The sequence below is a fragment of the Ovis aries genome, chromosome 3, assembly GCF_016772045.2.
Source record: "Ovis aries strain OAR_USU_Benz2616 breed Rambouillet chromosome 3, ARS-UI_Ramb_v3.0, whole genome shotgun sequence".
Lineage (NCBI taxonomy): Eukaryota > Metazoa > Chordata > Mammalia > Artiodactyla > Bovidae > Ovis > Ovis aries.
In genome coordinates this window covers 167,090,277-167,162,365 of record NC_056056.1, presented here as the reverse complement: position 1 = coordinate 167,162,365, position 72,089 = coordinate 167,090,277, and positions in this window count along the sequence as shown.

Sequence of the window (72,089 nt, the reverse complement as noted above, 5' to 3'; positions counted from 1 at the left end):
CCATACACACCAACACACATATATACACATACATACTGTACACACCACACATACATATACACATCACACATACACATGCATACATAGACATGTACACACACATGTACATACCATACACACAATACACAGAGACACACACACATACCACACACACCAACACACATATATATACACATACATACCATACACACCGCACATACATATACACATCACACATACACATACATACATATACATGTACGTGTCATACACACAACACAACACACACAGACACACACATACCATGCACACCAACACACATATACATACACATACATATCATACACACCACACATACATATACACGCCACACACACATGCATACATACACATGTACACCACACACACACAGAGACACACACACATACCATACACACCAACACACATATACATACACATACATACCATACATACCACACATACATATACACACCACACATACATGCATACATACACATGTACACCACACACATACCACACACACATACCATACACACCAACACACATACATACCATACACACCACACATGCATATACACACCACACACACACACATGCATACATACACATGTACACACCACACACACACCACACACACACATACCACACACACCAACACACATATACATACACATACATACCATACACAGCACACACGCATATACACACTACACATACACACACATGCTATACACACCACACATACACACATTGAATATATCATACACCTGAGATTTTCATTTGTCTTGATTATCTTTCTAATGTAACGTTGTTGCTAAAAACACCTCTTTGAAACTAATTAGACTCTTGTAAACTAAGGTCCCTAAGCAATCACTGTCTCTCCCCATTCCTCTCCTTACTATGATGAGATGAGCAGGGAAAGTAAAGCACATTTCCTAGGTCACCAGCAGTTTGAGGGCACAATCGAGCTTTCTGCTCCAGAGTCAGAGTTCTTCACAGAAGAACTTCTCAAACTTTCACATCCCATGCATGGAGAGCTGGTTAAAATGCTGATTCTGACCGATGCTGGAGATCTGGGGTGAGGCTCAAGATTCTGCACTTCCAACAAGCCCCCAGGTGAGGCTGAGGCTGCTGGTCTGCAGACCACACTCTGAGTAGCAGGCTCTAAAGGAAAGTGTGTGTGAGTGTGTGTGTGTGTATGTGTTAGTCACTCAGTCGAGTTCAACTCTTTGTGACCCCAAGGACTGTAGCCCTCCAGGGTTCTCTGTCCTTGGGATTCTCTGGGCAAGAATACTGGAGTGGGTTGCCAGTTTCTTCTTCAGGGGATCTTCCCGACTCAAGGATCGAATCTGGGTCTTCCACATTGCAGGCAGATTCTTTACCATCTGAGTTACCAGGGAGAGGAAAGTGGTATTTCCCAAATCAGGTCCATCATTAGAATTCATCCCAGACCCAATGTCCAGAGATGGGGCCCAGGGACTTCTTTTATTTAAAGAAAAAATCCCTAGAAAATTGAGACCGTCATTAAGGTGTGGGAACCACTGCTCCATGCCACTCTGCCCTTTGATTGGATTCTCACTCTGGGAAAGGGGAGGAGAGAATGAAGTTCCCAAATCAAGCAACTGGGACCCAGACACCATGGTGACAAGGCCCCAGGGGAATTCCTGACCTGACTGGGTGTGAGAGTTAATAACCATAACAACAAAGTTGGTTATGCATTTAGAGCTCTGTTTGGGGGAGGTGAATAGCCACAAAAATGAACAAATGAAGGAAGGAAAAGAGGCGGAGATGATGGAGTCACTAAATCCTATTATAAATCTATCGTCACTGGCACACTTTGAGTTTCTAGGAGTGCAACCAAGATCACTAACAGAGTGAGATTTCCATTTGATGTTGAGAACTGAAGAACATGAAAATGATAAACAAGATAGTCCAGATGTGGGCTTCCCAAGATATAGATGAGTTTTTATTCCAACTTTGTGAATGTGACCACAGCTAGGATGGCTTGGTATCAGATTTAAGGCCAGTTTCTGGATTACAGATAAATAACAATATTTGCCACTATGAAGCTCTTTGCCATACTTAAATCCCCTACCCCATAGAGCTGAGTTGTGAGAGGTTACAGTATGTGCCTAGGGTGCGGTTCAAAGCTATCCACCCCTGTGGACGTTCAATAAATACTTGTTGACTATCTGATTTAATTCCACCGTGGAAGTTGAGCTCATCTGTACTTTCTATAATCATGTCAGATACATTGGAACCACAGATGTGCCAGAGTGGGAGATTTCTCCCATTTCTATTTCTCTGCAAGAACTCCCTGTGCTGCTTATAAATATGCTGATCAAAACCTGCATCAAAGAGAAAACGCATTTCCATATTCCCAGTTTCCTTTATGATCACAGAATGGATCAAAGAGAAGAAAACACATCTCCCCATTCCTGTTTTCCTTTTCATTCCTGATTTAGAGGTCAAAGATGATTCACATGTGGGAATACAACAAACAGTGAAAAGTCCACTAAGGGGCAGACCCCATATGCGCTCAAGGTACAAGAACGTTCAGATTCTTTCCCCAGATGCACTTACATGGAGAGAAAAATGTCTATTCTTTCACTTAATATATTTTATTTCACTAAAAGGTGATAATAATCATTCTTACATTTTGATACTTGAAATAAAAAGGAAAAGTACCATAAGTCTTAATATACTGTATCATGAACTAATACATTTTAGTCATAAGGCCTAAATTCAAAAATAATATTTTAGAATTTCAATTGCACCTTAGATATAACTAAAAGATGAAAATGAATTTGCTCCCTTTAATTGAAAATGTTCTAAGATCCATCTCAAAACTGGCTCACATCCTTGGTTGTTTAATTTATGATGACTAGGTTAAGTTTGAAAATGTTAATTGTTGGCTTTTCTCCCAATATTTCCACGTCATTTCTTTTTGTTTTAGTTTTACAGACCCAGAAGTAAGAACCCATGCTGTGAACATGAGTAATTTTCCTAACAATTTAGTGTGAATTAAAGAAATTAAAGTGTGCTGTTGTGTTTCTTTGAACAGCTTACCCAGGATTATAATATTAATGTTTCTGCTTTCCTTTTGTGAAGGTGCCATTGACCCTAAAATAATCTTATTGCTCATTTTAAGGCAATTGTGTACACAGAAAACAAATATGCTATTTCACTTCATAGTTCCATTTAGATAAATAACTCAGAATAAATTTCAGTATATTAAATAATTCAATCTGAATAACAATTTATTGACCAGAGTAAACTAAAATAAATATAATTTATTAATATATAAACTTGTGCGGTAGTTTGAGCATTCTTTGGCATTGCCTTTCTTTGGAAATGGAATGAAAAACTGACCTTTTCCAGTCCTGTGGCCACTGCTGAGTTTTCCAAATTTGCTGGCATATTGAGTGCAGCACTTTCACAGCATCATCTTTCAGGATTTGAAACAACTCAACTGGAACTCCATCACCTCCACTAGCTTTGTTCGTAGTGATGCTTTCTAAGGCCCACTTGACTTCACTTTCCAAGCTGTCTGGCTCCAGATTAGTGATCACATCATCATGATTATCTGGGTCATGAAGATCTTTTTGTACAGTTCTTCCGTGTATTCTTGCCACCTCTTCTTAATATCTTCTGCTTCTGTTAGGTCCATACCATTTCTGTCCTTTATCGAGCCCATTTTTGCATGAAATGTTCCCTTGGTATCTCTAATTTTCTTGAAGAGATCTCTAGTCTTTCCCATTCTGTTCTTTTCCTCTATTTCTTTGCATCGATTGCTGAAGAAGGCTTTCTTATCTCTTCTTGCTACTCTTTGGTACTCTGCATTTAGATGCTTATATCTTTCCTTTTCTCCTTTGCTTTTTGCCTCTCTTCTTTTCACAGCTATTTGTAAGGCCTCCCCAGACAGCCATTTTGCTTTTTTGCATTTCTTTTCCATGGGGATGGTCTTGAACCCTGTCTCCTGTATAATGTCACGAACCTCATTCCATAGTTCATCAGGCACTCTATCTATCAGATCTAGGCCCTTAAATCTATTTGTCACTTCCACCATATAATCATAAGGGATTTGATTTAGGTCATACCTGAATGGTCTAGTGGTTTTCCCCACTTTCTTCAATTTAAGTCTGAATTTGGTAATAACGAGTTCATGATCTGAGCCACAGTCAGCTCCTGGTCTTGTTTTTGTTGACTGTATAGAGCTTCTTCATCTTTGGCTGCAAAGAATATAATCAATCTGATTTCGGTGTTGACCATCTGGTGATGTCCATGTGCACTCACTCATCTCACACGCTAGTAAAGTAATGCTCAAAATTCTCCAAGCCAGGCTTCAGCAATACGTGAACTGTGAACTCCCTGATGTTTAAGCTGGTTTTAGAAAAGGCAGAGGAACCAGAGATCAAATTGCCAACATCCACTGGATCATGGAAAAAGCAAGAGAGTTCCAGAAAAACATCTATTTCTGCTTTATTGACTATGCCAAAGCCTTTGACTGTGTGGATCACAATAAACTGTGGAAAATTCTGAAAGAGATGGGAATACCAGACCACCTAACCTGCCTCTTGAGAAATCTGTATGCAGGTCAGGAAGCAACAGTTAGAACTGGACATGGAACAACAAACTGGTTCCAAATAGGAAAAGGAGTATGTCAAGGCTGTATATTGTCATCCTGCTTATTTAACTTCTATGCAGAGTACATCATGAGAAACGCTGGGCTGGAAGAAGCACAAGCTGGAATCTAGATTGCCGGGAGAAATATCAATAGCCTCAGATATGCAGATGACACCACCCTTATGGCAGAAAGTGAAGAGGAGCTAAAAAGCCTCTTGATGAAAGTGAAACAGGAGAGTGAAAAATTTGGCTTAAAGCTCAACATTCAGAAAACTAAGATCATAGCATCTGGTCCCATCACTTCATGGCAAATAGATGGGGAAATAGTAGAAACAGTGTCAGACTTTATTTTTGGGGGCTCCAAAATCACTGCAGATGGTGACTGCAGCCATGAAATTAAAAGACGCTTACTCCTTGGAAGAAAAGTTATGACCAACCTAGATAGTATATTCAAAAGCAGAGACATTACTTTGGTGACTAAGGTCCGTCTAGTCAAGGCTATGGTTTTTCCTGTGGTCATGTATGGATGTGAGAGTTGGACTGTGAAGAAAACTGAGTGCCGAAGAATTGCTGCTTTTGAACTGTGGTGTTGGAGAAGACTCTTGAGAGTCCCTTGGACTGCAAGGAGATCCAACCAGTCCATTCTGAAGGAGATCAGCCCTGGGATTTCTTTGGAAGGAATGATGCTAAAGCTGAAACTCCAGTACTTTGGCCACCTCATGCGAAGAGTTGACTCATTGGAAAAGACTCTGATGCTGGGAGGGATTGGGGGTAGGATGAGAAGGGGACAACCCAGGATGAGATGGCTGGATGGCATCACGGGCTCCATGGATGTGAGTCTGAGTGAACTCCAGGAGTTGATGATGGACAGGGAGGCCTGTCGTGCTGCGATTCGTGGGGTTGCAGAGTCGGACACGACTGAGCGACTGAACTGAACTGAACTGAATATATAAAAAAATAATTATTCATTCCTGTTGTTAAGGGAATTATTAAACATGACTTCCCAATTTGAAAAGTAAAGGAAGGAGGGGAAAAAAAAGGAAGGAAGGAAGGAAGGAAAGAGGGGAAAAGGAAGGAACGATGGAGGGAAGGATGCAGGAAGCAGTTTACTTCGTAAATTTTAAGTTCTATTTAGGTTAAAGGAACCAACTGTGTCACTATGGGTTAGCTTTTAGAAAGGGAGACTATTGAATCGAATCCTTTTCAGTCTCGTCATTCTATGCTTCCATGCAAGAGAATCAGCTTCAACATGTTCATCAAAGTTTTCCTATAGATAGTTCTTGTGTATTTTACTTGGGAAAGCTAGAATTTCTAGAGCTCTCCTACATTCCTTTGTGGTATTAAAAAATACCTCCAACTGTCACAAGGAGATTTTACAGCTCACCTTGTGGGCTCCGAGCAGACATTCCCAGGGTCTGCAAGACTATCAGTTCCTCTTTTTAGTTGAAAGAGAACTCTCTTCCTTGAAGCAGCTTCACAGTTTGCCATGCGATGACTCAACACCAAATGACCCCCAAACTCCTCTGAACCTCCCCTGCCTCCCTCCTCAGCCCAGCAAACATCTTTTCCTTCCTTCTCTAGCACAGACAGTGGCACCACAATCTTTCTGGCCTCTCAAGTTCAAGTTCTTCTCTGCATTACTCATCACTGATAAAGTTCTTGCCTGAATCTCTCCTCTCTTACAGATTTGCATCGCCATCCATATCATCATCACCTCATCATTGTGAAGCAAGTTTCCTTGGGATTATACACTCACATGCACACACACACACATGCACATACACATAGACACAATTTCATTTTTTATTGAAGCATACATTCCATGTGGTCAAGTATATAACTTGATGAATTTTGACACACTGTAAAATGTACAGCTTCATGAATTAACATACGTATTCATCACTGTAACCACCAACCAGATTGAGGTAAAGAATATTTCCAGTACCCCCAGCAAGCTACCTATCACCACTTGCCAGTCTTTATGAGTTGGTTTTCACAACTCCAAACATCCACATGTATTTAAAGAAATAATCTTCCCCACCCAATATTTGGGCATGTCATGACCTCCTGAGATGGTCTCAGTTTCCCATATCTCCTTCTTCACCTTGCTATCTCCACATGGCTCAGAGATTCTTAGCCTGTTCCAACACTCTCCTTTCTGTGCAGTACAGGCCATGTCCTTCAGCACTGTGAGAACAGCGAACATTCTACCACTGGGATCAAGCCCCTAATACAGGCAAGCTCTGTCCTTAGACTTAACATTCATTATCTCGTTCAGCCCCCACACACCACTTACTTGTTTCTGCAGATTCTGCTAATATCTCTTTCAAGTCTCTATTTAAACTGACTCCTCCAGAAAGCCTTTCTGATAATAACAACAGCTGTTACCTACTGAGCGCCTGTTGTGTGCCATCCAAAAGGCCACCAGTAGAATACCAGAGAATAACTAGTAGGATAACTAGTCTCACTTCAGTAATTAAAGACCAGGTGGCGCATATAAGAAAACTCCTAGGAAGAAATGAGTTGGGGGGGTGGGTGTTATTCTTCATTTTACCGGTGAGGTTCACAGAGGCTAACTATCATGCTTGGAAAAACCCAGCAAGTGAATGGTAGAGATGGAGCCTTTACCTCTATAGCCTGTGTATTAATACTTTCCCTTCTATCCTTTGCAGTGCTCTTATTCATTCAATAAATACTGAGCTCCTGCTATGAATTAGGCATTGTTCTATATACACTGGAGGCCCAGAAGTGAGAAAATAGATAAAAGTCTCTGCTCTGAAGTGAGCTTAACATTCCAGAGGGAAGGCCAGCAGAAGACAAGATGATACGGTATCATTTCATGGCACAAGCTGCACTGGAGAGAAATAAAGCGAGGGGTGCTGTGGACAGTGAGACTCACTGATGTTGCTGATCTTTGTTTTTGGCCGTGGATCGTGGCTTAAGAGATCTTAGTTCCCCGACCAAGGATCAGGCTTGTGTCCCCTGCAGCGGAAGTGTGGACTCCTAACCACTGGACTGCCAAGGAATTCCCTGATGCTGCAGTTTTAAACAGAGTGTGCAAAGTAGGCCTCACTGAGAAGGTGACTGAGTCAGGTTTTGAAGGATCTGAGGACACTGGCTCTGGACTTCTCGGGCAGAAGAGCATGTCACGGGGAGGGACCAGTAAGAACAAAGACCCTGAAAAAGAACCAATGAGTTGACCAGAAAGGGGCAAAAGAGGAATAGAACAGTAAAAAGTGTTTTCAGAGAAGTAAGAGGGATTGGTATTCAGATTGTACAGGACCCTGTAGCTCACGGGGGTGATGTTGTCTTTTGCTTATAATAATAGCTACGGAAGAATGCTCTGTGTGCATGTGTGTGCGCGCCTCTGTGTTTTACCATATTGTCAGAAATTGAGATTTGCTTTATATTTTAGCATGGACCATATCCCAACTAGATTTTGAGCTTCTTGAAGACAGAGAACATTTCTTCTATTTCTCTCAGATTCCAAAATACTATACCAAAGAGGGAAAATATACCATCACTTCTCACCTCTTAAGCCTATAAGGTCTGTGACATTAATCTTTCCTGCCAAATACTGCCATGGCCTCAGAATCCTGAAGAACTAACTGCACTTCGGAGTGTTTCTGCATATCTATTACCATTTTTTTTTCATCTGCATTCACAGCGGTAATCATTCAGTACCTCAAAAACCATTTTACAGCTTAGCATTCTTCTCCTTAGAAAATTCCTGGCTGCATTACATCAACAACTGTGTGTACTGTATTATGAACAATACACATCAGCAAGGACAGTGGTGTTATAACCGAGCAAGTCAATTTACAAAACACACTACCCCAAATAAGAGCACAAGAGTTTCCGTTTTCAGCAGTCATTAATGGTATCACTGTAGACTGTGAGACCACAGCATGCTAATTGCCAACACACTGTGCCAGTGCAAACATGAAAGGGAATCCTTCTTGGATGCAAGCATAGCTAAGTCAGAAATTCTTAAGTGTAATCCAGGGAACACGAGCTATTCATTAATTTATCCAATAAACATGTGTTGAGACTGTACTATGTTCTTGTTGTTCAATTGCTCAGTCATGTATGATTTTTGCGACCCCACAGACTGCATCACACCAGGGTTCCCTGTCCTTCATCATCTCCTGGTGTTCATTCAAACTCATTTCCATTGAGGTGGTGATGTCATCCAACCATTTCATCCTCTGTCGTCCCCTTCTCCTCCTGCCTCCAATCTTTCCCAGCATCAGGGTCTTTTCCAGTGAGTTGGCTCTTTGCATCAGGTGGCCAAAGTACTGGGAATTTCAGATCCAGCATCAGTCCTTCTATGACTATTCAGGGTTTCTTTAGGATTCACTGGTCTGATCTCTCCTTACAGTCCAAGGCACTCTCAAGAGTCTTCTCCAGCATCACAGTTCAAAGACATCAGTTATTCGGTGCTCAGTGTTTTTTATTGTACAGTTCTCACATCCATAGATGACTACTAGAAGAACCATAGCTTTGACTATACAGACCTTTGAAGGCAAAGTAATGTCTCTGCTTTTTAATATTCTGCCTTGGTTTGTCATTGTCACTGAACCAGAGTCGGAAACATAGTGGTGAGTAAAAATACTTAGTAGTTCCATGATGGTTCTTCCTTTCATCAAACTGTCATACAGGTGCTACCATAATTATTATGAACAGAGAGACCCTATAGAAAGGGAATGTGATCAATCAGGTGAAGACCTATGTGAGAAAGTAAAGCTGAAGTTGCACTCTGAAGGACAAGATACAATCTGAAGGACAGTTTTTCAGAGAGAGGGGATGGTCTATGCAAAGGCCCTGTGGTAGGAGGAGCATCCCAGGGACATATAGACCACTGGCGATGTCACCACATTACTCTCGCGGGAAATGGGTATAAAGAAACTGAGAATATAAGCACAGATCTCATGCAAGAGATCCGAAAGTGGATCCCAGAGAAAGAACTTACAGAAGTCACCTGTTCCAAGCTGTGCCTTCCACATCTTCTACCCAAGACACTGGATTTTGTTTAGCACTGCCTCGTCTCTTCAGAGACAGATGCAATAAGCTGAAATAAACAGCAAGATACATCTTAGGGATTAAATGAGTTGTTAAGTTGGGGGGAGAGAGAAAAAGTGGGGTATGAAAGGTGGATCCTATAACAGTACGAGAGAGCTCTAAGAAAAAGATCTCCTTCCTAATTCCACACTGAATACCAAGATACTACAGTGTCTATTGTACTTGTAAGAGCTGGCAAAATATTTCCTTTTGAAAAGCATATAATCAGGTCTATTATCATGACTATTTCTTACAGCTAAAATTAATATTTTGAGGGAAATGGCAGTGATTTAAATCAAAAGGTTATACTGAAGGAGTTTTTAGGCACCTTATGGAGCCCTGGATTATTTGAATATTACTACTTTTTTTGCTAAGGTACAATCACTCTGATTTAGTGAACAAAGCACTGAACAATCAGCATGAGAACTACTTAGTTATCCCAGTCTTGGAGTTTTTTCTGTGTGATGAATCTGAGACCCTGTTGATATTTATTCATTACATTTTTAATGATATATCAGGTTACCATAGCAATTCTTGTTCCCTGGAAACTTCTTTCTTGCAACACGCATTTACTGTGTGCCACATTAGCAGCCTGATCCTATTGTTTGAGCTGTCTCATTAGCTCAAGCAATCTAAAGCTATTTCAAAATGTTAACCAGTAACAATATGGAGAAAATATGACTATTTAGAAATAATATTTATTTAAGGAAAAACTCCACCTTCAGATGACCCTTTGTCCACGAAGTTTTCCTTGATCCTGAAAACCATTAAATTTATTAAGTTTAGAATACTTAGGGGGGTTTTGCTGTTGTTTAGTTGCTCAGTCGTGTCTGACTTTTTGCAACCCCATGGACTGTAGCCTGCCAGGGATTTCCCAGGCAAAGAATGCAGGAGTGGGTTGCCATTTCCTTCTCCAGGAGACCTTCCCAAGCCAGGGCTCAAACCTGCATCTCCTTCATTTCAAGCAGATTCTTTATCACTGAGCCACCTGGGAAGTCCACTTAGTGGTTTGTGTCATTCAGTTTAATGATTTACTATATTCTTTTTTATATAGCTTATTAGTTATTCTTATCTTGGTCTTGTCTCCTTCCATATATTACAGTTCTATAAATCAGAAACTGTGATGGATGGGCTGAATTGTGTTCCCCTAAAAGGATGTGGAAATTCAATCCCCCGTTGATTGTGAATGGGACCTTATTTGGAGATAGAGTCTTTGTAGACAATTCAGTTAGGATGATGTCATTAGGGTGGGCCCTAGCTCAATATGACTACATCCTTATTAAAAAAAGTAGGGGGTGGCATAGACACAAGAGACAGGTATGTACAGAGGAAAGACGATGTGGGGACATAGGAAGATTGTCATGTGATGATGAAGGCAGAAATGAGGTGATGCTTCTATAGACCAAAAAACTAGAATTGCCAGTAAACACCAGAAGCTGGGAGAGGGGCCTGAGTAGCTCATTTTCTCAGAGCCCTGAGAAGGAAACAAACCCTTATCTCACACTTTTGGCCTCCAAAACTATCAGACAATAAATGTCTATTCTCTAAGCTACCCAGTGTGTGGCGCTTTGTTACAGCAGGCCTAGGAAACCAAAAGATTGCCGGGAGAAATATCAATAACCTCAGATATGCAGATGACACCACCCTTATGGCAGAAAGTGAAGAGGAACTAAAGAGCCTCTTGATGAAAATGAAAGAAGAGAGTGAAAAAGGTGGCTTAAAGCTCAACATTCAGAAAACTAAGATCATAGCATCCGGTCCCATTACTTCATGGAAAACAGATGGGGAAACAGTGGAAACAGTGGCTGACTTTATTTTTCTGGGCTCCAAAATCACTGAAGATGGTGATTGCAGCCATGAAATTAAAAGACATTTGCTCCTTGAAAGAAAAGTTATGACCAACCTAGATAGCATATTCAAAAGCAGAATAACTTTGCCAAAAAAGGTCTGTCTAGTCAAGGCTATGGTTTTTCCAGCAGTCATGTATGGATGTGAGAGTTGGACTATTAAGAAAGCTGAGCACTGAAGAATTGATGCTTTTGAACTGTGGTGTTGGAGAAGACTCTTGAGAGTCCCTTGGACTGCAAGGAGATCCAACTAGCTCAGTCTAAAGGAGATCAGTCCTAGGTGTTCTTTGGAAGGACTGATGCTAAAGCTGAAACTCCAGTACTTCGGCCACCTCATGTGAAGAGTTGACTCATTGGAAAAGACTCTGATGCTGAGAGGGATTGGGGGAAGGAGGAGAAGGGGACAACAGAGGATGAGATGGCTGGATGGCATCACCGACTCAATGCACATGTGTTTGGGTGCATTCCGGGAGTTGGTGATGGACAGGGAGGCCTGGCGTGCTGTGATTCATGGGGTCGCAAAGAGTCGTACACGACTGAGTGACTGAACAAAACTGAGGAAACCAATATAGAAGGCAACACTAATAACTTAATCTGTATCCTCTATTTTTAATGTGCCCATTTAAATTTTTTGTTAAGAAGTAAAATAGTTCTTTGCTAGGATGTATCTTTCAACTTATTCACTTTTTCATTCAACTATTTAATAAATATTAACCATAATATCTGCTGGGTAAGGCACTAAGCATGGAGAGTAAGAATCAGTAAAAATCAGAGTTCCTTGGACAGCAAGGAGATCAAACCAGTCAATCCTAAAGGAAATCAACTCTGAATATTCAGTGGAAGGACTGATGCTGAAGCTGAAACTCCAATACTCTGGCCACCTGATGCGAAGAACTGACTCATTGGAAAAGACCCTGATGCTGGGAAAGATGGAGGGCAGGAGAAGAAGAGGGTGACCAAAGATGAGGTGGTTGGTTGGCTTCACCAACTCAATGGACATGAGTTTGAACAAATTCTTGGAGATAGTGAAGGACAGGGAAGTCTGGCATGCTGCAGTCTATGGGGTTGCAGAGAGTCATACGCAGCTTGGCCACTGAACAACAACAAGGATCAGTAACAGACTCTTTCTTCCAGTATCTAGTAGTAAGAACTTCCCTTCAGTTTCTGATCGCTGCCTAACAAAACAGTTAGGTGCTTTACATGCATTTTTCCATTTAACCCTCAGAATCAATCCATAAAAGAAGACACTATTGCCCTCAACTTTCAGAAAAGACCAAAATCACTAGGGCTTAAAAAGTTTGAATAAGTTGCCAAAGATCACAAATCCATCAAGTGGAGTTTTGGCATTTAAAGTCAAACCAGGGACTTCCTTCGTGTTCCAGTGGTTAAGTATGTACCTGGCGATCAGGGGACAGGGATTCGATCACTGGCTGGGGAACTAAGATCCCACGTGGGGAAAACTACGACCATGTGCTACAACCACTGAGCCCACATGCCACATTAAAGAATCCATGTGCCGCAACTAGATAAATAAATGAAAAAATAAATATTAAAATAAATAAAGTCAAACCAGTCTGACTCGGCCACACATCTATCTTCCATTCCATTCTGCCCCTGATGAGGTACTGGGAACAGGGGAACATGAATGATTCTGACATAAGGCAGGCACACAGTAAGAGACAGAAAAGAGACAGAAGCTAAGCACTATAGGTGTTCAGGGAAGGGAGATGACAGCTGCTTGGATGAATTGGGGGGGGAGGGAAACCCAAACTTATAGAGGCTAAAATGTAGTCTGGGAGATGAGAAACAGAAAGAGAGTGATACTAGATAGAGCAAAGGCCCAAATTAAGACAGGTCACTGGAGTTGAAAACAAGCACATCCAAGATGTTAGAGACCATCAGCACAGATGTTGCTACCCAGAAGACCCTTGAATGGAGTAGGGTAAAGAAAAAACATAGGTACTGAAGTCTCTGGATAAGACTGGTGCATTCCAGGAGGATAGTACCTCTCCAAGATACTGTATCCATTTTCAAGAAGATGAACTTTGCTGAGTGATGGCACTAAAAACACTGTCTCTGGGGAGACACACAACACCCAGGGAAGTATCTGTAGTAATAACAGTTGGCTAATTTCTCTTCCTAAGTAACTGACTCAAGATGGACAAAAGGACACCTTTCAAAGAAGGAAGCTTCTAAGGAAATGATACTGTCATGGGAAAACACATTTCAATTAGGGGAGGATGAAAGAGGCAAAGGTTAGGGTAGAATTTATCCCTGAATGAGTAAGGGTTCCAGTGAAAAGTGTTGGCTGAGGGTCAAGATTCAGAATGGGTTTGGAAAGACCTCTAACATATCAGGGTCAGAATGATAAATCCAACAGTAAATCTTTTCTTGTAATATATGGTTAGTGGACAGTGATGAATGCCACATGCTAAGCCTTGGTAAATCCTGACAACATAGGAAAAATATTACTTTTTCTCTATAGTTTGAAGCTTGCCATTTTCCTCATAAAGTCCCAGACTTTTTTCTCTTCTTTTCAGAAGCCCTAGTGATGATCTTCATGATTCTTAATTAATTCAACTGAATGGAACTTGGCCTTGATTAATATGTTTAGGATTTCAGTTACAGTATACACTAGGTTCCCCTTTCTCCTCATCTCTGAGTATGAGCATGATGAAAATATTTGGAAGAAAACAAATGTTTCTGACACTAATCTGTGATGATGTTTGTTGACATTTGATGAGAAAAATATTGGCTGGTCTTACTGTCTCATCTAACATCAGAAGAGATAAAGTATGATGACTCAAGCTGACCAACTTACTGGGAGGAAGAAACTATCAAGGGAGCTAACACTTTCAGGACAACACACCCAGGTATGATCCCCAAACAGAGACGATCTTGGAAGGATATTTTAAATACAAACACTGATTTTAAGTCCTGAAAGCAAAACAAAACTGGCTGTAGGATCCTTCTCTCTGGGATTAGCTGAGCCCATTCTTGGGACACAAAAGAAAAGATAGGGCCAGAATCCTCCCTGTATCTCTAGGGATGCACAGAAAGAAAGATTTTTCCTGAACAAGTCAAGTTAAAGTGTATTTAATTTCAAAGGATCTAAATTTGATGTCTGAGATTAGAAATTATACCTCACTCTCTGCTAGAAATTTGAACCAGGTAAGAGGCAGGCAGAACAAATGGAGACACCAGGCTGATGGAGACCACAGCGACAGCTTTATTGGTATGTGGGAAACATACCTTAGGTGGGCAGCCACAGGGACTTTCTAATCTGAAGCTTGGAATTATAAAAACCTACTCACCGAGTCACAGACAGCACTGCTACTGGAGACATTGGAAAGTTCAAGATCAAGGTGCCAGCAGACTCAGCATCTGGTGAGGCCTCTCTTCCTGGTTTGCAGAGCTACCTTCCTGCTGCATCCTCCCCTCATGGAGAGAGCTCTAGTCTCTCCTTATAAGGACACTAGTCCCATCACAGGGCCTCTCCCCTCCTGACATCAGTAAACCTATTACCTCCCATTGGCCCTACCTCCTAATACCCAATTCACTGGGGGTTAGGGTTTCAATGTATGAACTTTGGGGAGACACACAACACCCAGTGAAGACCTAAACACTTATAATCTTGGTGGCCCTCCTTATGGCAGGTGACCTAAACATAAGCAACAGTGAAAATATTTGGGGCAGAAGTAGCGCTAAGAATAGGAATGGCAGCATCATTTCTGTGAAAGTGTGCAAAAAGTTATTGCAGTCCATCTTCCACCCATGACTATTTTTTTTCCTTTCACAAGATTTTGAAAATAACTAAATAAGATGCCAACATTTAAAAGTCAGGATATTCTACTTAAAATTCTGGGTTACCGTCTTCTGTAAAAACCCTGGGTGGTCTGGCACCCTTAGCCCTGATTCTAGCAAGACAACATCCAGCTGAGCAAATTGTTATTGGCCCTTCACCCCAACCCCCGACCTACCTGTTTGACTCATTACTGCATTCATCCAGTCCTTGGAGGAATTTAGGTTAATAACCTTTCTCTAAGTAATAAACAGATTGTTTGTTTTTGCCTTTGGACTCCTGCAAAAGGTATTAAGCAGGAAAGCTCAGGAGGAACAAACTGAGATGGAAAGAAGGGTAAAAGGAAAAATTTCAATATGCAAATTGGAACTGGCCCACTTAGAGGAAACAGGGAAAAGCTAGTCACAGAGAGGAACAGGCAAACATCAGCTGAACAGTCAAAACCCTGATGCTAGGGCAAGAAGATCAAGGATGTGGGAATGTTAGACAAATGACAAAGGCAGTCAGGGAGAGTCATGCCGAGGAAACCAAAACACTGTTCAGCCAAGAAAAACACTTCCGAAATCACTAACCTTCTTGCCAGGGAGTCTCCGGAAAAGACAATGTTCTTTATAACCAGTCACCGTTTAAAAGTATCACCATGATGGAAGACAATTCAAAGTGCAAGGCAGAGAGAGGAGCGGGGATGGACTGTGGCAGAAATTTGGCTCAAATCTGAGATGCACGTGTATAGCTATGTTGTTTCATTGGCTCTTTTTTTTTTTTTTCCTGTTATTGAGAAGCTGAACTAATATGAAGAAATTAATTACACAGAACATCTACAAATTTAGTTCTCTGATTTAACTACTTGCCCTATATTTGTTACACAGTGAAACATTATAGAATAGTGTCATGGTATGGCTGCTATATCTCTCAGATCTGGTCAAAATGGTAAGTTATATTGTTAAAAAAGTTATTTACCCAAAATTTTGGACCTGCATTTCAGTTAAGTTCCTCCAGATGGTGGTAGGAGGCACAAGAGTGCTTGTTCAGTTCAGCTCAGTTCAGTCGCTCAGTCGTGTCTGACTCTTTGCGACCCCATGAATCACAGCACGCCAGGCCTCCCTGTCCATCACCAACTCCCGGAGTTCACTCAGACTCACATCCATGGAGTCAGTGATGCCATCCAGCCATCTCATCCTGGGTCGTCCCCTTCTCCTCCTTCCCCCAATCCCTCCCAGCATCAGAGTCTTTTCCGATGAATCAACTCTTTGCATGAGGTGGCCAAAGTACTGGAGTTTCAGCTTTAGCATGATTTCTTCCAAAGAAATCCCAGGGCTGATCTCCTTCAGAATGGACTGGTTGAATCTCCTTGCAGTCCGTGCTTGTAATCCATTACAAATCACAGTTCAGGAGAGGAGCAAGAGTTTAAATGTAAATATTGCCCTGCCAGCAAACTCACTGATTCCATAGGTCTAAACAGGTTGGAGCTGCAACTTAATTTTTTTGTCTTTAAAAATTTCCCGCTAAGAGGTTCTGACCTAGGGGAATTGCTGATTGATTGGGGAATCGCTGGATTGACTGCAGCTTTACAAATATGATTTATTTGGAAAATATTAATCCCACCAAAATTAGAGATAAACACAAGAAATCAATTTTAAAAAGCAAACTAAATCAAACTTACACAATTATTTCAAATGCTAATCCAGACTAGATTGTTCTGGGTAAGAATTAGTAAACTATACAAAGCAAAACTAATAAAAGTATCTTCCTAGGCACTTTAAGTTGCTTTCAAACTAATGCTTTAATGAATCTCTAACTTAAATACAGGGCTTCCCTGGTGGCTCAGTGGTAAAGAATCTGCCTGCAATGCAGGAAATGTGGGCTTGATCCCTGGATCAAGAAGATCCCCCCAGAGGAGGAAATGGCAACCCACTCTGGTATTCTTGCCTGGGAAATCCCATGGACAGAGGGCCCAGACCGCTACAGTCCATGGGATTGCAAGAGTCAGACCCGACTTAGCAACTGTGAAACCTTAATGTTTGCTAGATGTGTTGTTTTGGCTCACTTTCCCACAATGTATATTTTCTACGTGTAATACATGTTCATTGGCTAGGTTGATATTCGGAAATTGTTTGGGGAGGTGGAAAAAGACATTAATTTACACCAGCAAACATGTTTAGATGACTATTATAATGGAGTTTAAAAGTGTAATCAACAGCCAAAGGCTTTATGAAACCAGATGAATATGTGCAGCTGTCAGTAAGAAAGATGTGGAGAATGTGGGACAGAAAATATAGACTTGGCAGTCAGTGAGAATGCAGGAAAAACTAGAGGTGGGAGAGATTACTCATGGAGAAAATGTAAAATGAGAAAGAAATATTTGTGGTGAGGCTCTGAATCTCTTTTTCTCTTTCTCAGAATTCATAGTGTTATGGCTATTTTGGCTTTGTGGGAGCTGGAGTTTAAGCTAAATGATAAATGCACATATCAGAACCATCATTAAAAACAAAGGACTTCTACAGTGTTACTCTAAAGGCTCCAATAAAGGCTGCAGTAATACAAAAGGCCTCAGAGTGAGTTGAGTTAGTAGAGACCTCATTACACAATTTGAAACATTCAGTTGAGAAAGCCAATTTATGCAGGGAATCATAAGCATGATACATATTTCACTCCAAAGTTTTTTTTTTTTTGAGTAGCTATTATTTACTGATAATTGGACTTCCCTGGCGGCACAGATGATAATGAATCTGCCTGCTCATGAGGGAAACCTGGGTTCTAACCCTGGGTTGGGAAGATCCCTTGGAGGAGTGCATGGCAATCCACTCCAGTATTCTTGCCTGGAGACTTTCCACAGACAGAGGAGCCTGGGGGGCTATAGTCCATGGGGTGGCAAGGAGCCAGACACAACTGACTGGCTAAGCACAGCACAGCATTTATTGATAATTACTGTATAAATTACTGTATATTTATTGAGTAATTACTGTATGTTAGGTTACTTCACATATACCAACTTTAATTTTTATAGCAAACCTGTAACATAGATTTTTTTTTTAACTGGAGGATAATTGCTTTACAATGTTGTGAGTTTCTCCAAAGTTTTAACTAAATTTTTATGTAAAGTCATCTTTTTCTTTAAGTGTGGATCTGCTAAATGTAGTTTGTTGAATTACTTTTCCACAAAAGTAAAAAATTACCTTTTTTCATCTGCTTCCAATTTAACAGCAATTTTTAATGACTCACCTTTATTTAGCCTTTCTAGAGCAGTTTAATTTTGTACAAATAACAACTCCTGTCTTCTCTCTTTCTCTCATATTTCATCACTTTTATATAATATTTAATTAAATGACACCCAGCTTGGGAATAAATACAACTGTCCCTTGGTAAGCATACAGAGCAGCTTCTGAAAGTAGAAGTATGCAGGCAAACTGAAGGGTCAGTTAAAAAGGCTTCCTCTGGCCAAAACTGCTAATTTACATCAGATATTTCACACGTTCATGTAGAAAAAGAAAGAGATCATTTCCAAAAGGAGAAATATGAAGGGATTTTACTCCAGGTTGCAAATTTCACTTTGAAGGTCAGTAGTTATAAGATACCCAGTATTTGGCTGGAATTGCTCAGCCAGCCTGAGTGAAGACAGAAGTGTGTTTGAAATGTCAGCCTCTCCATCAAGCCGTCCCTGATGCTCCACTCACAGTGCGCTCTCCTTCTCAGGAATCTCTTTAGCAATGTTCTTAGACCTACTTATCTCATTCTATGTAACAGTGCAGACAACTATGAACCTATCTTTTAACTCTCTTTATAGGGTATAAACTACTTGATAAAATGGAATATGCTTCTCTCATTTATACGCTTTGCTAAGTCAAAGTGCTTTGCACACAGTGAGCCTTCATGTTCGTTGTGTTGAACATGTGTGCATGTGTGTTTGGGTGTGGTGAGGTAGGGGGCAGGAGAATTGGAAGGCAAAAAAAAAATCTACCTCTTTCCTTGTTTATAAATGCCCTCCTCTCATGAGATAAGGATGCATTCCAGAAGGCCCCACTCCTCTCCATATCTCTGCATGTGCTATTATATTCCAGTGTTTACCTGGTACTCTTCCCATAGACGTCTCAGCAGTAGAGACTATATTTTATCTTAAAACCCAGTGTCTGTTATAAAGACTGCCACCTAGTGTGTACTGAGTAGCGTTTGTTGAATGAATAAACAAATAAAAGACTGAATTGGAAAGTCGCCTAAAAATTCAAGGAGAGTGAGGTTTCCCAGGTGGTACTAGTGGTAAAGAATCTGCCTGCCAATACAGCAGAGTAGTTCAGTTCAGTTCAGTTCAGTCGCTCAGTCGTGTCCGAGTCTTTGCGACCCCATGAATTGCAGCACGCCAGGCCTCCCTGTTCATCACCATCTCCTGGAGTTCACTCAGACACGTCCATTGAGTCCGTGATGCCATCCAGCCATCTCATCCTCTGTTGTCCCCTTCTCCTCCTGCCCCCAATCCCTCCCAGCATCAGAGTCTTTTCCAATGAGTCAACTCTTCTCATGAGGTGGCCAAAGTACTGGAGTTTCAGCTTTAGCATCATTCCTTCCAAAGAAATCCCAGGGCTGATCTCCTTCAGAATGGACTGGTTGGATCTCCTTGCAGTCCAAGGGACTCTCAAAAGTCTTCTCCAACACCAGAGTTCAAAAGCATCAATTCTTCGGCACTCAGGTTCTTCACAGTCCAACTCTCACATCCATACATGACCGCAGGAAAAACCATAGCCTTGACTAGACGGACCTTAGTGGCCAAAGTAATGTCTCTGCTTTTCAATATACTATCTAGGTTGGTCATTACTTTTCTTCCAAGAAGTAAGTGTCTTTTAATTTCATGGCTGCAGTCACCATCTGCAGTGATTTTGGAGCCCCCCAAAAATAAAGTCTGACACTGTTTCCACTGTTTTCCCATCTATTTGCCATGAAGTGATGGGACCAGATGCCATGATCTTCGTTTTCTGAATGTTGATCTTTAAGCCAACTTTTTCGCTCTCCTCTTTCACTTTCATCAAGAGGCTTTTTAGCTCCTGTTCACTTTCTGCCATAAAGAGACACGAATTCAGTCCCTGGGTTGGGAGGATCCCCTGGAGGAGGGAATGGCAACCCACATCAGTATTCTTTCTAGAGAATCCCATAGACAGAGGAGCCTGTCGGGTTACAGCCCATAGCATTGCAAAGAGTCAGACATGGCCAAAGTGACCTAGCACAGTAGAAGGAACAAAGATGATCCTGAGCTGCCTCTAAGGAGAGTTTGACCCTTCCTGGACTGCATAAGGTATATTCAAACCTCTGAGACATTTTTTTCCAAAAAGTGTATAGAGTATTACTAAATTTTAGAGCCAGACAGGTCCTTAGAGATTATCTAGCCCAAGCCCATTAAAGATGAGTTAACAGATTGGTCCAACATCACCCAGCTAGTTATTAGAATAAAAACCAAAGCAATGGGAAGGGTTTCTTTGGCTATACGAACTCCAACTGTCTTTTTAAAATGTGGATCCTATATATGAAAATCTTGGGGCATTGAGAATAGCTGCTTGGAGCTGGAGAGGATTACAGAGCAGAAAGATGGGGAAAAGGAGAGAGGGCAGAATGTGGTTCCCAGTTTAGGTCTGTCTGACTCCCAGGTGGCCTGCATGGACCACTGTGATATGCTATTTTGTCTTGCTAGAAAGTGGCAGAATAAGGGCTCAGACTCAAGTCCCTTCATCTCTTTACCAGAGTTCTGATATTTTAAAAAAGAAAACCACTTGTTCATATGCCTGTAGAAAATTTTGGAAATAAATTAAATTAGAAACCAAACCAAAACAGAGCTTCCCCAAAACAACCAACATCACTTTCACTTGTCAGTAAATCTTTCTATGACAATATTAAACAAAAATTAAAATTCACGTAAAAGATAAAATACAAGAAACAGGATGAATATGAAATGGGGTATTTAAAAGAGTTGAGCAGTTTTACCTAAGCCCAGAAACTTAAATATTAAAAGTGGATATGGTAGGTATGGAATAGCCTGTTTTATGAAAACGACAGCTTTACAGCAATAATGGGAAAATTATGATGAAACCCATAGAAAACTAGTTTCTGCTTTAAATATTTAAGATCATTCTTTGAGAAAAATGAATTTCCTTGGGGGAGGGGAGGTACCTCATTGCTGAAGAAGTGAGAGTACTTTGGTTTTCGTTCTCAACACCAAAAAGCCATTTTAAGATGGTAAGATGTTAAGATCGCCCAGGACAGGGATTTTATGTTTCTTTTGTACTAGTTTCCTGCCATGCTGATATCAATTCAACTGGCTGCTGATTTCTAAAGAACCCACTGGTTTGTAGCCCATCTAATCTGAAAGGCCCTGGCACACAGTAAGCACCATAAATATCTATCAACTGAACAAACAAATGAGCATGGCACTCCAGAAAATGCCTGTGATTTGGAGGGTGAACCTTGCTCTTTGTCGGGAAAGTTCTCCTGCTGCCTGCCTCTATCAGGAGAAATCCTTATAAAAGGAAGCTTGTGAGCTTTAGGAATCTCTCCCTCGCTGGACAGTTATAGTGAATGCTGGAGACTTAATGCTTTCTTAAATCGACTGGTCACTTGACCTCATTTTCCATCCAAAGTCCTATATTGAAATCCATTCTCCATGGCAAACTGCAGGTATACAGCTGAACAGCAGTTCAGAGGTCCACTGCAGAAACTAAAGAATAAAAGTATGAAAGCCCTGGGGGAGGTGGAGAGGGAGAAACAGAGTCAAAACCAAGAACAGTTCAACAACAATAGTTCAGTTCAGTTCAGTCACTCAGCTGTGTCCGACTCTTTGCGACCCCATGAATCGCAGCATGCCAGGCCTCCCCGTCCATCACCAACTCCCGGAGTGCACCCAAACCCATGTCCATTGAGTCGGTGATGCCATCCAGCCATCTCATCCTCGGTCGTCCCCTTCTCCTCCTTCCCCCAATCCCTCCCAGCATCAGGGTCTTTTCCAATGAGTCAACTCTTCACATGAGGTGGCCAAAGTACTGGAGTTTCAGCTTTAGCATCAGTCCTTCCAAAGAACACCCAGGACTGATCTCCTTTAGAATGGACTGGTTGGATCTCCTTGCAGTCCAAGGGACTCTCAAGAGTCTTCTCCAACACCACAGTTCAAAAGCATCAATTCTTTGGCGCTCAGCTTTCTTCACAGTCCAACTCTCACATCCATACATGACCACTGGAAAACCATAGCCTTGACTAGACGGACCTTTGTTGGCAAAGTAATAGTAGGCACTGGGAAAATAAGAATGGGTAAGTCTAGAACTGAGAACCCTACACTTTAGGGAGAGAGACAAAGTCACACTCATATCTCCATGAATATCATATCTCCAATTTAATAGCCCACATTTTATGATAGAAACATATCTAGGATTAGTGCGCTCTGAGAGCAGAGGAATTTAGCCAGGTTCAGGGGAAATTTCTGGAGGGGAGCCAAAGCCACACAAAAATGTATGCAGCACTGATGTGAAAGGCAGTGTCTTTGGAGGATGATAACAACTAGAAATCTTCAGATTACCTAAAAATGTTTATTTGAAGACCAGTGTCTGCTATGGTTAAATATCTGTAGCCAATTATAGTGTGGAATTACATAACAATAGCACAGATCTGTCTTGTGAAAAGAGTAGATTGTGCATGAACGAAAAATTAAGTGTCCCAATCTCCTTTAGATTTTCTTGACTCTGCCTCGTTCTCTAGAGGAATCCATTCTCCTGAGTCTGTTTAAAATGAGGCATTTCAAACCATTTATTCACTTATGAAGTATCTATTGGAGACATCTTATGTCTAAAATTTTAGCTACTTAAAAAATGCAAACAACCACAGGTTTCGTCAGTTAAAGAAGGGGACTGAGGTTGTGCTTAAACTGACAGGACTGAAAAGGAGAGCCTGTAAAATGCAGAATCCCTATGAAATATTAAGCAAGGCTGAGAGCCCCGTGAATGTCTGGTTGCCACAGTAACTGAGGTGGTCTCTGAGCTGCCTGGGCATTCTATAGACCCCAGAGTTGGGCCAGGTCTTGTAGATTAGCACGTAAGAGTTGATTCCACTTGACTCTCCCTTTCCCCCGCCCCCTGTTCTTTCTTGGAAGGAGAAATAATTGAAGCATGGCTGGGAGAGAGGTGGTTTTGACAGACCACAAGGGAGTCCCTCAGAAAGGTGTTCACTAGGTGTTCCTATAAGCATCCAATTGCAGGTTTGATGCCTGGAGAGAGCAGGAGGTGGCACCGGGGTTTCTCAGCACTGAAGTCACTATCCAGGGGCGCCCAGGCTTGGAGAGGGTCAAAGCTCCAAAACTGCTTGAGGCCATTTAAAAGCAAAGCTGCTCCATGGCTGCAGAACCCTTTGAATCCTGCAGTCCTGGAGTGAATACCACGCCAGGGGCTCCAGACTCTGAAGGGAAGGGAACAGAGGCCCTCATAATAAGGCTGGAGTTCTTGAGGCTGAAGCAGCTGTGTGATCTCCAGGGGGAGTATGACCCCAGGTTTTCAACTCTGAAATGGAAGGAAAAGTGGGCAAGCCAGGGACAATGTGGGGGTTCCAGGGGTTCCCTCCAAAGTAGTGACTATGCAAGGATCATTTTTCTTAGACCTGTGCATTCAAATTCAACAAGCAATTAGTCACACCTAATGATTCTCTGACACACTGAAGTGACTGAAGACAAGGATTCTCTGCGACCACGCTACATGCATCAAGTGCAAATTGACGTCCACTCTCACTGGTATCCCAAATTGGATCTTCTTTTTCTGCTACGTTGTCATGATAAGGTGTATATACAGTATCAAGGTATATGTTTTGCCAATAAAATGTTTAATTTGCTTAAGGATGTAGCCTTCACTCTGGAGTTCTCCAGAGAGCCATTCACTGGAAGAGAAGCAGGCTACTCTGGGGCTTAGCTTTCCCACATGTCAGCAAGCCATCCTGTGATAAGGCAAGCAAGCTACAAGCCCTTAGCAATGCACAAACCAAGGAAAGGGAGCTGGGGGAGCTGGACATCTGCTATAAAGTTCTTGGTGGTGTGGCGTTTTAATGCTCAGTCATGTCTGACTCTTTGTGACCCCCTGGACTATACCAACCAGGCTCTTCTGTCCATGGGATTATCCAAGCAAGAATACTGGAGTGGGTTGCCATTTCCTTCTCCACGGAATCATTTTGTCGCAGGAATCGAACCCCACATCTCCCGCATTGGCAGGCAGACTCTTTACCGCTGAGCCACTTGGGAAGCCCATAAAGTTCTTACAGAAGAAAATAAAAGTGCAAAGGAACTTAGAATAATCTAGTTTAATTTGCTCACTATAAAGAGGAGGATTTTGTGAATCTGAGAGGTCAGGCAATTGTCCCAAATCACACATCAAGCATCCCTTTCATAATAAATTTTTGCATTGCATATTTGGTGTTATTTTTCCAGAATAGTGCCATTTACTTCTCTTCCCAACTAATTAACACATTTTTTATGACAACAAGGACAGAAAATCTCAACTGCATCCTGGCCTCCTTGCCTCAGCACCGATGTTCAGCGTCACCCATAGAATGAATCCACTTTGTGTTTGTTAGATTGTGTCAGGGCAGGCTGCTGCAACAGAGCGGCACATTCGGGGTTTAGACCACAAACATGTCTCCCTCACTGTTCTGGAGGCTGACCATCCAAGGTCAAGGCGTTGGCACTTCTCATGTCTGATGAGGGACCACTTCTTGGTTTGCGGACAGCTGCCTTATCATTGTATACCTTCACATGGCTGAGAGAGAGGGAAGGGAGAGAGAGAATGTACTTTCCTGCCTGTCTTCTCATGAGGACACTAATCCCACTATGGGAGCATCAGCCTCATGACTATTTACCTCCCAAAGGCCTCTCCAAATACCATCACACTGGGGGTTAGAAAGTCAACATATGAATTTGGTTGGGGGGTGGGGGGAGGACACATACATTCAATCCATAGCAGATGCACTAGGGCAAGTCTTTTCTGGTGGAATATCAGATACAAATATTGACTAAAGTGCACTTTCCCTCTGTAGTGAGCTGAGTGGTAGTCCCCCAGAAGACATGCTCATGTTCTAATGGCCAGAACCTGTGACTTTGTTTGGAGAAGGGTCTTTGCATATGCCATAGAAGTTGAGAATCAGGAGGACACCATCCTGGATGACCTGGGTAGACCCTGAATCCAGGGACAAGGGTTATTATGAGACAAAGAGAGGAGAAGACAGGCCCGGAGTAGGAGGAGACATGAAGACACAGGCAGAGACTGCAGCAATGTGGCCACAAGTCAAACAATGCCCATGGCCAACAGAAGCCAGAGGAGGTGAGCAGCAGCTTCTCCCCAGGGCCTTTGGAAGGAGCACAGTGCTGTCAACACCTTGATCTCAGACTTTCGGCCTCCAGAGCTGCAAGAGGATACATTTCTGCTGCTCTAAAATATCACTTTGTGGAAATTTCTTGCAGCAGCCCTAGGAAACTAACAGAGCCTCCAACAGCATACCCTGCTTCTACCATAGCCATTTCTCCTTCTTTGAAAGTTTATGAATCTAGTCACTTCCACACTGGAGTGGGGCTCAGACACCATGGAATTTAGTAGCCATACTTTAAATGCACATGTTTAAAGATTTCTTTTTCTAAAACAAATGACTTGTATTAGGAGGAGGACGGATGTACCAGCTCTGTAACAAAGGGAAGCACTAAACCAGTTTCTTGACTTTAAACTCAGAGCTTGCTTCCAGCTTGCCAATTTCCTCCATTATTCAGTGTCCTGCAAAGTTCAACACAGGAATAGATAAGATGAGTCAGAAAAGTAGCGCAGTTCAATTCCTTGCAACATAAAGCAGCTGCCTGGTCCAAGCCTTCATTATGTTTTTTTGCCTCGGTTGCAGATGTACCCTGTGCTGCTTCCTCTGCTTCTTCAAACTCAAAGCAATATTTCTTAAACTGTTTTTGTCCAAGGCACTGTAAGAAGTGCATTGCGTAGCAGTACAAAATACATAAAAATAGAGCAAGGCATGCTGATTTTTTCTATTCTTTGTGTCACACAAACATTTTTTCTGTCTATGGTGATTGCAGTCATGAAATTAAAAGATGCTTACTCTTGGGAGGAAAGTTATGACCAACCTAGATAGCATATTCAAAAGAAGAGACATTACTTTGTCAACAAAGTTCCGTCTAGTCAAGGCTATGGTTTTTCCAGTGGTCATGTATGGATGTGAGATTTGGACTATGAAGAAGGCTGAGTGCCAAAGAATTGAGGCTTTTGAACTGTGGTGTTGGAGAAGATTCTTGAGAGTCCCTTGGACTGCAAGGAGATCCATCCAATCCATTCTGAAGGAGATCAGTCATGGGTGTTCTTTGGAAGGACCGATGCTAAAGCTGAAACTCCAGTACTTTGGCCACCTCATGCGAAGAGTTGACTCATTGGAAAAGACCCTGATGCTGGGAGGGATTGGGGGCAGGAGGAGAAGGGGACGACCGAGGATGAGATGGCTGGATGGCATCACCAACTCAATGGGCATGGGTTTGGGTGCACTCCGGGAGTTGGTGATGGACAGGGAGGCCTGGCATGCTGCAATTCATGGGGTCACAAAGAGTCGGACACGACTGAGCAACTGAACTGAACTGAACTGAAGTGTGGGCCATAACGCAACCTGCTATAATCCATACACTAATGACTGAGCACATATGCATTCACAAAGCTGTAAAGTGGTACCCCATACTAATACCAGGATCACCTTTCTAAAATATGGATCTCATCAGTTCACTCCCTTAATTAAAATTTTTCAATGGCCTCCATCACCTTAATTCATTCCAATGATATTTTTACATTGTGAATCTGTAAGGGGCACTCTGTAATAATTGAGTTAAAAAGATAAAAAATGCATAATTTTTGCTTGGTTGCACATTTATTTTTATGAGTATGATAGTATTTATATGAGAGAGTGGGTGTCCGACTCTGCAACCCTATGGACTGTAGCCTGCCTGGCACCTCTGTCCATGAGATTTCCCAGGCAAGAATACTGGGGTGGGTTGCCATTTCCTCCTCCAGGGGATCTTCCCGACCCAGGGATCAATATATATAAAAACTGTGTCTCCTGTTTCAGTTTCTCAAACTAGTGCAGAGTTCTCATGTACCCTGCATGCGAGTGCATCTTATCCTTCAAGATGCAAATCCTTTCACTTAATTTGTCCTTTCATCCCTTCATTCATCCATCCATCATCCTCCAATTCTTAACCGTCTTCAACATCTGACAGTAGCTACTCTGAGTCCTTGCAGAATTGCCAGCATAACTCAGAAACCCTTCCCAGACCCTCCCGGTCACCCTCCGCACATAGTACAAGGAAAATGTCTTTGTTGGTGCACTCATCACCCATCTGATAATGGATGCTACATGTCTTAATGTCCCACAAGGCTGTGAGCTCCTGAGGTTTCTTTTTTCTCTGTCGGCTACTAGATAAATGTGTGTTGAGATCTCCAACTATAATAGCAGATTTGCCTATTTCTCCTTGCATTTCCATCGTCTTTTTGCCCTGTATCCCGATCACCAACACTGTGCCTGGCCCATAGCAAGGCCTGAGGAAGAAATAAAGGATGAAGAAAAGAAGGAAAGAGAAGGAGATCAGAATAGGGTCACAAAACTGGCTTCTATCATATGAAAAAAAAATTGAAATGTCGATGGGGAGAGATTAAGAAGAAAAAAGAAAAAAGAAGGCAGGGGAAATGAAACAAACGTTCCATTCCTTTCAAACCTAGATTCAGAGGAAAATCTAGAAAGAATTTCGATTTGCATGAGGCCACAAACCGTTCATACCCCTACCCATGATCCAAAGCCTGGAGCAGGCACCATGAACCGTGCTCTCTTTTTTCTGGAAGCTCAGCTCTTCCATTCACTGCTTCTCAGCACCGCTCCACTGAAACAACCGCTGCCCCCACCTGATGGAATCAAGGACCAGAATAATGTTGAAACTCAGCTGAAAGTAATTTTTGGAGTTTTCAAGTGCATAATGATATCGCCAGTTCTCTGTGCCATTAGCACTTCAGGAAAGAAAAGATCCACGCACTGCTTGAATCTTGCTGGTGTCATAAAGAATGCTTAATGCCCTGTAATGCAGCCTTCTGTTTCAAAGAAAAATTTCTCAATTTGTTTTGCACTGGAAAACTGCAAGTGGATACCCTTAATCACACAGTCCGAAGGAAATCACTTGAGAGCAGAAAGATGGCTTTCTTGAGACCTAATATGAGGGACCTAATTTAAGTGGTCTTTTGATGATAAGGAATAGAGATCTCTGCATCCTGCCAACAGGTCTATTAGTGAGTGAAGCCTGGGGACTTAATGAAACAGTACCTGATAGTATGGTTTCTAGACAGATTCACTATAAATTACCTGAACATACCTCAAAATAGTGCATTATCTCTCTTGTGCTTTTGCCTCTAAATTTAAAAGTCACCATCAATTTTGTGGCTTTTAGCTGTGATTCCAATTGAAGACCAGCTAATCTTTCATGTAAAAAGAAAAAGCATACCAGTAGACTGCTCAACTGATGCTGAGGATGACCAGCATGGTCTTCTCAATGACTTTGATTGTTAAATTCACTTTACTTTGTAGAAGGAAATTTTCAATGTCTTTGAAAAACACTTAGAGGAAACTCTGGTCGAATTCAAGGTCAGACACAGGGACTTGAGAACATTCATCTTGGTGAGGTACAAATCCCTCCATCATCACCAGCAGAACAAGCAGACATCTTTTTTAGAAAAAAAAAAAAATGTAATTGATTTTTCCTGCACACGGAAAAGGAAAAAAAAAAAAAAACACGTCCATTTGTGTAAGTATGTGGATATTCCTTGTCAGGTGAAATAATGCTTGAATTAAGCTTCCATTTTCAACTTGAACATCTTTGTTGCATCATGGCCTTCATGACCTCCCTGCAGTCAGATATGTGGTTGAATCACCTCTCATCTGTTTAATATTTTTCCACCTTTCCATTCAGATGACTTATTTCTGAATTTAACTCTCATTCTAAATTTTAGTTTCTTTCTCCCAAAATATGACTTCCTCACATACCTAATTTTTTGTGTAATGGTGAAGCAGTCAAAAAACATTGTGAGCAGATGCTATGAAGTGGGGAAAAGGACAAATGAAATCAAGGCTCTGTTCTTTACCCTTGAAAAATGGCAGAGACATGAAACCTACATATTCAATAACAATGAGAAAAAAATTTGATCAAAATATAAAGAAAGTTGCAAATTAGAAAAACACTACAAAATGTGCCACTTTATTATTCAAATACAATAATGAATGAGATGTTTTGTGAGAATTTTCAGGGACTTCTTCCTGGAAGAAGCAAGAATTGCCAAACATAGTTGACTTTAGTCTGTGTGTTTGGGGGAGGGAGCAACATTTCATCTCTCTTTGGTATTTCCAGCTTCCTTTATTTGCCAAAGCGCATTGATTTTATTTATCTTGACATTTATTTCCCTCCATTTGCAATCAGAACTCTTAATCCTAAAAGAGAAAATAGAAAATGCCTTATTTTCCATCTGCTCTGTCTTTTCTATTTCCTATTATATTCATATCATTTCTTAACTATTTAATCTGATGGTCTCATATTACTGTTGAATATTCATATTTTAGTCTCAATATGTTATTCATTACCACTCAAGCCCATTTCATCCTTTTAGAATTCATTCTCTTTCTTTCCTTCATCCCGGCTTCTCAAGTTTATTCATTACCTCCCATCCTGATCTCTGTAATTCAGCCATGTTGGTCTTTTGACATTCTGTCTCAAAACACTATTGAAACCCTATTAAAAACCTTGAATCTCAACTAATTTATTCCCCCACTCCATCAAGTCTACTGATTTCTAGTTCATCTCTGCCTCACATTTAAATGGCTCACTCTCAATTCCCCCCAAGCACTTTATAAAGCTTTAACTAACATTATCTACTTCTTCCACAAAATTACATGTATTTTCATCTCTTTGTGAAGCCTGTTTTCTAATTGGTTTCGTTTATTTAGCTTATCTCTCCAATTTTCTTCTTTTATAGCCATTTTTTTTCATAACTCTCCTCATTGTGCCACTTTTAATCATGGAAATGCACCTTGGTTTAAATGACCTGAAGATAAATACTGAAAATGCATATCTGAATAGTCTAAACTTGATTACCTAATGGTTTGGGTGAGGATAAAAGGAACATGAAGATAAATAGTCACCAGCCAGGTTTAAATACATAACAGGCTTTGGCAGTTATACTCCTCTACCTCCTATGGCCCCTCATCGCTGATCTTCCTCAAGGCTAGAAACAGGGAAGTAATCTGAGGTACATTTCTCTCTCCAGGTCAAATGCTACTTTTCATTTGTAGGAGCCAGTCTCTTCAAACACTACTTTTATTTGTAAAACAAAAACTGAAGTTTTGACCAAAGACAAAGTTTAAGAAACACTTAATGGTTACATCAACACCTTGTCACCTTGCATGGTTTTCAAATCACTCCCATGATGATTCCTTTATTGAATCCACTGACAATAAAAGATGTTGTTGATACAAAAGGTCAAAAGCAAAAACTACAGTGAGTTGCCTAATGAACTGGTAAATATGATGCTAACATCATTTCTTAAAGCCCTAAACAGTTTTTTCAACAGCTGAGTGGATCTCAGTTGGTAGATTGTGCAACGATACTGTTCAGAGCATGGAGCCACGAGTAAGGCCCAAGTCTTCTGAATTCACAGTCTGGCTTACAACAAGGCAGGCAAAAGTACCAGACACATTTCTCTTCATTTAAATGGTTGGCAGATTTTCACTTGATTTCTTTGGAGAAAGAGATTCTCATCAGCAGTATACATCATATTCACAGAAACGAATATCCCTATATCTGGTTCTGGCTTGTTTATAAATCAAAGATTAAGTGCTTCACTGCTTCCAAACCAAAGATGTTTCACTGCAGTCCCTCCGGTCTTCCCCTTCATCTTCATCCCTATTAACATTTACATCATTTGTCCTTTTAAGGCTTGGAGAACCCTGACTTCATCCAGTTCTCAGGTACACACAATCTCTACCTGTGGGCTTCACTAGGATTTTACCAATGGCCATTTTTATGAGTATAAAATAGGTAGATTATTAGGAATTTGCATAAAGTGTATTAAAACCTGCATACATTTATCTAAATTATGTCAAGGATTCCAATGCAGTTTTAGAATGGAAATTGAATTCTGGCTATCTCTTGGGGAGGTGCCTTCCTCAAAGTAGTTATCAACTCAAATGGCTGGGGAGAGGTACAGATAGATGTCATACATGAGTGGGGCAGGCCAGTAGCTAAGAAAAAACAGGACAGGTGGACACTTTAGTGGACAAAGTGTAGAGCCTCGACAATAATCATTGAGCCGAAGAAAATACATCTCTGAGCCACAGGACACTGGAGGGTACAGACCTACAGGCCTTATTACTTTAAGAGCAGAAATTTCCCAGAGCTTCTCCTACAAACACATGTATATAAGGATGGTTTTCTCTTATGGTACCCACTTCTCTCCCATGCTCCATCACCTACCTTTACTACAAGCAACTGAGGCACTAGAGATTTCAGCTGGTTTGGAGAAACAACTAGCCTTGGGTGGAAGGCTGAAATCCAGTGGTAAATTATAAAGAGGAACTCTTCAGGCAGGTCTTTTCCTTTGGCAACCCAGACAAGCCAGGCTGTATGGAATGGATTCTCCCTTTCACAGCACCCATGTCTCCTGAGGAGAGGGCTGTAAGATAAAATATACAACATCCAGTTCAATTTGAATTTCAGACAAATAAGAAATGATTTTTTTTTAGTATAAGTAAGTCCCCAATATTGCTTGAGACATACAGCAAAATATTAATCATTATTTATCTGAAATTCAGATTGGACTGGACATCTTGCATTTTTATTTGCCAAATCCAGCAACCCTCCCACTGCTTTCTGGATGGTACCTCTGTCCCAGGTCTTCCTAGTCTTTGCAACAGTAGCAGGAAGATGGGGCCATCACTGGCAGAGCAGTGGTTGGGGTAATGCCAACTCCAGAATCGACTGTACTGCTTAGGTTCAAATCCCCCCTCCACAACCTCATGATATGTACTTAACTCCTGTACATCCATTAGCTTTCCTGTCTGCAGAACGAGGATGATGGTAAACACCCTACCTTATGCTTCTGTTGAAAAGAGGAAATGAGTTAAGCCACCCATAAGTGTGAGGCTCTGTGTTTGGCATGCAGTAGGCACTCAGGAAATGGTGTCATCGCCACAGCTTGCCTTGTCTGGTACAGACAGAAGTCTACTTGCTAATTATGGCTGCATTCTAGCTAATATTTAAAATTATTTGACTGATGTGATAAACATTTATTTGGCATCTCCCATATGCCCGCTATCTGGGAGAAAATTTTATTTTAAACTCATATTTAGAAAAGTACAGTTTTACATTTCAATACAAGGCACCAGAAAATTCTTCAGGAAGGTTACATTAGGCTCACAGGACAGACTGTCAATTCTTCATTTGTTCCTCAGTCTTATTTATCTCTTTTGTCTCCCCCTCGCTTCAGCTTATCAAGAGCAGCAAATAGTCCCTTGTTTTATCCACTAGATACAGCAGGACACTATTTCCATTGCAAATGATTTACTTGCTCTCCAGACACTCCCTGCCACAGCACACACACACACACACACACACACACACAGGCACACGCACACACACACACACACACACACACACACACACACCTGTCCCACCTCTACCCTCACCCTGGAACTCTGTGTCTTGGGGCACTATTGTTCTCTTTCTAACATAATAAGCAGGAAACCTGCCCAAGGGGGCACACACGGAACCAACTGGGAAGCTGAAATGAGCCTGCCCCAGTTCTTGGCTCCTTGCCCAGTGCTCTGTCCAACAGACCATAGTGGACACCTGGGTCTGCTGAATAGGGGCCCCACGGTTGCTAGGGCACAGGAAGAAGCCAGAGTTGGAAAACTTTTATGATGCTCCCCATGGCGATTAATCTGTTTGAAGGTCTGGGCTCTGAACTTTGGATTCCAGGTCTGCATTCCTTCATAAAAGCTTGTGTTTTGAAAGCCACAGTCAATGACCCCGTGAATTTAACTAGACGCGTTCTTACAAAGCAGCATCATAAAGGAAAGCTCCTAAGTGACTGGAATCTGCCAACGTGCTGTCTTGTGCCCCTGGCTCCCAGTATGGGGGCCCGGGAGAGGAGAATCCCACGCCAAGTCAATTTCCCTGCTCAGGCTACTGGTGTGGAATGCTGGGCTTCCTCAGAGGCACGGCTGTCATTTTGGATGCTCTTCTTAATGATGGCTTAGGCACTAATCTAAAAGGTCAGTGCCTGCTCACACCGCAGTACTGGTGGCCACGGTTAAACGCATATCCGCGGCTGGCAGGGTAGGGTCGATCTTAGGCCTGAGGAAACGCACATCTCTCTAACCCTATAAAATGAAATCTATTGGCTCTTTGCTTTTGAAAGCTTCAAAGTCTTTATCCATTTCAGCGGATAAGCTAAAGGAAAGGTAAAGTCAAGAGCCACGGCCTCCTAGAAAGGACACTGTGACCTTTCTCCCTCCCTCCCTCCCTCCCTCCCTCCCTCTCTCTCTCTCTCATTAACTGCTTTCATGAGAACTAAGAAAAAACCAGAACAAATGATCAAAGGATTCTGGTTTAGAGAAGAAAATGGTGTCTCCATCTTGTTCAAGATTCTTCAGCAATGTAGCCTCCAAAAATGTCTGTCATACTTACTCTAATTAAATAAGTTCCATTCACTTGTTCAACCTTATTTACTGATCTGCCTTTACCAGCTTTGTGCCTGCAGCTGAGGCAGCACTTTCTCTTAGAGGGACATTAGAAGCTGAACAATGTGCATCAGAGGCTGTCTGCCTAATTCAGGGGATTAATTGGGCATGGGTAACCTAGACCTCCACAAAAGCAAGTCCAACTATAGACTCATGGATTTTATTTGCACAGCATTCAGATGACATTCTGATTTTCCTCTCAGAACTATGACCCAATTCCATTCCTTTTTAGGGCTGAGTAATATTCCCGTATATATATGTGAATGTGTAAGTCACTCAGTCATGTCCAACTCTTTGCGACCCCCATGGACTATACAATCCATGGAATTTTCCAGGCCAGAATGCTGGAGTGGGTAGCCTTTCCCTTCTCCAGGGGGGTCTTCCCAACCCAGGGATTGAACTTGAGTCTCCCACATTGCAGGTGGGTTCTTTGCCAGCTGAGCCACAAGGGAAGTCCAAGAATACTGGAGTGGATAGCCTATTCCTTTCCCAGAAGATCTTTCTGACCCAGGAATTGAACCAGGATCTCCTGCATTGCAGGCAGATTCTTTACCAACTATCAGAGAGCTATCAGAGAGGCTCTTGTATATATGTACCACTCTTTATCCATTCATCTGTTGATGGACACTTAGTTTTCTTCCATGACCTGGTTGTTGTAAACAGTCCTTCCATGAATATTGGGGGCTGCATGTGTCTTTCTAAATTATGATTTTCTCAAAACTGGCATGGATGAACCTATTTGCAGGGTAGGAATAGAGACACAGATGAAGGGAACAGACATACGGACATGGGGTGGGGCAAGTGTGGTGTGACTGGGAGACTGAGATTGATGTCTGTGAACTGCCATGTGTAAAAGAGATAAGCTAGTGGAAACCTGCTGTATAGCACAGGGAACTTAGCTTTGTGCACTGTGGTGACTTAGAGGGGTGGGATAGGAGTGGGGCTGGAGGGAGGACCTAGAGGGAGGGGATATATGTATACATATAGCTGATTCATTTGGCAGTACAGCAGAAACTAACACAACATTATAAAGCAATGATACCCCTCCCAAAAGAACTATGCTTCCTCCCCATTCTCAGTCTGTGCATTTGAGATGGGCCCGATCCCACCTGCAACAGGGCACATAACCTAGGCTTAGACAGTCAGTATTTTCCTTTCCTTTTGCTGGAATAATTTGGTTCTAGAATGTGCCTGAGATTCAGTTCAGAGCAACTAGAGCCAAAGGGAACTTTACTGGAACTGCGGGGAAAGTGGCACCATCCTCCCACAGGGCTTGTGGGGCTAGCAGATCACGGATCACCAACACAGACGGAATGCCGATTCAAGTGAGACGAAGAAAAGCAGAGAGTAGTGCTTAGTGATGGCGAGAGACTGACTTGTATCAACACTAGACACATACCTAGAGTCAACTTTGCAGCAAGTCAGGAAGAGCCCTGAGGATTTCAGGTACAAGAGCCAGGACATCCATCTTTTGGCTTTAGCCAATATGGATTGGGTTTCATCACTTGCAATGGAAACACTGTTGATAACAGTGCACAAAAAAAGTGTGTTTGGAGAATGCCTAGGTTCAAGTGAAAATTAAATCCCCCAGGAACTATACATACTCATATGTATGCATGCATGCTCGGTTGCTTAGTCATGTTGAACTCTTTGCGACTCCACAGACTAGCCTGCTAGGCTGCTCTGTCCATGGGATTTTCCAGGCAAGAATACTGGAGCAGGTTGCCATTTCCTTCTCCAGGGGATCCTCCTGGCCAAGGGATTGAACCTGCATTTCCTTCATCTCCTGCATTGGCAGGCGGATTCTTTATCACTGAGCCAGCTGGGAGGCCCCAACTCATAAATATGTAAGCAACCACAAAGGATACTGTTCTCAGTCACTGCTTCTCCTCACCACAGTTCAGGAACAGTGCCCATCTCTACCCCTGCCTCTTAATCAGAAGGGCTTCCCTGGTGGCTCAGACGGTAAAGAATCTGCCTGCAATGCAGTAGACCCAGGTTTGAAGCCTGGCCAAGCAAATAATGCTTGCCTATTCTATATTCTCTTCACTGTCTCCTACTTTGCCATTGTCCCAGATAGTTCTGTAAGGTGGCTGAAAGGTTTTTTTTTTTTTGGTTGATTGGTTTTTTCTGCTCATTTGTTTGGGGGGTTATTTTTTTGTTTGTTTTGGGTTTTGTTTTGTTTTGTTTTGTTTTTTACTTATTAGTGGTCTACATCAGAGATCAGACAACTATGGTCTGCCGGACAAATCTGGCTTGCCACTCATTTTTGTAAATGAAGTTTTATTAGAACACAGCTACATTCATTCTTCCTTTGTCTGTGACTGCCCTGGCACTACCAGGGTAGAGCTGAGTGACTGAGAGAGACCACAAACCCTGAAATATTTACTATCTGGTCATTTCTGGGAAAAATTTCTTGACCTCTCATCTGGATCATTAACTGGGGAATGACTGCAACTTTTAGCACTGGTGCTGCTAAGTCATTTCAGTAGCGTCTGACTCTGCACGACCCCATAGGCGGCAGCCCACAAGGCTCCCCTGTCCCTGGGATTCTCCAGGCAAGAACACTGGAGTAGGTTGCCATTTCCTCCTCCAATGCAGAAAAGTGAAAAGTGAAAGTGAAGTCGCTCAGTCATGTCCAACTCTTAGCGACCCCATGGACTGCAGCCCAACAGGGTCCTCCATCCATGGGATTTTCCAGGCAAGAGTACTGGAGTGGGGTGCCATTGCCTTCTCCAAACTTTTAGCACAGTTGTGTTTTATTTGAGATGTCTTTGGTAGCTTTATTCTCCATATGATCAGTGTTCTTTTCTAGGTGATGGTGATGAGAGAGGGAAGTTTAAACTCTGTTTGATTATAAAAGTCACTGTCTACCTAGAATGGAAATAGAAGCTTAGATAGGATTTTCCTCTCCCTTTTCCCACTGCAATGTGAAGAAACATGGGTGCCATCAGTGCCAGGTTTTTGGGAATTTGATATCATTCTCTCCTGTACATTATCCCCTGTATCTTAAAGGATGAAAGTCTGGAAACTATGTTTCCAGAATCCTCTGGTTTCCAGGGTTCCAGGCTGGTTTGCATCTATAAAAAGAACCCCCAAGATCCGTAGAAGACAGAGGGGAACTAGAATGATACGAGTGCTCTCCCAACAGAGCAGGGATGGGAACTCATGGGCTTTAGGTGGTGGGTGAAAAGTTTTGCAGTGGTCTCCGAAGATCACTTAAGTTAACGTTCCAGACTGTGGTGAACATTCTGTGGGTCTTGCAGAAACCTTTGGTAGGAACCTGAGACCTAGGAGAGCCTTTTTCCTGACCTCTCAACCTCCAGTTCTTCTAGCATCCATTCCCAATTTTAAAGCCCTTCCTGTTTGAAACACCTAGAAGAGTTTCTGTTTTCCTGTCTGAGCCTTGACTGATACACCATAATACTCCCTGGACAACAAATGAAATATTTCCTTCAGCCACAGAAGCAATGGATGACAGTGCCATGGTTTCCTAATATCCCTGTGTGTTTACTTAGTCTGCCAATGTTCAAAGTCAGGAGGTGAAGCATCCTAGTAATCTGCCAACTGACTATTGCTGGTGAGGCACTGAATGCTTCCACTAAATGCCACTGTCGCTAGGATATTTCTGGCAGAAGTTGTGGTTTGTGCAAGGATGTGAAAGTGAGACTAGATGTGTACAAGGGATAAAAGGTAAATGCGGGGCCCTGAAACATGCGCCTGGGGAAGACTAGAGAGGATGATGATGGTGGAGAAACTTTTAGGCTAAGTCAAAGTATTTAAAATTAATATGACTGCATGTTTCCTCAGCCTCCTGAAAAAGTATAAGAAAAGTAAATTCATGCACAAAGCAACTGGCATTTATCTGACTGTATTTTCAAGAAAGCTCAAAGTGACATCAAACTAGAGATGATGAGAATGCTGACCTGATTGCAGGGACACTGCATACGGCAGTGACAGCCCTGAATGGATTTCAGGAAAGGCAATTTCCAGTGCGATGCAGCCACAGCTGGCCGAGTGACCTTGGCTGAGTCACTCTTCACTGGGTCTTAGTCCTTTTCTTTACAAAATGAACTACACAACCTCAAAGGCTTTTTCTTTCTTTCTTTCTTTCTTTCTTTCTTTAGGCTGTGATTCTTTATCCATGGCTTAAAGGGGATTGAGTCAATGGAGGGTCTTGGGAGCTGTGAGCAGATTAAGGCAATAGAAACTCAAATCCCATCCAGAGGACAAAGTTCTCTGTAACTTTGATGAGTTATCACAGAATCAATTTCACTCGATGGCCACCAGTGAAAGAGCCCAGGGGACCATCAAGGTTTGTCTCCCTCCCTCCTGTCTGTTCCAGTTGTCTCATCTACTTCTGGCCTCTTTTAGTTTCTTTCTTTCTCTCTCTCCCTTCCTCCCCTCTCTTTCTCTTGCTTGCACACATGTACATAGGAAGATCGGACTAAAGGAGAGGAAGAGAAAGCCAGTGGTAGGGGGAACTACTAAAAAGAAAACTGGCTGTTCCTAGCTTTGATTACTCTGTGCCAGGCTTCTCTGGTGGCTCAGTGGTAAAGAATCCGCCTGCCAGTGCAGGAGACACATGACACTTGGGTTTGATCCCTGGATCGGGAAGATCCCCTGGAGAAGGCAATGACAACCCACTCCAGTGTTCTTGCCTGGAAATCCCCATGGACAGAGGAGCCTGATGGGCTACAGTCCACGGGGTTGCAGAATCGGACACAGCTTAATGACTGAAAAACAGCACAGCTGCCGGTATGCACAGCACTGCTCTCACTGTGCCGTTTGCTTTTCTGCAGAGAAGAGGAAGCAAAGGGACAGAAAGAAAGATAGTAAAGACGCTACCATGCTTTGTTAGGAAATTTTTGTAATTAAGCTGTAACAGAGGTCCATTGGAGTAGGAATGTCCTCTATAGAAGACTTATATTCTCAGATGTTTTCAAACTGACTTCCATAAAAATGATGCCATTAAAAGTTTTTGAAAAATAATTTTTCTATTCATTTACAGTTGATTTATTCAAGGCACTGTCCCTTTTTTGGAGAAGGGTGTCAAGCTAAAAACATTATATATTCAAGATTTGAAGCTGTCATGTAATTATCAGAAGAGATTTAACACGTGATTCCAAGTGTTTCTCTCTCTACAAAGCCAAAAGGTGCTATGGTATTTTAAGTGAGTCAAGTCCTTTTAATTAAGAGAAGAATGTCTTGTTAGTTAGCCATTCTCAATCCTGTGTTTCTCTGTATGACTTATTAATTTATTTACAAACATTATTTGTGACCATGTGTTCTGCTCCATTTGGGAAGGCTGCATGGCTGTCATCTGTTTAGTGTCTTGCTAGAAGTCATTGTTTTGATAAAATAGGACATTCTGCATTTATTGAATGTCAAAAGGGACTTCAGCAAGACTTAAAATTAGACTTGCCAGCTGTGTGCTCCAGGCAATGGGAACTTCTGGGCCTGTCTCACTATCCCTTGACTCTGACAGTCTTTGCCTTAGCCAGGCAAGGAATTTCAATGCCTGAGTCTCCTTTTTTTTTTTTTTTCCCCAAATGTTTGGAAAGCAGCCCTTGTGGTCATCCAGATCAGCCAATGGCTCTAAATAGAACCCACAGTTAGGCCAACTAAAGAAGGAATATTTGAGAGGAATCACATGCCGAGAGGTTATGTGGAGGGATCACCTGGAGAGAATACCAGGTGGTAGACTGGGAGATGTAGAGCATCACCATCCAGGCATCATCGCTTATGCACCTCCTACTGTGTGCCAAGCGGTCCAGGCATTTCATACATGTCAGTTCATTTAAGTCTTATGACCAGGTACACATGCCCATTTTACAGATGAAGAAAATTGGTTTCATAAAAAAAATATGCCCATGGCATATAGCTACTAAGAAGCTAAGTCAGAATTAGAAGCCAAGTATAAGACCATAGCTTGCCTACTAACAGGCTTTGCGCAAATTAGAAAAAGGTGCCCAAGGGCACATGGCTTGGTGAACATACTGCGCCTGTGAACGTATTAGCACAAGGTACTCTTCCTGCTAGTAGATGCAGTCCTGGTTTAGGGCTCATGACTTGGCAAGTAGCACACTGGCTACAGTTCAGTGCCCGCTCACTTGCTCAGCCCAGTGCCTTTGTGAAAGGCATGGACTGACCAATTCCTCCTGGCAGCCCTCACGGCAGGCCAGATATATCTAAGCCTCCCCCGTGAGTGATGTTGAATTGTGTGTGTCAAACTGGTTAGGCCACAGTGCCCGATATTTGGTCAAACAATATTTTAGAGTTCTTTGAAGGTGTTTTTGGATGAGATTAACATCTAAATCAGTAGACTCTGAGTAAAGCAGATGTCCTCTATAATGTGTGAAAATGTTAGTCACTCAGTTGTGTCCAACTCATTGCGACTTCATGGACTGTAGTCTGCCAGGCTCCTCTCCCCATGGGATTCTCCAGGCAAGATTGCTGGAGTAGCCATTCCCTTCTCCAGGGGATCTTCCTGACCCAGGGATCGAACCCAAGTCTCCCACTTTGCAGGCAGATTCTTTGCTGTCTGAGCTACCAGGGAAGCTTCATAATGTGGGAAGATTTCATTCAATCATTTGAAGAACGTATCAATATCTATGTAGATACAGATACATAAATATACGTTTTTGTTGTTGTTTAGTCTCTCAGTTGTGTCCAGTTCTTTGCGACCCAATGGACTGCAGCACTCCAGGCTTCCCTGTCTTTCAGTATTTGCCCGAGTTTCCTCAAACTCATGTCCATTGAGTCAATGATGCCATTCAACCATCTTATCCTCTGTCATCCCCTTCTCTTCCTGCCCTCAGTCTTTCCCAATATCAGGGTCTTTTTCAGTGAGTCAGCTCTTTGCATCAGGTGGCCAAATGGAGCTCCCGCTTCAGCATCAGTCCTTTCAATGAAAATTCAGGGTTGATTTCCTTTATGATGGACTGGTCTCTCAAGAGTCTTCTCCAGCATATTTACATATATAAAAATATATATATTATACATACGTGTATATTTACATATAAACATAAATTACACACACACACATGCACACACTCGTTATATTTCTCTGAAGACCTCTAATACAACCACAATCTAGAGTTTATATTCTTTTCACAACTCCAAAGAATTTTTTCTTGATATCCATGAGAGAAGATGAACAGAGTGCAAATAAGAATATTCCAAGTTGGTTCAAACACTCTCCTGAAAGGGTACCAATTAGTAAAACTATGTCAGTGTAGAAGGGAGTCTTTAGGACATGCTTCAGGGCTCCTCGCTTGGTGCTGTCCTATACAACACTTCTGTCAGTGGCTTATGATGTAGGATCATGCAAATCCAATTTGGGGATGAAATGAAGCCAGGAAGGATAACTAACATGACAGATGACAGGATCAAGATTTTGACAGGTTGAGTTACTATGCTGAAACTAACAAGAAGGATAATGGTAAAACCCTACATTTTAGATAAAAAAAAAATCAATAGTTATAGCAGAGCTCTAGATTTAGATTTATAAAGGTATATTTTAAATGGAACAGTTGAATTTTGTTCTTCTCAAGTTCAAAATGACTCCATAAAGTAACAGAGTTACTCTAAAAATGTTAATAATATTAAACTCAAAAGATAAAAATGTTAGTATATCCTATATAACAGTATTTCTGTAGTTTTCATAAGTCTGAAAATACCAGAAATATCAAAACTAATTCTAAAAGATTGCACACTTCATAAGGGACATAGTTCAGTTAAGTCCAGTCACTCAGTCATGTCCAACTCTGCGACCCCATGGACTGCAGCGTGCCTGGCCTCCCTGTCAAATCACCAACTCCCAGAGTCTGCTCAGACTCACCACCTAATTCTTTTCTAACTGATTGAAATTTGGTTAATTTTTCTTTTTTTTAAAGGTTTTTCTAAAGAATGGTGTCAATTTTACCACCTATTAATTTGGAATTAAATAATTGTGTTTTAAAGAATTATTTTCCTATAATCATGAGCATGACTAACTACTGCTGCTATTTTTTTAATCATTTCTATTACTATGCCATTCACTGTGGTATTTAAAATATTTAATCTCATGTAAATCTTTCAACAATTATCTGAAGCACAGAGACCTTGGGTATCTACCCCAGGACACTGCTTGTGAGCAACAAAGCTAATATTTAAGTCTAAAGCCATCTGATTTCAAAGATCCTGCTCTGAGCTGCTATACTTTGTGAAGCTTATCTCCACAGATGCTACATATATCCTTATTTTCCACCATGCTTTCTTTACATCATCACCTACGGTGTTTTCTACCTCTTTTCTGTATACCTTACAAGATCCAGCTCACTCTCATCTTTGAGATAAAGTCTGCCCACAGTGATTAATTCAGGCTACAATGACCTTTTCTTTCTCTGCATTAGATATTTTGGTTATGAGTAGAAGATCAAACTGAACTACTTTAAGCAAAATGGAGAATTTATTAGCTCTCAAGAGCAGACAGCAGAAAAGAAAGGGGGCAGATTCACTTTTGATAACTTCAGGAACAAGAGACCAGAACCTGCAAACTTTGTGTCTCCCTGTCTCTCATCTTTTCCTCCGTGTCTATCAGCTTCTTTCTCTCACTGGCCTCCCCTACAGGGCTGGAACTGAGACTTCAGGGAGCTCTGATTGCATGTTCTCAGCCTCAGTCCCAGGGAACAAGTTCTTGGTTTTCTTAATTACCTATACTGAGATATATTTAAGTACAATAAATGTGCCCATTTAAGTGTACATCGTAATCAATCTGGGCAAATGTATACATCTATATGCACCCACAGCCCTTCCTGGGTGGCTCAGTGGTAAAGAATCCACCTGCCAATGCAGAAGACATGGGTTTGATCTCTGATCTGAAAAAATCCCCTGGAGGAGAAAATGGCAACCCATTCCAGTAGTCTTGCTGGGGAAATCGCATAGACAGAGGAGCCTGCTGGGCTACAGTTCGCTGGGTTACAAAAGAGTTGTATATGACTTAGGAACTAAACAATATGTAACCATCATTATAGTCTCAATACAGGCTTTTCCCATCATGCCAGCTCAAGCTTTAAAGAACCAAAAGAAGGACTCTGGTATGCCTTGAGTCAGTACATGTTCCATAAACCAATCACAAGGAAGATGAGAACCATGATGGACAGCTCCTGCTAATATCAAATGCTGGAGTAGAGAAAGTGCAAAAAGGTAATATCTGTAGCCTCGAAATAGCCCCAGGAAACATCATTATGAGTTTGACATGGGGAAAACACACCCTATGTCATTCTTAGTTTAATTAGGAGACTGAAATTACACAGTAATTTTTTTTTTTTTTTTAATTTATTTATTTATTTTTTTTTAAATTTTAAAATCTTTAATTCTTACATGCATTCCCAAACATGAACCCCCTCCCACCTCCCTCCCCATAACATCTTTCTGGGTCATCCCCATGCACCAGCCCCAAGCATGCTGCATCCTGCGTCAGACATAGACTGGCGATTCAATTCACATGATAGTATACATGTTAGAATGTCATTCTCCCAAATCATCCCACCTCTCCTCTCCTCTGAGTCCAAAAGTCCGTTATACACATCTGTGTCTCTTTCCTGTCTTGCATACAGGTCGTCATTGCCATCTTCCTAAATTCCATATATGTGTTAGTATACTGTATTGGTGTTTTTCTTTCTGGCTTACTTCACTCTGTATAATCGGCTCCAGTTTCATCCATCTCATCAGAACTGATTCAAATGAATTCTTTTAACGGCTGAGTAATACTCCATTGTGTATATGTACCACAGCTTTCTTATCCATTCATCTGCTGATGGACATCTAGGTTGTTTCCATGTCCTGGCTATTATAAACAGTGCTGCGATGAACATTGGGGTACATGTGTCTCTTTCAATTCTGGTTTCTCGGTGTATGCCCAGCAGTGGGATTGCTGGGTCATAAGGTAGATCTATTTGCAATTTTTAAGGAATCTCCACACTGTTTTCCATAGTGGCTGTACTAGTTTGCATTCCCACCAACAGTGTAGGAGGGTTCCTTTTTCTCCACACCTCGCCAGCATTTATTGCTTGCAGATTTTTGGATCGCAGCCATTCTGACTGGTGTGAAGTGGTACCTCATTGTGGTTTTGATTTGCATTTCTCTAATAATGAGTGATGTTGAGCATCTTTTCATGTGTTTGTTAGCCATCCGTATGTCTTCTTTGGAGAAATGTCTATTTAGTTCTTTGGCCCATTTTTGATTGGGTCGTTTATTTTTCTGGAGTTGAGCTGCTTGTATATTTTGAGATTAGTTGTTTGTCAGTTGCTTCATTTGCTATTATTTTCTCCCATTCAGAAGGCTGTTTTTCACCTTGCTTATATTTTCCTTTGTTGTGCAGAAGCTTTTAATTTTAATTAGATCCCATTTGTTTATTTTTGCTTTATTTCCAGAATTCTGGGAGGTGGATCATAGAGGATCCTGCTGTGATTTATGTCTGAGAGTGTTTTGCCTATGTTCTCCTCTAGGAGTTTTATAGTTTCTGATCTTACATTTAGATCTTTAATCCATTTTGAGTTTATTTTTGTGTGCGGTGTTAGAAAGTGATCTAGTTTCATTCTTTTACAAGTGGTTGACCAGTTTTCCCAGCACCACTTGTTAAAGAGATTGTCTTTACTCCATTGTATATTCTTGCCTCCTTTGTCAAAGATAAGGTGTCCATATGTGTGGATTTATCTCTGGGCTTTCTATTTTGTTCCATTGATCTATATGTCTGTCTTTGTGCCAGTACCATACTGTCTTGATGACTGTGGCTTTGTAGTAGAGCCTGAAGTCAGGCAAGTTGATTCCTCCAGTTCCATTCTTCTTTCTCAAGATTGCTTTGGCTATTCGAGGTTTTTTGTATTTCCATACAAATCTTGAAATGATTTGTTCTAGTTCTGTGAAAATGTGGCTGGTAGCTTGATAGGGATTGCATTGAATTTGTAAATTGCTTTGGGTAGTATACTCATTTTCACTATATTGATTCTTCCAATCCATGAACATGGTATATTTCTCCATCTATTAGTGTCCTCTTTGATTTCTTTCATCAGTGTTTTATAGTTTTCTATATAGGTCTTTAGTTTCTTTAGGTAGATATATTCCTAAGTATTTTATTCTTTTCGTTGCAATGGTGAATGGAATTGTTTCCTTAATTTCTTTTCTACTTTCTCATTATTCGTGTATAGGAATGCAAGGGATTTCTGTGTTGATTTTATATCCTGCAACTTTACTATATTCATTGATGATCTCTAGTAATTTTCTGGTGGAGTCTTTAGGGTTTTCCATGTAGAGGATCATGTCATCTGCAAACAGTGAGAGTTTTACTTCTTCTTTTCCGATTTGGATTCCTTTTATTTCTTTTTCTGGCAATCAGAATCCAACAACACATTAAAAAGATCATACACCATGACCAAGTGGGCTTTATCCCAGGGATGCAAGGATTCTTCAATATCCGCAAATCAATCAATGTAATTCACCACATTAACAAATTGAAAATAAAAACCATATGATTATCTCAATAGATGCAGAGAAGGCCTTTGACAAAATTCAACATCCATTTATGATAAAACTCTCCAGAAAGCAGGAATAGAAGGAACATACCTCAACATAATAAAAGCTATCTATGACAAACCCACAGCAAACATTATCCTCAATGGTGAAAATTGAAAGCATTTCCCCTAAAGTCAGGAACAAGACAAGGGTGTCCACTTTCACCGCTACACAGTAATTTTAATAGGAAAGCTTTAATACAAAATGCATTAACGATAGCAAGGGATTGGCTAGTAAAAAGTAGACAGAACTTTTGTTATTGTTGTTCAGTCGCTGAGTCATGTCCAGCTCTTTTGTGACCCCAGGGACTGTAGCCCACCAGGCTTTTCTGTCCATGAGATTTCCCAGGAAAGAATACTGGAGTGGGTTGTCATTTCCTCCTCCAGAGGATCTTCCTGACCCAAGGATCAAACTCACTTCTCCTGAATTGACAGGCAGATTCTTTACCCTTGAGCCACCCCGGAAGCCCTAAAGAGAACGCTAAAGAGTATCAAAACAGCTATTATAAGAAAGAGCCACTATTCCTAAGGCTGAGGCAGGGCACCCAAGAGAGAAGCTTCCCCTGGGGCTGAGGTCTACACCTCAGTGCGGCCATCCCCATGGTCCACCGAATGATGAGGCTGTATGACACCGGTGGAACTTTCAGGAAATCCTCCTTGTGAAGCTTTCCAGAAGCCCACTCTCTAAGGCAAAAGCTGTTCCCTTGATAGTGTCTCACTGGAAGCAACCCACTAAAAATGCCTGAGGTGGACGCATGTCAGCTGTTGGTCAATGGATGTTATTGACTCCTGTGCACAGAGGAGCTGATAATTGGAGAGCCCAGGTACTGGGAGTAGTAGAGGGAGGCTTCCAAGTTGGCACATCAGAACCAGAAAGGAAAACTCTTTACTTCTGCAATGACAGAGCTTAACCTCATGCCCGCTAGCAAAGGAGAAATTAAAGGGCCCAGTTCCATTTTCATAGATCAGGCAAAAAGGATATATTTGGAACTGACACGTAATACATTGCTAATCAGCTCATACCTCAAATTGTTTTTACTAATCACTCCCTGAGTTCCAACAATCACTGGTGGAATCTAATACTGATTGCATGCCTCCCCAGTTATTTCTGACATAATTATCTGTACATAGCTACACATACATTGGTCTTTCCAACTAAGGAATTACCAGATGATAAAAAAACATGTCCTAGATTACTGTAAGCTTCCCTTCTCCCCATCCCTATAGTATTTGGTACAATGCTAGGCTCACATGAGTACCTTTAGTGCATATCATACATGAGCAGAGATTGCAAAATAACCCCAAACCTCTACGCCAGGGCTGCCAAGAGGACACCTCCAGCTAAATCCATCCCATAGACACTCGTTCATTTTTAAATCTTACTTGTACAGTGTTTTGTCTACTCAGTTGTTTGAAATTTTAAATTAGTGGTCAATACATAAAACTGGAATTTTACATAGAAACGGAGCATTCTGGACAAATGAGGGGTGATGCACCAACAGGCCTGCACAAGTTGGCTGGAGTTCACCACCAGCCTCTTGTCTCTTTTGTCATAGTTTTCATATGGCCAGTTCACTTTTGTCAAAGGTTTGGATCCTGAAAGTATTTGAGTTCACTACCCGTGCCTCCCCCCCCCCCCCCACCCTGCCGACAGGACAGATTCCCTTAACTCCTTTTGCGGGTCAAGAAGTGTGGGGGAGGAAAAAAGCAGTAATTACATATAAGTATTTTGAAAATACTGATAGTTTTTCAGGCTCTTCATACACACATCAGAATTGTTGAGTATCTTTAAAATGAATGGTCTGATTTCACAAAGAACTTAACATGGGTTATGGATTTAGGATCATTGACAGGATATTGGATGAAACAATTGACAGAGTATCTAGTTTAAGAGGCTTCACTCCTATTATCTAACCAGTAACCAGCACATTTCACAATCTCCCTGCTCCTTAGCTTGCTGATCTGACAGTAACAGGGCTCGTTCTGACACTGTGATTGTAAGAGGCTGCTATAAACAGAAGCTTTATTCATTTTGAATAATATGATGACCTTGCTTAATAGGGAGTTTGGAATGGACACATACACACTGCTACATTTTAAAAAGATAACCAGGAAGGACCTACTGTACAGCACACGGAACTCTGCTCAGTGTTATGTGGCAGCCGGGATGGGAGGGGAGTTTAGGGGAGCATGGATACATGTATATGTATGGCTAAGTCCCTTTGCGGTCCACCTGAAACTGTCACAACATTGTTAATCATCTATACTCAAAATGTAAAATAAAAAATTTAAAAAAGAATGCTTAATTAAGCAAGAATTTTAATTAATCACTCTTTTCCTTTTTTTGCCATGAACTGATGAGACCAGATGCTATGATCTTAGTTTTCTGAATGTTGAGCTTTAAGCCAAATTTTTCACTCTCCTCTTTCACTTTCATCAAGAGGCTCCTTAGTTCTTCTTCACTTTCTGACATAAGGGTGGTGTCATCTGCATATCTGAGGTTATTGATATTTCTCCCAGAAATCTTGATTCCAGCTTGTGCTTCCTCCAGCCCAGCATTTCTCATGATGTACTCTGCATATAAGTTAAATAAGCAGGGTGACAATATACAGCCTTGACATACTCCTTTTCCTATTTGAAATCAGTCTGTTGTTCCATGTTCAGTTCTAACTGTTGCTTCCTGACCTGCATACAGGTTTCTCAAGAGGCAGGTCAGGTGGTCTAGTATTCCCATCTCTTTCAGAATTTTCCACAGTTTATTGTGATCCACACAGTCAAAGGCTTTGGCATAGTCAATAAAGCAGAAATAGATGTTTTCCTGGAACTCTCTTGCTTTTTCAGTGATCCAGCAGATGTTGGCTATTTGATCCCTGGTTCCTCTGCCTTTTCTAAAACAAGCTTGAACATCTGGAAGTTCACAGTCCACATATTGCTGAAGCCTGGCTTGGTGAATTTTGAGCATTACTTTACTAGTGTGTGAGATGAGTGCAGTTGTGCAGTAGTTTGAGCATTCTTTGGCATTGTCTTTCTTTGGGATTGGAGTGAAAACTGATCTTTTCCAGTCCTGTGGCCACTGCTGAGTTTTCCAAATTTGCTGACATATTAAATACAGCACTTTCACAGCATCATTTTTCAGTTTTGATATAGCTCAACTGGCGTTCCATCACCTCCACTAGCTTTGTTCATAGTGATGCTTTCTAAAGCCCACTTGATTTCACATTCCAGGATGTCTGGCTCTAGGTGAGTGTGAGTGATCATACCATCATGATTATCTGAGTCATGAAGATCTTTTTTGTATAGTTCTTCTGTGTATTCTTGCCACCTCTTCTTAATATCTTCTGCTTCTGTTAGGGCCATACCATTTCTGTCCTTTATCGAGCCCATCTTTGCATGAAATGTTCCCTTGGTATCTCTAACTTTCTTGAAGAGATCTCTAGTCTTTCCCATTCTGTTGGTTTCCTCTATTTCTTTGCATTGATCGCTGAAGAAGGCTTTCTTATCTCTCCTTGCTATTCTTTGGAACACCGCAGTCAATGGGTATATATTTCCTTTTCACCTTTGCTTCTCACCTTCTCTTCTTTTCACAGCTATTTGTAAAAGCCTCCTCAGACAGCCATTTTGCTTTTTTGCATTTCTTTTTCTTGGGGATGGTTTTGATTCCTGTCTCCTGTACAACGTCACAAACCTCCATCCATAGTTCATCAGGCACTCTAAGTTCTAGTCCTTTAAATCTATTTCTCACTTCCACTGTATAGTCATAAGGGATTTAATTTAGGTCATACCTGAATGGTCTAGTGGTTTTCCCCACTTTCTTCAATTTAAGTCTGAATTTGGCAATAAAGAGTTCATGAGCTGAGCCACAGTCAGCTCCCCAGTCTTGTTTTTGCTGAGTGTATAGAGCTTCTCCATCTTTGGCTGCAAAGAATACAATCAATCTGATTTCAGTGTTGACCATCTGGTGATGTCCATGTGTAGAGTCTTCTCTTATGTTGTTGGTAGAAGGTGTTTGCTATGACCAGTGCATTCTCTTGACAAAACTCTATAAGCCTTTGCCCTGCTTCATTCCGTATCCCAAGGCTAAATTTGCCTGTTACTCCAGGTGTTTCTTGACTTCCTACTTTTGCATTCCAGTCCCCTCTAATGAAAAGGACATCTTTTTTGGGTGTTAGTTCTAGAAGGTCTTGTAGGTCTTCATAGAACCGTTCAACTTCAGCTTCTTCAGAGTTACTGGTTGGGGCATAGACTTGGATTACCGTGGTGATATTGAATGGTTTGCCTTGGAAATGAACAGAGATCATCCTGTAATTTGGGTTCCTGCCCACAGTAGTAGATATAATGGTCATCTGAGTTAAATTCACCCATTCCAGTCCATCTTAGTTTGCTGATTCCTAGAATGTTGATGTTCACTCTTGCCATCTCCTGTTTGACCACTTCCAATTTGCCTTGATGCATGGACCTAACATTCCAAGTTCCTATGCAATATTGCTCTTTATAGCATCGAACTTTGCTTCTATCACCAGTCCCATCCACAACTGGGTGTTGTTTTTGCTTTGGCTCCATCCCTTCATTCTTTCTGGAGTTATTTCTCCACTGATCTCCAGTAGCATATTGGGCACCTACTGACCTGGGGAGTTCATGTTTCAGTGTCCTATCTTTTTGCCTTTTCATATTGTTTATGGGGTTCTCAAGGCAAGAATACTGAAGATGGTTTGCCACTCCCTTCTCCAGTGAACCACATTCTGTCAGACCTCTCCACCATGACCCATCTGTTTTGGGTGGCCCCACATGGCATGGCTTAGTTTCATTGAGTTAGACAAGGCTGTGGTCCCATGTGATCAGATTGGCTAGTTGTCTGTGATTGTGGTTTCAGTCTGTCTGCCCTCTGAAGCCCTTTCTCAGTACTTACTGTCTTACTTGGGTTTCTCTTACCTTGGACTTGCGGTATCTCTTCACGGCTGCTCCAGCCTAGACAGCATATTAAAAAGCAGAGACATTACTTTGCCAACAAAGGTCCGTCTAGTCAAGGCCATGGTTTTTCCAGTGGCCATGTATGGATGTGAGAGTTGGACTATAAAGGAAGCTGAGTGCTGAAGAATTGATGCTTTGGAACTGTAGTGTTGGAGAAGACTCTTGAGAGTCCCTTGGACTGAAAGGAGATCCAACCAGTCCATCCTAAAGGAGATTAGTCCTGGGTGTTCATTGGAAGGACTGATGTTGAAGCTGAAACTCCAATACTTTGACCACCTGATGTGAAGAGCTGACTCATTTGAAAAGAACCTGGTACTTGGAAAGACTGAGGGCAAGAGGAGGAGATGGCAGAGGATGAGATGGTTGGATGGCATCACCGACTTAATGAACATGGTTTTGGGTGGACCTCAGGAGTTGGTGATGAACAGGGAGGCCTGGCGTGCTGCAGTTCATGGGGTCGCAAAGAGTTGGACACGACTGAGTGACTGAACTGAACTGATTTTTTTTTAACTTTTCTCTTTATTGCTTTAAGAACTCCATCTCTTTTCACCTGCCTCTCTTGCAGTTTGACAACTTTGCCATGACTCTCATATTACCAGGAAAATCACCAGAACAGTCTTCAAGAGATACATCTATGTTGTAGTCTCATCCATGAAAGAAGAAAATTCAAGGGGGAAAAACCCCTCTTAAATGCATCTGGATTCGTTTAACTGTTGTTGTCGTATAGTCACTAAGTCCTGTCAACCTTCTTTATGGTTCAGTTCTCACATCTATACATGACTACAGGAAAAACCATAGCTTTGACTACGCATGCATGCTAAAGGCACTTCAGTCTTGTCCAACTCTTTGCAACCCTATGGGCTGTAACCCACCGTGATCCTCTGTCCATGGGATTCTCCAGGCAAGAATACTAGGATGAGTTTTCATGCCTTGCTCCATGGGATCTTCACAATCCAGGATGGAACCCACATCTCCTGAGGCTCCTGACTTGCAGGCAGATTCTTTAATGCTGCACCATCATGAGTCAAAGCCATACCAGATGCCCAGCTTTGACCATATTGACCAGCACAGTGATATAGACCTTAGTCGGCAAAGTGATGTCTTTGCTTCTTAATATGCTGTCTAGGTTTGTCATAGATCGTACTTAAATGTTATCTTACTTTTAAGTCCTTTTCAGACTACCTTGTATAAAATACTATTAATAATGCCCCTATCCTGATATTTCCCATATAATTCCCTTACTTTATTTTGTCCATAACATCTGTCACCATCTGACATATACGCTATGCTTGCTTATTTATTTGTTGCCTATGTTTCCCCCTTGGGATATAAGCTTTTTTAACCATAAAGACTCTACTGATTTTGTTGATTGCTGCACCTCCAATACTAGAACCCTGTATAGTACCTGGTAGATGATCCCAAAATGAATGAATGAATGGACAGGTGACCTATGAGGTTTGACTGATCCTTAGCTATTGCACATCATGTTAACATCTGTTGTGTGGGCCTTTTGACCAAGACTTGTTGGTCTTTTGCTCCTAATTTTATTGCCACCTATAATGGCCTCCTCACCCTGACCCCAAAATGCCATCCACAGGTGCCTTTAGCACCTCCAAGTCTCCATTCTGGGACACAAGAAAATTTCTATGTAAGAATATCACAGTCAAAGCATGAGGAGCTCTGCCTTGGGACACATGTGTCTACACACTTTCTACTGTTATCCCAGTGCCCTCGAACCATGCCAGGTGGACACAGCTGTGTATGTAGCTTCACCTAATGAACTACAGTCTTCTCCTGGGAGTCAGGGGATATGTCCTCTTAGACTGAAAGCTCTGTAGCTCCCCAAACTTACTGGATATTTTTAAAGATTTTCTCTTGGGCTTCCCTGGTGGATCAGTGGTAGAGTCCACCTGCCAATGTAGGAGATGCAGGTTTGACCCCTGAATCAGGAACACCCGGCATGCCATATAGCAACTAAGCGCTTGTGCCGCAGCTATTGAGCACACAGTCTAGAGCCTGTGCTCTGCAACAGGAGAAGCCAGTGCAATGAGAAGCCCACACACCACTGCTGGAGAGGAGCCCGCGTTCACCACAACTAGAGAAAGCTCACCCACAGCCACAAAGACCCAGCACAGCCGAAAATGAATAAAGACAATTTAGAAAAGATTTCCTCTTATGAAAAACAAAGACCAGCACAGTCAAAACATATATATATATATAGTTATATATATATATATAAATTATATTTATATTAAATTATATTTATATATAATATATTTATATATATAATATTATATTATATTATATTTATATTTATATAATTTTTTTAATTGCTCTAATGAAAACCTCAAATATAGTCACAGTGGGGAGAATTTTACAGTAAATACATAGGTACTCACCATCTAGTTTCTATTAACATTTGAATATACTTTCCCTTTATCATGTACCTATCCATCAGCCTACTTACCATTAACTAGTTATATTTGTTTATATTTTTATTTTGATCTAAAATGTGCATATAATGAATTAAACAAAACTGATGGGTAAGTTTGTAGATGTTGACAAGGGCAAACATATACTTATCTCTGTGCTACTCAAACTTTTATCAAGATATCAGAAAACTATCAAAACCCCAGACAATTCCCTCAGGTACCCTCCCACTCAGCTGTCTTCCCCTCACCTCCCTACCTCCCCAGAGGCAACCAATGTTCTGATTTTTATCTGCCATAGATTAGATTTTCCTTTTTGAGAACTTCATTTGGATGAATACTTTGTACTCTTTTTCATAAGATTTATTTCACATAACTGAGCAACCAGAACTCGTTAACACTAAGAATGCTGAAGTATCTAGCAGGAAATACACAGATTTTTTTTGTCTCAGTGGTAAAGAAACCACCTGCAATGCAGGGAATGTGGGATTGATCCCTGGGTCGGGAAAATCCCTGGGAGGAGGGCATAGCAACCCACTCCAGTATTCTTGACGGGAGATGGAGGAGCTGGGTGGGCTATGGTCCGTGGGGTTGCAAAGAGTCAGACACAGCTGAAGTGACTGAGTAAGATGAATAGGTGGATGGATGGACAGATGTCTGGGACATTCATCATATTATTGCATACAATAATAGTCCATCTTTTTAATTACTAAATAGTATTTCAATGTATGACTAGGCCACACTATATCAATTGTCCTGTTGATGGAAACTTGAGCTATTTTCAGTTTGGGCCTGTTATAAAAAAGCTGTTCTGAACATTCTTGTACAAATCTTTTTGTAGACATATGTTTCCATTTTTCTTGGGTAAATTCCTAGAATTGAAATCTCTGGGTCATAGAATATTCATATTTTGAGTTTCACTAAACAACAGTATCAACTGTCAGACATTTGTCAGAATTTATGCCTCAATATACTCTCACCAATAATGTATGAGATTTCTAGTTACTATCCATTGACTGGGTAGCTCTAATGCCCAAAACACGCTTTCTTAGCTTCCACTCTCAGGGGAAAGGAGAAGAAAAATGACTAGCTCCCTTTGCCTGCATTCCATTCTTCCCCAAATCCCTTCTCCTTTATTTTCCTTCCTATCTCCCTGTTTGTCTACTTGCTCATAGGATCAGGGAGGGCATTCTTCAGCTTTTCCATGTCCTCTATTCCATGCTTGGGTTCAACCAAGAGAGAGAAACCACACAGTAGGTCAACAAGAGAAGTTTAATGTAAGAATGATTTTTTTTTAATTAAAAAGAAACTATAAGAAAAAGGAAACTCCATCTGGTACCCTCAGACTGAAGGAGAGCATCTAAAGAAGGACATGGAAGGGGTGCAGACTTCATGGGGGAAGGGGTGGTTTGGTCCCTGGATAGCAGAGAACCAAACTGCCTTAGCCAGGCCAGAGCTGGCCTGAAGTTGCTGGGCAAACACTAGGTGAACCTGTGGCGAGCAGGCAGGGGAACAGATGATCAGCAACCAGTAACACAGGTGTGCAGTGAGAGGCTGGGTGCCGGCGGGTCTGGGGCAGAGGCCATCAGAGCATCCAGACTGCCCAGGGTAGTGAAGAAGAAGCCAGTGGGATCACAGATCAGGGTGTGACTCTGGCTGATAGGCAGTTGTTTGCAGGTTGCTCAGGGTTTGGTTTCCATGTGGAGAGGACTGTGGAAATGTTATCACCAGGCCAAGGCTATAAAGTCACAGAGGGGCTGAGGGCCTCTGGCTGGCGCAGGCTCTACGGGGTGCTTCACACCCACACTGCTGACCTCAGTCCACCAGAAACTGCAGGAAGTCTCTTTCTTTTGTAATGTTCCTCCAGTGCCCTCTACTGAGAAAGCTGACCACCGTGCTCACTATAAGGAGGAACGTTGAAAGGAATCCCTTTGGCTATCACAGAGCATATACATTGAAGGGTGCATTTAGAGCTGAGAGGCAACAAACTCATAGGTGACACGATGTCCGTCTTCTCCACTCTGGGCTTGGGCTAAGCCTTAATGATTAATGGGGAGTGGTGCACAGAAAGATGGGCTTTCCCACTGTGGTAGGTGGTGCAAAAGAGCTATAATAGTTCCTCCCTTCTCTGAGTCTTGTCCCTTTGCAGCTTTCACCCTTAAGTGGGGTGGTTTCTTTCTTCATTTCCTAAACCTGGGTCAGCCACATGACCTGTTTTGGCCAATAAGACATCAACAAAGACTTAAAGAGGCCTTGCACATTGGAGTGTGCTCTCTCTTACTAATGGGAACAGAAATGCCACCACAGGTATGAGCCTGATTACCTTGTGGATGAGGAATCATGTAGAGATGGGAGCCAGCCAGCCAGCAAATCCCAGCTCAGACCATCCTTGACCATCCTACCGCAGTGAAACCAGCCCAGACCAAAAGTACCACTCAGACAATGCATAGAACAGAGAGAGACAACAAATGTTTATTGTTTTGAACATTTAAAACATGCCTGAGTTTTGTTATGGAACAAAAATGACACAAAAGTAACAAAACTTATACTGAGAGTTATTCCAAAAGTGTATGAAAGTGAGTCACTCTGACTCTGTGACCCCATGGACTGTAGCCTGCCAGGTTCCTCTGTTCATGGGGTTCTCTAGACCAGAATACTGGAATGGGTAGCCATTCCATTGTCCACGAGATCTTCCCAACCAATGAATTAAACCCAGATCTCCTGCATTGCGGGCAGATTCTTTAATGTCTTAGCCACCAGGGAAGCCCAAAACTGTATGCTAAGATATTCCTATTATATATAATAAGACACTGATATTAATTTGATTATAAGATAAAAAAAAGCTTTGTTTTCCCTGTGGAACAGGTTTGTTTGTTCCTAGAGGATCGTTTGTCTTATGAGATTAATCCTCTTTCTCCTTTCATTGGGATATCAAGAGACACAAAGCCAACTTGTGATTATCTTTAGCAACTGTGTTCTTTCTATTTATGTTCAAACTCTTCCCCAAGTTTTGATTTCCTAGTCTGTTCCTGTTACTGATTTATAAATCATTTTATAATTTTTCTATTTTAGTTTATATATTAATGTTTGTATAAACTGTTTCAAATGATTGTTGGGAATGAGATTAGATATAAGCATGTAAGACTAATATAGCCATTTATGGATATAATGCTCAAACCATGAAATGTATGATACTCTCCTTTGTAATAAAGCTATCATGCTTTATTGTATGCTGACTACTCTCGGCAAAAGATCAAAATAAAATTGGTAAGGTCTGCATTAGAGGCAATAATTAGCTTAAACTGAAAAGCAAACAAACAAAAAATTTCCATTTTTATTAAATTTCAAATTTTTAGGAAATTGAGAAGGATGGCTCTGGGTCATTAGCATAAATTAGAATACAAGTCCAAAACTAAACAAAATTGAGTTTTATTAAGTCTTAGACAAAGCAAAATAATCCTCTGATTTTCAAACATTCTAGTGTTTCTATTACTGCTAACCTAAGATTGAAAGAACTTAGTTATTTCTGCTTTTTAAAAAATACATAATTTTTAACCAGACATTTAGGATAATGTTAAACCATTTTGCTGTGTTGATCCATTCCTTTCCCAATCAAACTGTTCTTGAAAGAAATATGAGAAAGTTAATAGACCAAAACAAGCTACAGATCTTGAATTAACCAGAAGTGATCTTTTTAAAATGACAAGATTGCCCTTTTATGATAACAAATGTGTATCTACTATTTGAAAGTGGACGAGGGTCCCAGGTTGGGAGGGGGAGGCCAACCAACTGTGAAATAGGTTGTCAAAAATATAAGTTTAAAATATGATTCAACCAGAAAAAAAAATTCCAATTGTGTTGGAAAGTCTGGGATGTTCATTTACTTAGCAGAACAAAATCAGCTGAGCCTCAGTGGAGAAAAAGTTGGAATTCCATAAATAAAAGTTTGCAGCAGTGGCAAATCTTCCTATAATTGGAATTCTTCAAAATATTAAACATGTAATCCAAGAGTAATCGGAAGGCAGCACACGTTTCCATAATTAGTCCATCACTTTTATTTACCTCATGTATAATACATGGCAGCCCACGTCGTAAAATAAATTAACAGCTAAATGTCAAATCTCCCCTCTTATTTAGGCCATCTGCTTAGGTGTTCAGACTGATACTCACTGGCATGAGAAACTATTGAGACCAGGGAAATGTGACTATGAGAGAAGAACTATTGGCAAATGCGAAGAGTTGACTCGTTGGAAAAGACTCTGATGCTGGGAGGGATTAGGGGCAGCAGGAGAAGAGGACGACAGAGGATGAGATGGCTGGATGGCATCACCGACTCAAGGACGTGAGCCTGAGTGAACTCCGGGAGTTGGTGATGGACAGGGAGGCCTGTCGTGCTGCGATTCGTGGGGTCGCAAAGAGCTGGACACGACTGAGAGACTGAACTGAACTGAACTGATTGGCAAATGAATCAAACATCAGGACTTGTTCTTTCTGTTTTCTTCCTCCACCAGTAGGCACATCATCAACTTCCAAAGCCTAAAGAGTTTGCCTATATTACTATTGTTGCAAGTCTTGACCACATTTCAGGACACAGGGCATTGAGTTAGATATTCTGTTATAAGAATGTGATCCTCACACTGTCTTCAATTATAACAACTGCATAAGTTCCATCCACGAACTTTTCAGGAAGGAAAATTCTGGAGAATCCTGACCAAGCTCCATTTCTTCATAACACGCAGGTTTAATAGTATTCTTTCTTCTCTGAAATCAATGTTGGGAACTCAGATTGGTACCCCCAGATCAGAGAGCAGTTGGGAAATCTTGGTCCCAGGGAAGCCCAAGGGCTAAAGAGCAAAAGCCAGAGCTACTGCTCCTGGCTCCTCCTTTTCCTGCCTTCTTCCTCTACTCTAGGATCCCTGCTGGTGCAGGACAAGAGAGCCAAGCCAAGAGGTTTTCACCCTTACTACTTTCCCATCTGCCCAAGTGAGAGCAGTATCATCATTTTACCAATGAAATAAACTTAAGATTTCAAAAGCAAACAACAATCCAACCACAATTGCTCTACCTGGGGTATTGCCTCCCACTGCCGCCCATCCTCTCTCATAAACTTGGAGGCTTCTCTGAAATATTTTTGAACTTCCAATCAGGTTCATTTCAGTAAGTGCCATCATTCAGAAGGGAAAGAAGGGAAGAAAGTGACTCAAATGCCAATAATGCTGCTCCACCCTCAGAGCAGAAAGGGAAATCAGCTGGTGGGTTTCATTCCCGTGACACTGCTTTTGGGAGCAAGCCGGATCAGCATTAGTAAGAAGGCCTATGATACAACTACCTATCAGATCTGGCTTGAATTTCAATCATAATGTACATACTTTCTGAAGTTTGGGACAAATTACACAACCATCTCATCTTTTTCCAAAGAATAATACAATAATAATTTATTGTACTTGAACACATCTTTCATCGCCATAGCTTAAATGCTTAGATTAGTTCCCCACCTATTGCACTGTGATGTGAAAATTAATTAGCTAATGTCTGTAAAGTGCTTTCAAGATGAAAAGTGCCGCATGAGTGCTAAGTGCCACCTATGAATACCAATAAAGACAACCTCATCGAGAACATAATAGATCGGCAGGGGAGTGAGTGAATAGCCAGCTTGAAAAAGCAAGGTAACAAAAACATAAATAAATACAGTAACCACAGAGAGCAGAGCTCCTACTTCACAGACTTCATTGTGCAAGAAAAGCAATAGATGCACAAATATGGAAGCATACTTTCGGATCAGGACTACAGCGAGTGGTATACTCAAAGGACTGTCATTAGATCCACAGGACACTCTTGGGAGATTTTAGCACAATCAAAAGTTCTCAGAAGAGATGTAATTCAGTGGATATGATGGACTATTTCCTGAAGGCCACTGCCCTTGTGCATATAAACCCTTCTATCTGAGGTAGACACAGTGAGTTAGACTATTTTTATTCTACAGGTGAGGACACCGAATGTTAGAAATACCGATTTGATCAAAATTATAGAGTGAGCAATCAGTGAAATAAAGCACCAGCCAACTTACTACCCAACTTACTACCACAAACACAGTATTCTTTTCAGGATGCCATATTAGTTAATGGGCATTTTACAATCAGAAGACATTACCAACACATTTCAAAAGATTTCAATATGTGTGTGTGATTTATCCAAAAGAACCTCACTTCTGGCAAATTATCCTAGGTAATTAATATGACACCCAAAGATCTAGCCGTATATATACATCCATTGAAGCGTTATTTATAAAAGTGAGAAGTGGAAGCAACACAGATGTTTATCAGAAATGATTGAATAAACACTATCCTACCCACAAGATGGAAGACAATGTTAGGAGAACTTCCCGTGTGGGCAGTGGTAAAGAATTCTCCTGCCGATGCAGGAGATGCAAGAGATGTGAGTTTGATCCCTGGATTGGGAAGATCCACTAGAGGAGGAAATGGCAACCCACTCCAGTATTCTTGCCTGTGGACGGAGGAGCCTGGAGGGCCACAGTCCATGGGGTCACAAGGAGCTGGACACAACTGAGCACACACACACACAGAACACAGAACTTAAAATACTACAGAAATATCTTTAATGACATAGCAATTTTCACTATATATTGGCAAATGTTGTATAATATCCTTTAAAAAAGACTTGATGCACATATCACAGAAAAATATCTAGAAAATTATGTGACCCAGCATTCACAGTGGATATTCAGATGGCGGGCTTATGATGGTTTTCATTTTTGTCTGTTGGATTATCTGTACTTTCAGATTTTATTTCATTTATTTGTACCCCCCAAAATCACAAGAAAAAGCACTACTATAACCATTTAAGTCATTTGAAATCAGCACAAAGGGACTAGACTGCAGAAAGGTCAGCCCATTCAAAATGCCTCCCTGTAAATGGTCTGAACAAAGGCTGCTACTAGAGAGTGCAGGCAGGCTGGCTCCTTCCCTCTGCCATTGTGTGTATGGAGGGATGGGGAAGTGCTGCTACCTCTTCAAGACGCTGATTTCAATTCTTTCAGATATATACCCAGGAGTGGGACAAGTTCAGTTTTTAGTTTTTTGAAGAATCTCCATACTGTTTTCCAGTAGGAAATTGCCATACTGTTTTGCAGCAATTTATATTCCCACCAACAGTGCACCAGAGTTCCCTTTCTCTGTATCTTTGCCAGCGTCTCTCTTGTCTTTTAGATGAAAGTCACCCTAACAGGTGTGATGTGATACCTCACTGTAATTTTGATTTGCATATTTCACTGATGATTGGTGATGTTGAGCATCTTTTCGTATACCTGTTGTTCATTCGGATGTCTTCTTTGGAAAAAATATCTCTTCGGGTCCTTTGTCGTAACTGGACATTATTTTAGGTCACTAACTTTGTGGTAATTTGTAATGTAACAACAGAAACTAGTAGAAAATGCTATAGAAATTATTTTGTTCATTTCCCTTATTTTATCATTAAAAAAGCTGAGACCTGGGAAGTTGCAGAATTTGGGGAAAAATTGTGGCAAAGCTGGAGCTAGAGTATAAGTCACAGGGGTCCACAGTCCAACATCCTCTCCATTGCCCCTCTTCCCTGTGCCCAGCAAGTGTACAAGGGTCACGTTTATCCAGCTTGGCTTAGAGTCTAAGAAGAAACACAGTGTTGTCAGTTGAGGTCCCTGCCAGCACTACAATTCTAATGTATTTCTTGATTTCTAAAAAATGAACTGAAATTGATATTGAACACACAGACACTTCTCTAATTTAAAAACAATCAATAATATTTCTTTCACCCAAGATTTAATATGCTGACAATACCACACAAGTCACTGCACTCTCCAATAAGTGACAATTTCAGTTTTCAATTCAGTGAAATTCAGCAAAATTTACCACATTCATATTCCCTAGGTGGTCACACATGGTAGAATCTTTTAAGGCAGGGTTCTACAATTTTCCCTAACTGAAGTGACTTAAATTATTTGAAAGTATATGAAGAAAGTCAGGAAACTTCTATAGAGAAAAACCTATAAACCTTTAAATGTCACATATTTTTACATTGTTTCTGTGACAGAATGTCAAAGTAATATTACACATATTTAATTCGAGTCACTTATTCTGAAGGCAATGCCATCAGTTTCATTTCTAGTAATTGCCAAGACTAAGACAGACGTTAGCTCCTGCTTCTCTTGGGATTAATTAAGTGAGAATCATTAATAAATGTAGCACAATTCATGATGATGTGATGGATCACTGGAAACTCACATAAGAATGAGTAACCAAGATTGAGTTTATTCACCTTCTAACCATAAGTAAACTCAGGTACCTTAAAGAAATAACCAGACCACACTGTGCTAGCAAAGGGCCACTTTTAACATACTCATATGGTTTCACGTACATTTTATAATGAAATACTTTTCTCCTGGGTAATCTCATTTGGGGGTTTGGGCTTGGGGGTTCTGTTCCATTTGTCTCACTGGGACCCATAAGATCCCAAGGGGATGCTGAGAGGTGATGCTGAATCCTGTTTACCTGCATATTGCATTCACGAGAAGCCAGGGCCTTTACAAGGCACCCACATGGTACAATTTGTTCTTCTTCAATTACTTGCTAATTGGTTTCCACAAACAGATCTGGTGTTCACTTGACCGCACAGTTTTGTTCCGTACTGTGGAGACCTCACAGATCTTGGATTCTTTGCACTTTACCCTAGGGCAGCACTGTCTAATACAGCTCTTGGCAGTGATACAGACGTCCTCTGCAGTGTCCAATATGGTAATCACTAGCCACACATGGCAGTTGGGAACATGGAGTGTGGCCAGTGTGACTGAAGAACTGAATTTTTTTATTTTACTGAACTTTAAATAAGCACGTGTGGCTAGTGGCTACTGCATTGGATAGCACAGCCCCAGGGATTAAGGGCAGGATTAATATGGTCTCTTTAAAAGTATTTATGATCAGAAATAGATAGAGACACAGATGTCAAGAATAAGCATACAGATACCAAGGTGGAAAGCAGGGTTCGGGTGAACTGGGAGACTGGGATTGCCATACATAGACTACTGATACTATGTATATAGGTAACTAATGACAACCTACTGCATAGCAGAGAGAACTCTACTCAGTGCTCAGTGGTGACCTAAAGGGGAAGGAACTCTAAAAGAGAGGGCACATGTGTACACATATAGCTGATTCCCTGATGGCTCAGATGGTTAAGAAGCTGCCTGCAATGCAGGAGACCTGGGTTGGGAAAATCGCATGAAGAAGGGATGGCTCCTGACTCCAGTATTCCTCCCTGGAGAATCCTACAGACAGTGCAGCCTGGCAGGCTACAGTCCATTTGGTTGCAAAGAGTCGGACATGACTGAATGACTAACACTTTCACTTTTCACTTTCATAGCTGATTTACTTTGCTGTACAGTAGACACTAAACAATATTGCAAAGCAACCATATTCCAATAAAAATAAAATAGGAATATAGCCAGGCAAGAGGTTCCCAGGTGGTGCAGTGGTAAAGAAATCCACCTGCCAAGGCAAGAGATGCAGGAGACATGGGCTCCATCCGTGGGTCAGGAAGATCCCCCGGAGGTGGAAATGGCAACCTGCTCCAGCTTTCTTGCCTGGAGAATTCCATGGATGGAGGAGCCTTGTGGGCTACAGTCCGTGGGGTTGCAGAGAGTCAGATATGACTTGAGTGACTGAGCACACACACAGCCAGACAAGCCCTAGGAAGTGGAAGTGGCACAGATTCTTTAGGTGTGTATTTCTTCAAGAACTCTCATTTATTCTAGCAGTCTTACTTTGGCCTTCAACGCATAAACATACTTGTGATTATACCCTTTTTTTCTTATAACACTAATAATAATAATAATAATGACTCCTGTCACAGATCACCTGTTGAGAGACAGGTATTGTACCAGACACAATTATATAAAATCTTCTAAGAAAGACTTCTGCATACATTGATTCACACGTTTCACAAGTATAACAACTGAAGCCAAATAAACGAATCCACTCTGGTTTAGAAGGGGCTTCCCTGATAACTCAGCTGGTAAGTAATCCATTTGCAATGCAGGAGACCCCAGTTCAATTCCTGGGTTGGGAAGATATGCTGGAGAAGGGATAGGCTACCCATTCCTGTATTCTTGGGTTTCCCTTGAGGCTCAGCTGGTAAAGAATCTTCCTGCAATGTGGGAGACCTGGGTTTCATCCCTGGGTTGGAAAGAATCCCTGGAGAAGGGAAAGACTACCCACTTAAGTATTCTGGCCTGGAAAATTCTATGGACTGTATAGTCCATGGGGTCGCAGAGTCAGACACAACTGAGCAACTTTTACTCACTGGCTTAGATGTGTTATTTGCATCATTTGATGCTTCCCTTCTATCCATATATTTTTGCCTTGTAATATACCCTTATAATCAAAACCAGATAAAGTATTAGCATTATGCTTCCCTCCATAAAAGTAAAGCATGCGATTGTAATATTTCATCATATAAAAGACATCTTCACTGCTCTCCTTCCAAGATTTGGCTCTATTGCTCTGTCAGCTTCTCCTGGTTTCTTTACAGCGAAGCACCAAAACCAATTGTGAGTACGTGAAAAAAATTTAATCTGAAAGAGAGTTGGTGCCAGGTAAATCCCCAGAGACATTTTAGACCAGCATGCATCCAGAAACAAATAGCTTGGTAGAGAGAAAACAAGTTTCTTAGCAGAAGGGCACAGGGCTGGAGTGTTTGACAATTGGATGATATAGTAACTCTAAAAAATCAGGGGTTACAGGATAGAGAAGACATCTGACTTGTACATGAGAAGTCTCTGGCTAAAGTCTCAGTGCTTCATTTCAAGAGGACCCAGAACTGAAACTTTTAAGGATGATAACATTTCTTCTGCAGTGACAAACAGCAACAGCCTCTACCAGCAACCCACCGATACTTACGGCAGCATACGTTTGTATTTTGCTCCAAACTTTTTACACCCAGTAAAACATTAAGGCGTTTATGATCAAGTGTAATTCAGCCAAGTTGGTAAAGTACTATCTTAAAGCTGAAGACTTAATAACAACCCGGGTTCAGAGACTGGCTGTCACCAGCAGGCAGAGAGCTATGGTACACAAAAACACCAGTTTGTGCGATAAAAGCTTGACAGCCTTGCCTACACACAAACCAAAGAAAATAACATGCCCGTGACAGCAACAACAGCAGCAATTTTAAACTTCTCACTGATGAAATGCACTTTGCAGTCATAACTCTTGCATAAATCGGGATGTCATTTTTTTCATGCTATAATTTTGTGATCCAGTGGATCATTGTGTAGACCCTCTCCCTGCAAATGAGCTCCATAATGCAGAATGTGCAGAAATCATTGAGCTATCAGTGACATCAGGGGCTGGGCTGCTAGGATTATTAACAGATATTTTTTTTCCACCTGGAAGCACAGACTAAAATCAATCATTCTGATAATCAGGCATGGCATGAGCTGTCTGCACTTTCATTTCAATTGGATTAATCACATATACACAGACCTTTACGTTAAAGAAGCAATTGTTCACATTTAATCACTAAGAAACATTCAAGCATACCCTCAGACATTACTAAATTTAACCACAATTTATGCTTCCTGTTTTTAGCAAATATGTTTATGATAATATGGGTTTCTGCATGTAAATGCATTGTTTCATTCATTTTACCAATATAAAAATCGAAGCTAGGTAAAATGCATTTTATATCATATATCAACTATTTGACGTTTTGGAAGTTTCCATTATACTCATATATTTTATTGCACAATTTATGCTGATGACCACAGCAAGGTAAAGTATTAGCATTACATTTTCTTCACTAAAGTAGAACATACTAAATACCAGATTTCACCATGTTACATGTCCTACTTCTTACAAAGAGTTGGTTCTATTTCTCTGTCAACTTCTCCTGCTTTCAATAATGCATGATAAAAAGTACCATTGTGGGTATAGGATATTATTTTTTTTCAGTCTGAAATAGAATTGGGACCAAGTAAATCTCTCTTATGATCCTCACAACAGTGTTCCAGAAGGCACATCTGCTGTTACTATAACAACAGAAAGGCAGAGTCTAAAGAGATTCATCTGTACTTGGGGCAGTCCACACACCAGGAGGATTCCTGGGCTCCTCTCTAATAAGTGGAAGGTGAATTTAAAAGAAGGAGAACTTGAAGAGGGTTTTGATGTATGAATGGGACACATGACTGTCAGAACCGAGGAAAGGGAGGACAGCTCAGGATTTACAAGCTGCTTTGAGACCAAAGATGCATACCTTCTATCATAGACGTCAGCTCCCTTAGGTATTAGAAAATATCCCATTGCTGAGTTATTGTTGCTGTTTAGTTGCTAAGTCATGTCCAACTCTTTGCAACCCCGTGAACTGCAGTGCTCTGGGATTCTCTTTCACTATCTCCCTGAGTCTGCTCAAATTTAAGTCCCTTGAGTCAGTGATGCCATCCAACTATCTCATCTGCCGCCTGCTTCTCCTCTTGCCCTCAACCTTCCCAGCATCAGGGTCCTTTCCAATGAGTCAGCTCTTCGCATCAGGTGGCCAAAGTATTAGCACTTCAGCTTCAGCATCAGATATACATACAAAGTTAAGAACTGGTCAGAGGTGACACCAGACAGAAGAAAGAATCACCCTCCAGCTATCTGACCAAAGGAAAAACAGCACCGCCTTCAGATGGAAGTGAAGTCACTGGCCCAGGAATCAGTCCATCTAAAACTCTGCCTCTTTCCCTGCCTTAGCTTCTGCTTCACTGGCTTCTTCTGGGGTCACTGACTTCCCTGGTCTTCTTGTTCCTCTTTCCATACTATTAACAGACAGATTTCCATTTGGGCTTCCCCCAGCCCGTCTGCCATTCCAAGGAAACTCTATCAGGTTTCCCACTTTCCGTCCTGAGTCCTTTGCTTTCAGTTTCTTCCTACCTGAGCTCTAGCTTGGTCTCAACCTGGAGTTTTCTGACCTCCCTGGATTGAACTTTGCCCCTTCTATGGAACAGATCATTCTCTGATTCAGCCATTGTCCAGTAGGGGAGATTATTGCCCAGCCATCAATCAACAGACACAAAAATAAAATGAATAGAAATTTCTAGAAGTGAAGAAAATAAACTAAACTGAAGGAAAAATGGAGTGGTATGAACTTCCCTTTGTAGGATGGTCACAAAGATGTCTCAAAGGAGGTGATGTTTGCCTTGAGATGCAAGAAGAGGAGAAGCATCCGGCCATAGTAACTGCATGCACAGAAACTTGCAGCACCAGAAAGGGGCTATGGTCATAGGACAGAAAAAAAAGGGGGCAGCTTCTAAGTAGTGAACTCCAGGAGGAGGGTTCAGAGATAAAAGTGAGAGGCGGGTATGGGTCAGATCATTTACAAGTCATAGTCAAAGAGTTTGGATTTCATTCTAAGTCTCTTGCATGGCCTGTTGTTATAAGACCCAAAGAGACTTTGGGGACTCATTCCATCTGTCAGGTAGAAGGTAATTCTTTTGCTTTTTATCCATGCACCAACTTTTGTAAGTCAACTTGACTAATGTTTGTTTATAATTAGTGAGTAAGCTGCTACTTTAATATTGCCAGCCTGGAAGAGGCCCCTTCAAGGCATGTTGAATTAACTGATGTGAATAAAAACAATGAATAAAAATACCTCTCTCTTTTAATGAGAACAGCAACTTCTATTTCCCTGGGCTTTTTCAGTCCCATAAGACCTTTTAAAGCAGAGTGAACGTGTTCTGGTTCAAATGCTAGAAACATAAACTTGTCTCTTTTTCTCATTGGGTTATGTTTTGAGAGGCCATTTTAGATCAATCTTTTTGAGTACAAAAGCTTCCAGCAGCTGTGTCTAAAACATACCCAGCACCACTGCTAGAGCGGTCATTTTTCCTCTGATGCGATTCTCACATGGGACCAAAAAAGGCTGCAACCTTTTGTCTGACACACAGACCCATCATACTCTGGAACTGTTAATAACAAGGCCCCTGAGCTTGTGCCCTGTAACAACCTGGTTTTGCATCCTGACCTCAGAGTGAAAGGTTGGGTCAAATGCCACTTCTCTACCCTTCCATTTGTAGAGGGGTTATAAAAAGTTTATATGGGCGCTTTCTGAATCTATTCAAACATTCTGTCTCTACCGCCTTTCAGGTATTAGACTGCATATCTTTACCATTGCCAGCGCTGTCACGCAGTCGTGTCCGACCCTCTGCAACCCCATGGACTGCAGTCCGCCAGGTTCCTCTGTCCATGGATTCTCCAGGCAAGAACACTGGAATGAGTGGCCATTTTCTCCTTCAGAGGCTCTTCCCAATCCAGGGATCAAACCCAAGGCTCCTGTGACTTCTGCATTGGAGGCAGATTCTTCACCATGGAGCCATCTGGGAAGCCCTTACATATTTTAATTATTATTCACTTTACAAAGAAGCAAAGTTATGAACACTGGATTTTATTCCAGTTCTGTAACTAATCTGTCCTGTGACTAAATGAAAATTGTTCCCTCTCTAAGTATTTTTTTTTTTTCGCACATGACTTCTGTAGAAACTTCCAGCTCTATTACTCTGTGGATCTCTATCTAAAGGGACTAAAAAATAAGGCCAGTATTTATTCTGTGTGTTTGTGCTTGCTAAGTCACAATAGGCTAAACTGCTTTTACACCCAGATCCCAAAGTACAGGTGCCCAAACAAAATAGAATTTACTTCTCTTTCACGGTCCAGGACCATGGACACATCCAGGACCTAGTCCAGGACAGGTATTCTAGAGCAGCTGACAATGCTGTCCCTTCCCCTGATTCAGGGACCTGGTGTAACAAATACTTGCTCTCCAAGGTACTCTGCTAGTAACCCTTCTAGCCCATCGGAAAGAGGACAAAGTTGAAATCCAGGGCCAGCTATATCCTGCCAGGTAAATAAAGAAAAAATGATACATATCTTTCCCTCTTTCATTCCTCTGGCAAGAGCTTAAACACATGGCCACACCTAGCTGTAAGGGAGGCTAGACGTTACAGCTCCAGGCTGGATTCAGATAGAAGTCCACTGCTAAGAGGAGGAGAATGGATTGGGTGAACAGACTGTAGTATCTACCACTTGCCCAATACCTGCAAGGTGCTTCAAACTCTATAAAGCTTTCCATCTACTGAATTCTTACCACAGCTTTGTAAGATAAAGATCTCCATGTTATACAGGTGAAACTATGTCCCAGAGAGATTAAGCAGAATATAGGAGGTCTCATACTTGAGAGCTGATCTAAACCTCAATTTCAGGTCTGCTGGTCAGTACTTTCTCTGTTATAAATACTAAATTGAAATATATGCATAGGAAGTAATCATTAGCATAAATCTGCATGAATATGATGAAGTTTGAAGAACAAACGGGCTTTATTATGAACAGCAATGAGAGAAGCTAAAGCTTGCCATAGACTCCTGCTTAATCCTCCAACGTTAAGAGGTCTCTGGGTAAACTGGGGAGAATCTCAAAAATGATTTTTTAAAAAAACACTGATAAGTAGTTTGTAGCTGAGGCATGTACTCATCTTGCTCTCACTCTCAGTTAGTCTACAAAGTGTGTAAGGACAGAGGAATTGGCAAGAAACACTCTGGCTGGAAGTAAATCATTGAAGAAGGCCAGAATCTAAAAAATATTAAAACTAAAAGATATATATGGTCATCTCACCCAGAGAAGTGGTTCTGCAGTGCCAGTAGATTTGCAGATCACTAGAGAAAACAGTATATACCTCCCTATACCTACCCATCACAGGCACTCGCAAATCATTTGCTGCTTCAACTATTTTATGCCTGCTATGAAAATCCAACCATAAACTGTCAATAAACCAACCTCACGCCTTTTGAAGGAACAGTCAAGCAATCCCTCAGCACAACATTGAAACACTATACCTGGGTTTTTCCTTAGTTCCAGCCAAATTTCTATGAAAATAAAGAATCCCTAAGGAGTGCATTAGGTTTAATTATTACTAGTTTCAGTCTTCAAAAAGAATTGAAATAGTAATATTTCAGGATGATTTCTCTCCCAACTCTAACTTTATTTACATTAATATGACTTCACAGTTTAGAAGCAGAGGCACCCTTTCTCACAAATCTGTTCAAAATTGGTCATTTTTTAAAGGGACGGTAGTTTTATGGATGACCGACTCTATATAAGAAAGGTTGCAATGGGTCTCAGAGCTTGGCTGTCATTCATAAAGTATTCAAGATGAACTCGCAGAGAAGGGATATCAGTGAAGCTCACCAAGTCAGTTATAATGGACCAGCTATAACAAGGTAAAATGTTATTTCACACAGCAAGTTAATACAGCTCTGCAGCACCCTTTCTGAGAAGAGCCGGAAAGCTTATCAATGGATATGATTCCTTATGGAGAATCTTAAGAATTATGCCACCCTTCCTCCTATTAGGACAAAGCTCTTGGCTAAGTCTTCTGGACACTTCTTCCTAATTCATCTTTATTCCAGATACCCCTGGGCCTCACAGAGACTGCGCCTGGCCACTTTTTGTCATTGTTTAAGGGAAGCTGGGAATTCCACCAAATTGTGCTATCATGGCCTTTAAAAACTCTAACAATAACCAACTTCCTTTAGCAATTTTGAGTGCTATTTTGTTTTCATATCCAGGCCTGTCATCGTTGAGTTATATTTATTGAACATTTTTGTGTTTATAACATTGAATTCAGTAGATAACAGAGCAGAAAAAGGACAGAAGTAGAGGATTTTTACAAACTAGAGAAAAGAATCTAAATCTTTCTCAAAAGCTAATAGCGTTTTATAAATGCAGCTCATCCAAATGCTAATTTCTCTGGTCTTTTGTTTACACAAGAAAGCTCCAGGCAGGTTTATGGTGTTGCATTTATCAGACAGTAGAATATAAGCAAATCCCATTACACCCAAATTCAGCCACCCAAATGAACCAAAATATGGATTATGGTATCTTTTACACTGCAATTTCTACTTAAAAACAGAAATGTAATTTTAATGCTCAGCAAAATACAAAAGAAAAGCAAACTGTTTTTCTCACGATTCCTGCTTTGATTTTCATTGTCTGAGCCCTTAGGCTCATCAGTAACTATGTAAGAAGGAAAAAAAAATTTTAAACATGATCACAAAATGACTCAAAGCCCAGAAAGTGTAGTTACTGGTGTTGAGCACCCATCTTTAGAAACTCAGACCATTCAGCGTTCTCTCAAAATTCTGTAGGTTCTCAGATGGTTCCATCCTTATGTAGCTTAGAAAATGCCCTTTCTTTGTCATAACATCCACTATTGTTTTTGTTTTTTTTATAACATCCAGCTCCTTTATTCCTCCCAAGGGAAAAGCAAAACCTTATCTTCAGTTTCAGGACTGACCAAGTTCTTGGAGACAGTGTCAGAAAGGAACAGTACCCATGATTATTGTAGTTGTTTAGGGACTTTACAAACAAAGACCAAGGATACGATTTTTCCACTGCTGTAATCTGGGCAGGTATGTTAAAAACTTACCCACAGCAACTTCAATTGAAGGAGCTACCCTTTCAAACTTAAATGCCACAAGGAGAGGGTATTATTGAATAGTAAGTTTCCCCCTTTAAAATAGAAAAACCTAGTTCTGAACAATCATCTCTTTCTGGTCTCTTTCTTAATGTTATCTATTCATTAGAGCTTTTCCCACTCTTATATAAATTACATCACCCTTTTTGCTAGAGGCTGCAGTTCCAAAAGATCTCAAGGTGAATTATAAGAGCACAAACTCGACCATCAGCTTATCATTCACTATTTATTACATGGATAACAGATTCTACCCATTCACAATCTTAGGGTTTGAGCATGACCAATACATAGCAGCCTTCTTCCTCACCCAATTCTGATCCAGTTGAGAAATAAGATCAAATAGTAATACATTAAGATCAAATTATCTTTTTTTTCTGATAAAACTGCTAGAAGAGTCTGTGTCTAATATGCAGACAAGAGGGTTTCTTAATGCCAGACACCAGGTTTAAGGAGGATTATTAACCAAGCACAGGGGGTTCCAAATAACCACAGCCCTCTCCTGTGAATTGCAAAGCTCCCCACCTGGCCATGAGCAATCCAGAGTACAAACTAACAAACCAGAGTTGGATAAGAAAAAGTGGAGAGGAAAGGATACAGTTCTTCACATCCAATTGCTGTTGTTCAGTCGCTTAGTTGTGTCTGACTCTGCGACCCCACAGACAGCAGCACACTAGGCCTCCCTGTCCTTCACCATCTCCCGAAGCTTGCTCAAACTCATATCCATTGAGTTGTTGATGCCATTCAGCCATCTTGTCCTCTGTCATCCCCTTCTCCTCCTGCCCTCAATCTTTCCCAGCATCAGGGTCTTTTCTAAAGAGTCAGTTCTTCACATCAGGTGGCCAAAGTATTGGAGCTTCTTCAGCTTCAGCATCAGTCTTGCCAATGAATTCTCAGGACTGATTTGCTTTAGGATTGACTGGTTTGCCTTCCTTGCTGTCCAAGGGACTCTCAAGTGTCTTCTCCAATACCACAGTTCAAAAGCATCAATTCTTCAGTGCTCAGCTTTCTCTATGGTCCAACTCTCACATCCATACATGACTGCTGGAAAAACCATAGCTTTGACTATACGGACCTTTGTCGGCAAACTAATGTCTCTGCTTTTTAATATGCTGTCGACATTTGTCATAGCTTTTTTTTTTTTCCCCAAGGAGCAAGTGTCTTTTAATGTCATGGCTGCAGTCACCATCTGCAGTGATTTTGGACATGCACCATCTGCACATCCAGTCCAGCTCCTTATTCCCAAATCCTATCAAATCAGGCAAGTGACCCCTTTCCCCCAGGTGAGTGAGGGGCTGAAACAGGGCCAGGGATGTTACTCTAGCAACACCCCTTCAAGTGGACAGAAGTATGGAGGAGGACATAATGCCTCCAACCCCCCACAACATGCCCAAGGGGTTTACCCTCTTAGACACTGCACTTCATTGCTAACCAGGGCTGTGTG